The sequence below is a fragment of the Pristiophorus japonicus genome, chromosome 8 (genome assembly GCF_044704955.1).
Source record: "Pristiophorus japonicus isolate sPriJap1 chromosome 8, sPriJap1.hap1, whole genome shotgun sequence".
Classification (NCBI taxonomy): domain Eukaryota; kingdom Metazoa; phylum Chordata; class Chondrichthyes; family Pristiophoridae; genus Pristiophorus; species Pristiophorus japonicus.
The window spans coordinates 7,966,677-8,038,765 of NC_091984.1; the positions used below are offsets into that span (position 1 = coordinate 7,966,677).

Sequence of the window (72,089 nt, forward strand, 5' to 3'; positions counted from 1 at the left end):
GTAGGAGGATTTAACCTCAAACTTAATGATTCGGACATGACTACATATTGGTAATGGTAGATGTTTTATTGTTATATCGCAGAAATCAATTCAGTCGGCAAAGACTAATTTTAACTGACAGTAATTACAGTTGCGAAGGATATGAGCAAATTCAGTCACTGGACAGTGTCGCGTGCAATGTCACCGTTATTTCTTTGATCCGGTCTGGCAAAGAAGAGCGTTAGCCTTTCCCCAGCATGGATTCACTCCTCAATACCACTGTACCAGAGAGACGTTAAGAGCATTTGGCTAGTGTAACTCCATCTCTACAGGTACCATCATCCTCTTCTCTACATCTGTACATCCCAGGTCAAACAGTACCTGTTTTAAATCTCTTCGTTGAGGTCAGTTGACTCCTCTTATCCAATCATTTGTGGCAGATACAAGACTTCTAGATATTTCCCCATTCTCTTGCTCTGGGGACAGTTCCATATCTGGTCAATCCAAAAGTGGTCTCTCTGATGCTGTCTTTGTATGTTCAATTATGTAGCCATTATCTCATTTTAACCTGTAACATTACTTTTACAATAACAGTACGCAGCTGCAATGGTAGTTGTTGCAAAAGCTCGTTGTAACCCATTCCCATTCTGCAAAAACGTCGTTGAACCATACACGGTCTGATAATTTCTATATAAATAACTTGTCTGGACCTTGCATGGTCTGACCATTTCTGTAAAAACTTGTCTGGACTTTGCACAGGCCGATAACTACCAACAGTAATGTCTCATCAGCAGTAAAGCAAGATACATTTTATAATCAAGCTTAGTTCATTTAATAATCTTACAAAAGCAAGGTTCACAAATGTTAATACATTTTATAACCTCACAATGGTTGCAAGCACTTCAACCTTCTCTTTTGCACTCATGTGCTGGGCTCTGCTATCATTGAGGATGGGGATATTCATGGAGCCTCCTCCTCCCGTTAGTTGTTTAATGGTCCACCACCATTCACAACTGGATGTGGCTGGAATGCAGAACTTTGATCTGGTCCACTGATTGTGAGATCACTTAGCTTTGTCTATAGCATGCTGCTTCCACTGTTTAGTGTACATATAGTCCTGTGTTGCAGCTTCCCCGGGTTGGCACCTCATTCTTAGGGATGCCAGGTGCTTTTCTTGGCATGCTCTTCTGCGCTCCTTATTGAACCAGGGTTGGTCCGCTTGCTTGATGGTAATGGCAGATTGAGGGACATGCCGGGCCATGAGATTACAGATTGTGATGGAAAACAATTTGGCTGCTGCTAATGGCCCACAATGCTTCATGGATGCCCAGTTTTGAGCTGCTAGATCTGTTGAATCTATCCCAGTTAGCATGGTGGTAGTGTCACAAAACATGATGGATAGTGTCCTCAGTCTGAAGACAGGACTTTATCTCCACAATAACTGTGGTCATGGCTACCAATGTTGTCATGGACGGATGCATCTGCGACAGGTAGATTGGTGAGGACAAGTTCATGTGGGTTTTTCCCTTGTGTTGGTTATCTCACCGCCTGCCGCACTCCCCGTCTGGCAGCTATGTCCTTCAGGACTTGGCCAGCTCTGTCAGTAGTGGATCTACCGAGGTACTCTTTGTGATGGACATTGAAGTCTCCCACCCACAGTATATTCTGTGCCCTTGCGTCCCTCAGTGCTTCTTCCAGTGTACCAAGCTTAAATAAAGAAGATTATGAAGGCAGAGTTGGCTTAAGTGGACTGGGAAAATAGATTAAAGTGTAGGACGGTTGATGAACAGTGGCATACATTTAAGGAGATATTTCACAACTCCCAAGAAAAATATATTCCAGTGAGGAGAAAAGAGTGTAAAAGAAAAGATAGCCATCCGTGGCTAACTAAAGAAATAATGGATGGTAATCAATTTAAAACAAGGGCATACAAAGTGGCCAAAACTACTGGGAGGACAGAAGATTGGGAAGATTTTAAAAGCCAGCAAAGAATGACTGAAAAAATGATTAAGAAAGGGAAAATAGACTATGAAAGTAAACTAGAATGAAATATAAAAACAGACTGCAAGAGTTTCTATAGGTATATAAAAAGGAAAAGAGTGGCTAAAGTAAATGTTGGTCCATTAGAGGACGACAACGGGGAATTAATAATGGGGAACGTGGAGATGGCAGAAACTCTGAACAAATATTTTGTATCAGTCTGCACAGTAGAGGTCACTAACAATATCCCAACAGTGGATATTCAAGGGGCTGTAACGGGGGAGGAGCGTAACACAAGGCGGGAGTGGGGTACTGAAGTTGCATGTTCAGCCATGATCATATTGAATGACGGTGCAGGCTCGAAGGGCCGAATGGCCTGCTCGTGCACCTATTTTCTATGTTTCTATGTTTCTATGACTCTCAGGGGCATCCCTCCCGACTGTATACCACTGTGCCACCACTTCTGGTGAGTCTGTGCTGCCGGTGGGATAGAACATATCCAGGGATAGCAATGGAGGAGTCAGGGACATTAGCTGAAATGTATGACTATATATGAGGCTGTTGGCTGCATGCAATATTTGTGTCCAATTCTGAGTGTTGCACTGTAGGAGGGATGTGAAGCCCTAAGAGTGGGTGCAGCAAAGATTTAAAAGAATGCTTCCAGGGTTGAGGGACTTCAGTTGCATGGCTGGGTTGGAGAAGCTGAGGTTGTTCTCCTTAGAACTGAGATGGTTGAGGAGATTTGATTGAGGTTTTAAACATCATGAGGGGTCTAGACAGAGTAGATAGAGAAAAACTGTTCCCATTGGTGGAAGGGTCAAGAATCAGAGGACATAGATTTAAGGTAATTGTTAAAAGAACCAAAGGTGACATGAGGAGAAACATTTTTATGCAGCAAGTGGTTAGAATCTGGAATGCACTGCCTTAGGTGGTGGAGGCAGATTCAACAGTGACTTTGAAAAGGGAACTGGATAAGTACCTGAAGGGAAAAAAATTGCAGAGCTACGGGGAAAGGGTGGTGGAGTGGGAGTAATTAATGGGCTTTTGCAGAGAGCCAGCACGGGCTCGATGGGCCGAATGGCCACCTTCTATGCTCTAACCACTGTATATTACAATTCAAAATAACACAGTAGCAGTATACTGGACCCTATTTGCTGGCCACAACACGATTTGCTGGCCATTCACACCCATTAAAGGAGGAAAATGACAATTAAAATGTTATCTTGGTTCAAAATGATAACCTAAGGAAAAGGAAAATCATCAAAAAGCCCATCAAAAATTACAATGTGCATAAAATGGATAGCACACATGTGCATGTGAGAATGGATTATCACCAATGGGAAAGCTGAATTGCAAGTATTTAGCAAGAAGTTACAGCCTGCGCTATCATTAAACATTATGATCGTTAATATAGCTTTGTTGCATCTTGTACAAATGATTTAAGGTGCTGAAGTAACCAGATCGTGTAGTGCAAATTGCATTAGTACATTTGCTTTTCATTGAATAGAAATCTGCTGATTAGATAAAAGGTTAAAGCTGTTCCCTACATCTATATTGGAGTAATTTCAAATTTGGAAGCTAGCTCACTTTTGGTTGAGTTTACTTGCAATGTAAATGATCACATTATGAAAAGATTAAATGGTTCAAGCTCGCCATTTTCCTCTGAAAGGGCACATTGCATTCCACATGTCTTCAGTTTGCATCGCTGCTATAGGAACAGCACTATAATTTAGGTAATTTGCATTCCACATGCCAATGCCACGGAGTTTTAATTTCCTCAAGATAAATGCCTTTATTGAAAAACTCTCTGGATCGTCAAACCAGACCTCATGGTATGTAATATTGACCTGCCATAAAAAAACAAAGAGAGTTACACAAATAGGAGCAAGGTTTGACTCAGTGCACAGTTCCAGACACAGTGCTGAACATCTTCAGCAGCAATATGCACAATACATTAAACTTGTACTTACATTAAAAGGTGAGGTTAGGTCGGCTGAGCTAAAGAAAGGTGAAAAGGTGGATTTTTTCAAAACTTCGTTGAAATGGATTATGAAAATCACTGCAAACTAATAGAAACTAATTTTTGAATAAGTCTGGCTACTGATTCTTCATTGAGATCACAGAACTTCAAAATGAATACATTTCAACTTTTTTATTATTTAATGGGGCCAAGTTTCGGCCTGAGTTGCTCCTGTATTTTAGAATTGAGTATCTTAGACATTTAAATTCTCGGCATTTAGTTTGCTCCAGTTCTAGTCAGTGAGAACTGACAGCGAGGGGAGGGGGATAAGTGGGGTGGGGAAGGAGGAGGAGGGGTGGGCGAGGAGAAGGTGGGTAGGGGGGTGGGAGGAGGAGAAGAGGAGGAGAAGGGGGGGAGAGGGGGGGAAGGGGGGGGAGAGGGGGAGAAGGGAGAGAGGAGGGAGGAGGGAGGGAGGGAAGGAGAAAGGAGGGAGGAGGGGAAGGAGAAAGGATGGAGGGAGGGAAGGAGAGAGGATGGAGGGAGGGAAGGAGAGAGGAGGGAGGGAGGGAAGGAGAAAGGATGGAGGGAGGGAAGGAGAAAGGATGGAGGGAGGGAAGGAGAGAGGAGGGAGGGAAGGAGGGAGGGAAGGAGCGAGGAGGGAGGGAAGAGGGAGGGAAGGAGGGAGGGAAGGAGAGAGGAGGGAGGGAAGGAGGGAGGGAAGGAGAGAGGGAGGGAAGGAGAGAGGGAGGGAGGGAAGGAGAGAGGGAGGGAGGGAAGGAGAGAGGGAGGGAGGGAAGGAGAGAGGGAGGGAGGGAAGGAGAGAGGGAGGGAGGGAAGGAGAGAGGGAGGGAGGGAAGGATAGAAGGAGGAAGGGAAGGAAGGAGGGAGGGAGGGAGGGAAGAAGGAAGGGAGGGAAGGAGGCTGAACGGCCGGGCCCAAGACTTCGGGCTGGATTTACAGGTAGGTGGCGTCGGGTCTCGGGGTGGGGTCGCGGAGGTCCGGTGGGGGGTGGGGGTGGGGGGAGAGTCGCGGAGGTCCGAGGGGGGGGGAGTCACGGAGGGGGGTGGGGGGGGAAGAGTCGCGGAGATCGGGTCGCTGGGGGGGCGGGGGGGTGAGCGGGGGAGAGAGAGCGAGGGTCGGGTCGGGTCCAGTCAGGTGGGAGGAGCCTTATCCACGCAGCCCCAGTGAGGCCATTCGGCCAGGGCTCGGGGCTGCGTGCTTCGGGCCCCTCCCACAGTTTTGGGCACCTGGAGCTACTGCACATGTGCGCCCACTGTAGCGCGCATATGCAGAGGTCCCGGCACTGTTTTCAGCACAGGGACCTGGCTCTGCCCCCACAGCACATGCTGGACCGCACCCAGCTCCAGAGGGCCTGCAGGGAGCCGGAGAATAGGTAAGATTTTTTTAGGCGCACTTTGTGGCGCGAAAAACAGGACTCCAGGTCCGGGCTGCGCTGTTTTAGGCACGGCCCGAAACTTGGGCCCAATGATACGAAAGTTGCCAAAGTCAATGCAAGTACTGATCTTGATGGCCTGCATCCTAGAGTACTTAAGGAGGTGGCCTTGGAAATAGCGGATGCATTGACAGTCATTGACAGTCATTTTCCAACATTCCATTGACTCTGGATCAGTTCCTATGGAGTGGAGGGTAGCCAATGTAACCCCACTTTTTAAAAAAGGAGGGAGAGAGAAAACAGGGAATTATAGACCGGTCAGCCTGACCTCAGTAGTGGGTAAAATGATGGAATCAATTATTAAGGATGTCATAGCAGTGCATCTGGAAAATGGTGACATGATAGGTCCAAGTCAGCATGGATTTGTGAAAGGGAAATCATGCTTGACAAATCTTCTGGAATTTTTTGAGGATGTTTCCAGTAAAGTGGACAAAGGAGAACCAGTTGATGTGGTATATTTGGACTTTCAGAAGGCTTTCGACAAGGTCCCACACAAGAGATTAATGTGCAAAGTTAAAGCACATGGGATTGGGGGTAGTGTGCTGACGTGGATTGAGAACTGGTTGTCAGACAGGAAGCAAAGAGTAGGAGTAAACGGGTACTTTTCAGAATGGCAGGCAGTGACTAGTGGAGTGCCGCAAGGTTCTGTGCTGGGGCCTCAGCTGTTTACATTGTACATTAATGATTTAGACGAGGGGATTAAATGCAGTATCTCCAAATTTGCGGATGATACTAAGTTGGGTGGCAGTGTGAGCTGCGAGGAGGATGCTATTAGGCTGCAGAGTGACTTGGATAGGTTAGGTGAGTGGGCAAATGCATGGCAGATGAAGTATAATGTGGATAAATGTGAGGTTATCCACTTTGGTGGTAAAAACAGAGAGACAGACTATTATCTGAATGGTGACAGATTAGGAAAAGGGAAGGTGCAACGAGACCTGGGTGTCATGGTACATCAGTCATTGAAGGTTGGCATGCAGGTACAGCAGGCGGTTAAGAAAGCAAATGGCATGTTGGCCTTCATAGCGAGGGGATTTGAATACAGGGGCAGGGAGGTGTTGCTACAGTTGTACAGGGCCTTGGTGAGGCCACACCTGGAGTATTGTGTACAGTTTTGGTCTCCTAACTTGAGGAAGGACATTCTTGCTATTGAGGGAGTGCAGCGAAGGTTCACCAGACTGATTCCCGGGATGGCGGGACTGACCTATCAAGAAAGATTGGATCAATTGGGCTTGTATTCACTGGAGTTCAGAAGAATGAGAGGGGACCTCATAGAAACGTTTAAAATTCTGACGGGTTTAGAAAGGTTAGATGCAGAAAGAATGTTCCCAATGTTGGGGAAGTCCAGAACCAGGGGTCACAGTCTGAGGATAAGGGGTAAGCCATTTAGGACCGAGATGAGGAGAAACTTCTTCACCCAGAGAGTGGTGAACCTGTGGAATTCTCTACCACAGAAAGTAGTTGAGGCCAATTCACTAAATATATTCAAAAGGGAGTTAGATGAAGTCCTTACTACTCGGGGGATCAAGGGTTATGGCGAGAAAGCAGGAAGGGGGTACTGAAGTTTCATGTTCAGCCATGAACTCATTGAATGGCGGTGCAGGCTAGAAGGGCTGAATGGCCTGCTCCTGCACCTATTTTCTATGTTTCTATGTTTTCTATGTTTGAAATGACACCATGGAATACGGTACAATTGATGCATAGGTGAATGATGCCGTTAAAATAGCGCAAGGCTGATCATTTGATTGAATTGTGTGTTTATCCGCTAACACTCCACAGCATGATTTCAAGCCAATTACATAACTATGTTACAGCACTTCAAAGAAACTTATTGCGTGACGCACTTTGAGATGATTTAAATCGACACGATCAAGTACAAATGAATTCCATTCTTAACATCTATTACAACAAGAACAACAACATTTATATAGCACCTTTTAATGTAGTAGAGCATCCTAAGGTGTTTCACAGGAGTGTTATCAAATAAAGTCTGACACAGAGGCACATCGGGAGATATTAGGACAGGTGACCACATGCTTGGCCAAAGAAGTGGGTTTTAAGGAGGGTCTTGAAGTCGAAGAGGTCGAGAAGTTTAGGAGGGGAATTGAAGAGCTGAGGGCCTAGGCAGTTGAATGCCACCAATGGCCCTCATAAAAGGGAATTCAAAAGTCTTCTATAGGCATCCAGGTATTATACGGGTAAGAGGAGGGGTGGGACAAAAAAGGAAACTTACGAATGGAGGCTGAGGGTATGGCTGAGGGACTAAATAAGTACTTTGCATCTATCTTCACCAAGGAACAAGATGCTGCTCAATTCATAGTGAAAGAGGAGGTAGTGGGTGTTGTGTATGGAGAAAGAGTCAAACTGAACACTCTGAGCTCAAAGTGAAGTGTGACCTTAGTCTTTTATTGCAGGTCTCCAGAGTGCCTCTCCAACCTGTGAAGCCTCGATAAATACCTGTGCTCCCAAGGGATTATGGGATCCCTTGGGACTCCGGGAATGAGCCCTCTGGTGGGTGTACAGAGTAAATACAAGTCCACATATATAACAACACTCCCCACCAAAATCAATAATGTAACTATTTACAATGTGAGTCGATCTGGGGCCCTTCTTGCCCTGGTTGATCGTCTCGTTGTGAAAGCTGGTGTTGTTGAATCATTTATTGGGCCCTCGCTGGGCTGCTGTGCAGCTGGCCTTGCTGGGCTGCCTGGTATGTTGACCATAAACATAGCGGCACCTCCCTGGGTACATTGCTTAACTGCGAACATGTATTACATCTGTGAAGGCAGGACTCCAAGTCCGCATCGATACCGGGCCACCACACGTGGGATTTGGCTATCGCTTTCTTCAGTACGATGCCTGGGTGGGTACTGTGGAGGTCATTGATGAAGGTGTCTCTGCCCTTCTTGGGGACCACTACTCGATTGCCCCACAGAAGGCAGTCTCTACCTGTATAGACATTTCATCTTTGCGCCACTGGAACGGCTTTATCTCTTCCTGCATTTCCACTGGGACACTGGACCAGCTCCCATGAAGCACACAGCTTTTGACTAGAGATACAAGGAGTCCTGCCTTGTCCAGGTTTTGACTTGCTGGGCAGTGACGGGTGATTGCTCACTCTCAAATGCTGCCATAACCATGGCTAGATCTGTGGGCTGCGCCATTTCCACCCCCGTGGTGGGCAATCGCAGCCTACTGAGAGCATCGGCGCAGTTTTTTGTGCCTGGCCTGTGGCGGGTGGCGTAGTTGTATGCGGACAATGTGAGCGCTCATCTCTGGATGCGGGCCGATGCGTTGGTATTAATCCCTTTACTCTCGCAAAACAGGAATATGAGTGGCTTATGGTCAGTTTCCAAATCAAACTTTAGCCCAAACAGGTATTGATGCATTTTCTTTACTCCATAGACACACGCTAACGCTTCTTTTTCAATCATGCTGTAGGCTCTCTCAGCCTTAGACAGACTCTTGGATGCATAAGCAACTGGTTGCAGTTTCCCAAAATCATTAGCTTGTTGCAATACACACCCGACGCCAAAGAACACGCATCACATGCTGGGACCATGTGATGCGTGTTAATATGGCGTCGGGTGTATATTGCAACAAGCTAATGATTTGTTTGAGCGTAACAATTTTCTCGCTTTTACAAAGGCATTTTCTTGGCTTTTGCCCCAAACCCATTCGCCCCCTTTTCATAGTAAGACATGTAATGGTTCTAGCAGTAAGCCAGTAAGAAGTTACCAAAGTAGTTCAAGAGTCCCAGAAACGACCACAGCTCCGTCACGTTGTGTGGCTTCGGTGCGTTCTCGATTGCCTCCGTTTTCGCGTTGGTGGGCCTGATGCCGTCCGCCGCAATCCTCCTTCCCAGGAACTCCACTTCAGGCGCCAGGAAAACGCACTTCGAGCATTTTAATCTGAGCCCCTAAGAATCTCCTCCAGGTGCTGCAGGTGCTCGACTGTGTTCTGACCAGTGACCAAGATGTCGTCCTGGAAGACCACGGTGTGCGGGACCGACTTCAGTAAACTTTCCATGTTTCTCTGGAATATCGCCGCCGCTGATCGGATTCCAAACAGGCATCAGTTGTAAACAAAAAGACCCTTGTGTGTGTTGATGCAGGTGAGAGCCTTCGATGATTCCTCCAGTTCCTGCGTCATGTAGCTTGAAGTCAGATCCAGCTTCGTGAACGTCTTTCCTCCCACCAGCATTGCAAAGAGGTCGTTGGTCTTTGGTAGTGGGTATTGATCCTGCAGGGAGAAATGATTGATAGTTACTTTGTAATCGCCACAGATTCTGATGGTGCCGCCTCCCTTGAGGACTGGGACAATAGGACTGTCCCACTCGCTGAACTCAATTGGTGAAATGATGCCCTCTCATTGCAGCCGATCTTGCTCGATCTCTACCTTTTCTCTCATCATGTATGGTACTGCTCTTGCCTTGTGATGGATGGGTCGTACCCCCGGAATTAGGTGGATCTGCACTTTTGCTCCTCGCAATTTCCCGATGCCTGGTTCGAACAGCGAAGGAAATTTGTTTAAGACCTGGGCACACGAAGTGTCGTCAGCGAGCAATAGCACACGGACATCGTCCCAGTTCCAGCGTATCTTTCCCAGCCAGCTCCTGCTGAGCAGCGTGGGACCATCGCCCAGTACCACCCAGAGTGGTAGCTTGTGCACCGATCCATCGTAGGAGACCTTTACGGTAGCACTGCCAATTACAGGAATCTGTTCTTTTGTGTAAGTTCTTAGTTTCGTGTGAACTGGAACTTGTGGTCTGTTGCACCACAACCTTTCGAAAGTCTTTTTTCCCATGATGGACTGGCTCGCACCCATATCCAGCTCCATTGACAATGGGAGTCCATTTAGTTCAACATTCAGCATTATCGGGGGACAATTCGTGGTGAATGTGTGCACCCCAAGTACCTCTGCCTGCTCTATCTGAGGCTCTGGTTCGTCGTGATCCTCCATGGATCTGTCTTCCTCTGCAACGTGGTGGTTTGCAGGTTTAACAGGCTTTGCAGCTCGCCTGCACACTCGTTGGAGGTGTCCCATTGTTCCACAGCCTTTGCAAATGTACTCTTTGAATCGGTATGAATGGAAACGATGATCACCCGCACAGCGCCAACAAGGTGTTAATGGCCTTGCATTCATCACCATTGATGGTGGACTCTGAGTCAACTGCTGACGTGCAGCTGCAGGTATGTGTGACCTGCCCTGTACGTTACGATTCAAAAACAACATCATTTTGTTCACAGTACTTGTCGCAGCATTTTCGTGCTGAGAGATTTGCTTCGTATTGTCACTGGTAGCAATGAATGCCTGGGCTATCGCTATGGCCTTACTCAAGGTTGGGGTCTCTGCAGTCAAACATTTGTGAAGTATGGTTTCGTGGCCAATGCCAAGTACGATAAAGTCTCTGAGCATGTGCTCCAAATGTCCTTCAAATTCGCATTGTCCTGCAAGGTGTCTTAGCTCGGTGACATAACTCGCCACTTCCTGGCCTTCAGACCTTTTGTAGGTGTAGAACCGGTACCTCGCCATCAAAACGCTTTCCTTCGGATTCAAATGCTCTCGGACCAGTGTGCACAAATCGTCATACGATTTCTCGGTGGGTTTCGCTGCAGTGAGCAGATTCTTCATGAGGCCATACGTTGGTGCCCCACAGACGGTGAGGAGGAATGCCCTTTGTTTGGCAGTGCTCTCTTCCCCATTTAGCTCGTTGGCCACGAAGTATTGGTCGAGTCACTCCACAAAAATTTCCCAATCATCTCTCTCCGAAAATTTCTCCAGGATGCCCACTGTTCTCTGCATCTTTGGGTTCACTATCTGCATCTCGTCGCCAGTTGTATATGGAGAAAGAGTCAGACTGAACACTGAGCTCAAAGTAAAGTGTGGCCTTAGTCTTTTAGTGCAGGTCTCCAGAGTGCCTCTCCAACCTGTGAAGTTTCCTTAAATACCTGTGCTTTCAAGGGATTATGGTATCACTTGGAACTCCAAGGGATGAGCCCTCTGGTGGCTGTGCAGAGTAAATACAAGTGGACATATATAACAGTGGGGATACTGGATGGGATAAAAATTGATTAACAAGAGGTACTACCAGTAAGGCTGGCTGTACTTAAAGCAGATTAATCACCAGGACTGAATGGGATGCATCGTGAGATGTTGAGGGAAGTTAAGGATGGAATCGCACAGGTACTGGCCATAATCTTTTAATTCTCCTTAGATGCAGGAGTGGTGCCAGAGGATTGGAGAATTTCAAATGTTACACCCTTGTTCAAAAAAGTGTGCAAGGATAAATCCAGCAACTGTCGGCCAGTCAGCTTAACCTCGGTACTGGGGAAGCTTTTAGAAATGACAATCTGGGACAAAATTAACAGTCACTTGGACACGCATGGATTAATTAAGGAAAGGCAGCACAGATTTGTTAAAGACAAATCGTGTTTAACTAACTTGATCGAGTTTATTGATAAGATAACAGGGAGGGTTTATGAAGGCAATGCAGTTGATGTGGTGTGCATGGACTTCCAAAAAAGGCGTTTGATAAAGTGTCACATAATAGGCTTGCCAGCAAAGTTGAAGCCCACAGAATAAAAGGGACAGTAGCAGTATGGATACAAAATTGGCTAAGAGACAGGAAACAGAGAGTAGTGGTGAACGGTTGTTTTTCAGACTGGAGGTAGGTATACTGTGGTGTCCCCAGGGGTCGATACTAGGACCACTACTTTTCTTGATGTATATTGATGACTTGGACTTGGGTGTACAAGGCACAATTTCAAAATTTGCAGATGACAAAAAACTTGGAAGTGTAGTGAACAGTGAGGAGGATAGTGATAGACTTCAAAAAGACATAAACAGGCTGGTGAAATGTGCGGACACGTGGCAGGTGAAATTTAACGCAGAACACTTTGAAGTGAAACATTTTGGTAGGAAGAAGGAGGAAAGGTAATATACACTAAAGGGTAAAAAACTAAAAGGGGTGTATGAACAGAAAGACCTGGGGGTATATGTGCACAAATCGGTGAAGGTGGCAGGGCAGATGGAAAAAGCCGTTAAAAAAGCAGACGGGATCCTGGGCTTGATAAATAGAGACAATGAGTACAAAAGCAAGGAATTTATGATGAACCTTTATCAAACACTGTTTAGGCATCACCTGGAATATTGTGTCCAATTCTGGGCACTGCACATTGGGAGAGTTCTGAGGGCTTTAGAGAGGGTGCACAAAAGATTTACAAGAATGGTTCAGGGATGAGGGACTTCAGTTACATGGATGGATGAGAGAAGCTGGTGTTGCATTTCTTGGAGCAGAGAAGGTTGAGAGGAGATTAGATCGAGCTGTTCAAAATAATGAGGGATCAAGACAGAGTAGATCGAGAGAAACTGTTCCCATTGGTGGAAGGATCGTGAAACAGATGTCACAGTTTTATGGTGATTGGCAAAAGAACTTAAGTCAACATGAGGAAAAACTTATTTTACGCCGGGAGTGGTTAGGATCTGGAAAGCACTGCCTGAACGGTTGGTGGAGCCAGACACAATCTTGGCTTTCAAAAGGGAATTGGATAAGTACCGAAAGGCAAAAAAAATTGCAGGGCTACGGGGAAAGGGCGCGAGCGTGGGACTAGCTGGAGTACTCTTGCAGAGAGCCGGCACGGGCTCAGCAGGCTGAATGGCCTATGTCTGTGCTAAAACCAGAAAACACTTTATTTTATACTTTCCAGCAAAACTTAGAAATGTAGTCAACCATGAGAACGATAGTAACAGACTTCCATTTGCTTTATTAATGGAAGCATAGCGTACTAAACCATTTTTGCCAAACCTTTACAAAACATTTGTTGGGTCTATTGGGAGTATTGTCTTCAATTCTGGATAACACACTTCAAAAAGAATGTCAAGGCCTTAAAGCGGGTGCAAAAGAGATTGGTTATAATGGTACCAGGAATGAGAGATATTGGGGGTGAAATTGCCCTTTTTTATGGCCCCGTTAATGCCTCCAGAGCAGCACCAACGGGGAGCAAGACAGTTTTTGTCCAGGGAGGTGGGCACGACCATGGCTGTGCTGTGCCTCATGGTTAGCACCCCAGGGTGCTACACAAGCGGCGATGACATCATTATGTTGCGTGGCGACCTATACCGCCCCAGGCCGACCCATTAGCACCCCACATGGGAAACTGCCATGCAGGCCGCGAGGCCGGAGCAAGCAAGTGTCAATGCCAACTTCGTGGGTTGCGAAGCTGGCCAACATCCGCTCTCAGGGCGGTGCTTAAAGGGGAGGGCGCCAGTGCCCTGGGCCATCTCTTTATGTCAGCCGACTCTCGGATTCTCTCGATGATGGCTGCCCTAGCTTGGTCCGGACTGCCATTGTGCCAGGATGCTGGCCATTATGGAGCATCCGTGTAGCGCTTGACTCCCGCCCCAGTAGCGCCCCGGTTACCGCCAGCAAAGAAAGTGGAGCACGGGAGATTGCATCCGGCTTCCTTTCAATGAGGGACTTCTTCGGGCAATTCCATGACGGAGGCGGGACTTCCATACCGGGCGCTAAAAGTCCCGGCCCCGGAATGTTACTGCCCCCAATCGGGAAACAGGACAAATTTGCCCCTTTTATTTCTATGGAGAGACTAGAGATGTTGGGTTGATCTCCTTAGAATAGAGAAGATTAAAAGGAGATTTGATAGAAGTGTTCAGAATCATGAATGGTTTTCATAGAGTATACATGTGAAAGACTGTTGCCAGTGGCAGAGAAGTCAGTAACCAGTGCACACAGATTTAAGGTGATGAGCAAAAGAACTAGAGGAAAAGATTCTTCACAAAGTAACTTGTTGTGATCTGAAAGGCACAGCTTGAAAAGATGGTGCAAGCAGATTCAATTGTAGCTTTCAGACAGAATTGGATAAATTGTTGAAGCAAAAAAAATGACAGGGCTATGGGAAAAGAGCAGGGGAGGGGGACTATTTGTGTAGTTCTGTAAATGAGCCAGCAGTGGCATGATGGGTTGAATGACCTCCTTCCTGTGCTGTATCACCCTATGATTCTACTGACACTGGAAGATCATCTTTAATTAGTCAAAACTATTGGGTTAATTTCCATATGGACAAATCAAATTGGCAAAAGTAGTTTGGAGGACGAGTTCATGGAATGCATTCTAGACAGTTTGCTCGAACAATGTTGTTCTACAGAAGCTGGGGTCTGTGGAACCAACCAGCAAAGCGGCTATTTTAGATCTTGTCATGTTTAATTTTTTTTTAATGATTCATTCTCGGGATGTGACCATCACTGGCACAGCCAGCACTTATTGCCCATGAGAAGGTGCTGGTGAGACAACTTCTTAAACCGCTGCAAGTCCATAAGATGAAGGTACTAACACAATGCTGTTAGGGAGGGAGTTCCATGATTTTGACCCAGCGATGATGAGGGAACAGCAATATTTTTTCAAGTCCGGATGGAGTGTGACTTCGAGGGAGAACCCATACATCTCATAGTAAGGAATCCTCCAGAGAAGAGTGATCATAATTTGATAGAATTTGGCATTGAGTTCAAAAGTGAAGTACTTAAGTCTGCCAATGACATAGGTAGGTGGGCTGAGTGGGCTAAGATAGATTTGGAAATGAAATTGAACAGTATGATCGTAGTTAAGCAATGGCAAATTTTGAAAAAGTATTTGATTATTATCAATGCATATAAATGTTTGAGAAATAAAAAGTCCACGAAAAGTAATCCCTCTGTGGCCAACTAAGGAAGATAAGGATAGTATTAGATTAAAAGTAAAGGCTTTAATGTTTCCAAGAAGAGTTCTAAGCCTGAGGGTAGGGAGAGTTTTAGAAACCAGCAAAGAGTTACCAAAACATTGATAGTTTAATCATTCTATTTTCTCTCTCTATCAAGAAATCTAAACACAGATTGTAAGAGCTTCTATAGTGAAGGTAAATGTGGGTCGATTGAGTCTGAGAAAAGAGAAAGTATGATGGGGAATAAGGAAATGGCAGAGACGTTAAACAAATATTCTGTTTCCACAGTAGAAGACACAAAAATCATACCAGAAATAGTGGGGAACCAAGGGCTAGAAATTCCACAGCCTGTTGTTATTTGATAAATAACATCATTTTTGTGAAGAAATAAGAATAAAAATATTGCCGTTTTTAACGGAATATATTTGACAACAAAATACGCCTGTCGTTAAACAACAGCATTGCACAAGGATTCACGGTGGAAACCGCGATCTCACCAACTTTAGCCCGAGGCCTATCAATGCTAAAAATACAGGCCCTGGGAGGGGAGAAAACACACACAAATAAAAAATTGCAAAAAACAAAAAAATCAAAAGTCACAAAACATTTACCAGACCATTAACTAAGTAATTGCTGCAAAAGAATTAAAAAATAAAAATGTTAACTTACCTTTTTTGCAGGTCTTCGGGATTGGTTCATAGAAACATCGAAAATAGGTGCAGGAGTAGGCCATTCGGCCCTTCTAGCCTGCACCGCCATTCAATGACTTCAAGGACAGAAAACACAACAGGAAAAATGAGGTCATTTTCAGGTTGGCAGGCTAGTGGGGTGCCGCAAGTATCAGTGCTGGGGCATCAGCTTTTTACAATCTATATTGATGACTGAGATGAAAGGACCGAATGTAATGTATCTAAGTTTGCTGATGATACAAAGCTAGGTGGGAAAGAAGGCTGTGAGGAGGCTTCTCAGCTTCGATGTGGGGGGTCATCAGCCAGGTGGTGAGGCCATATCGTTAGTCACCAAATCCAGCATTGACCTTGTGGCTGCCTGGTAAATATGTCAGATACAGCGCTCTCACGCAGCATGTGAGCCTCATCGATGTGCCCAGAAATTTGGCATTCACTGCCATAATTATCTGGTTGTGGTCGACAATGAGTTGGATCTTCAGGGATTGAAATCCTTTTCGGTTGCAAAAAACCTCTGCGTCCTGAAAAGGTGCCCGTATGGCGATGTGCGTACAGTCTATTGCTCTCTGCCCCTTGGGGAAGTTAGCAATTCGGTAGAATCCTAGACCCCTGTCAGGCTGAGCCTCCGTGGTCATAGGGAAGCTGATAAAGTCCATCCTACATGTGTACAGAGCTTCAGTGACCTGTCTAAAGCAGTAATGTGTGGCATGTTGAGATATAGTGCAAATGTTGCCAGCGGAGGCCTGAAAGGAACCCGATGTGTAGAACGACAGTGCCGCGGTCAGCTTGACCTCGACAGACAGGGCGGTCCTGATGGTGCTGGCAGGCTGAAGATCTGCCCTGATGAGCTGGCATATCTCACGGATAACCACTTTGTGGAAGCACAGTCTCTGAAGGCAGGTGTTCTCGGATAAGTCGAGGTAAGACTGCTTCTCCCTGTAAATGCGGGGGGTGTATGGTCTGGTCCTCCTCATCAGTCTGGCATGTCTTAGATTGGGCACATAATGCTGTGGATTAGATCTTGTGCCAATTGTATTCTGCAGCATCTGCGTTGTCATCAAGGCAGGCTGAGAAATGGCTGGCCCCATTCCAATAACAATAAGTATAATGCCCATTGCTCACAAGCAATAACTGTCCCCACTAAGATACCAAACGGAAAATCCAATCGTCCACAGTATGATAAGATGTCTACTCAGATGAACTCATGTTAAATGAACTCCAGAGTACATCCAATCTCCCCCGAAGTTGAAGCAGCCCTTTCAATGAAACAACCTGCGATTTACAAAATGGTGTCCACACCACTGTGATTAGTTCAGGTCAGTTCAACTATTTCACAGCAGATTTTTCGACGAGTGAGATTGTGGGCGATCTGTGTGCGAGGTGCTGAAAGTCACGCTGGGGATATACTGGGCATTAGTTTCGGCAAATGTGATGTTTACGACAAAATAAAAAGTGGGCGGCAGGTATTATTTAATCTTGACGTAAATTACGGGCCGAAAATAACGCTGGGCGATATCATGGGCTTTGGGTTCGTTCATTCTGATGTTTCCGCCCAAAAAAAGGGCGGTATTATTTTTTGTCGGCGTTACCTACATGCCGAAAGTAACACTCGGCGATAAGTGACCAAGAAATGGGCCGCAGTTTCCATTTTGTGGGCTAAATTGGCGATATATCGGCGTTACACCTCATTTCAGTGTTAAAATGGATGTTAAGTGGGCGGTATGCATGCAAAGATAATGGAAAATCTAGCCCATAGTTTCATGAGGTTTAGATTAGCCAAGGTAAACAACAGGGAGCAATTTAGAGTAAAAATACTTAATTGCAGGAAGATCAATTGCAGTGGGATGAGAATGGATTTGGCCCGTGCTAAATTGGATCAAAGATTGGTCGGCAAAACTGCAGTGCAACGGTGGGATGCCTTTAAAGTGGAAATAGTTTGGGTACAGTCGAGGTACATTCCCACTAAGGGGAAATGTAGAGCAACCAGAGCCAGAGCTCCCTGGATACTGAAGGGTGCAACATTCACGAGAACCCCCCCTCTAGTGTTTGGGCTCATTCGAAAGGAAATTTAATTTGGACTATCTACCGGAAAGTTTGAAATGCAAAAGTGCTTATGGAAAAACTACGAACTTTCATCGAATTTTGGACTTTTACAAGACAAATTCAAGCCTGTGGACGGGCCTAAAGAACTAAAGAACTATCTGGGTGGTGAGACTAAGTTAACTTGTTTGGAGGAATGGTCATTCGAAAACCCTTCTCCACAAGAGATATTTACATTACAACAATAAGTCAGAGATGGCCAGCCATCAAACCAAACTGAGAAAAGCCATCTTCAACATGAATAAGAACAAAGGGCCCACTACAGCCTGTATGCGAAAAACTAAGCACAGAAGGACACTGCGATTACCAAGCTAATATTTCCATCAGGAAATAGATTTAGAAATGCAACCCACCCAAGTCATATTAACTTTTAACAAGCACGCCAAAATATTACAAAGAGAAGTCAAGCCCGCCAAATTTTTAAAAAGAATCCTGGACTCATTTGGCGCAAAGATTAGAACAGCTCAAATCGAAAAACTAGCCCCCTGTTTTAACAGAGGGTATGACACACTTTCCCATACAACCGAGACCATGCTGTTGTGATCAAGAAAGGAGAGAAACCAACGCGACAGTTGTAAACTAACTTCTCCAGCCTCGAAGTCCTGAAGCCCTGAAGGAAGGAAGAACATCACCATCGCGGCAGCAACCGACCACAACCAACGCGGTACCAACGAAAAACCACCACGATCGGCCAAACTCGAAACAAAACTTCAACAGGAAGAAACCGAAGAATCGAAAGTTTCCACTCTCCAATCTAAGGCCTGACTACCAACAGGTGAAAACATTACCTAAAGAGACTTTGGACCTATTTCTAATGAAGAAAACCGGGTACTTACCCCATAGGTCCAAAACGTGCCTTACCGCATCAGCGGACTCAACCCAACTGAAGATTGCGCAGTAAGATGTCTTCTCCGATGTTCGGGGTACCGCAAGCAGAACCTACAGAATTCAATGAACCCCGAAATCGCGAACTACCGCTAACTGACCGGAAAGGATTGGTAAGCATAGTCCCTGCCTGCCCTGGAGTCTAACCTTGCTAGGATTAGGTAATGGGAGGTGGGAGGGGTAATTTTTACTGTAATCCCCTTTGAATGTGTAATATATTATTCTTTATTCGAGTGATTATAAGTCTGACATTGTATTTTCTTATCTGTAATAAAATCAAAGTTCTTTTTCACCAAACCAGTTGTCCTTTGCACTTTATCACATCCCCCAAATAAATCCAGAGTCGAGAACCCGAGGGAGTGGGAGCGATTCGAACGACTCAAGTCGGTCAGAGGTGAACCTGACACCCGGGACCACCCCTTGCAGTGGCGAATGAGATAGAGAATAAGAAGAAGCAGAAAAAGAGCGCGTATAACCGATGTCAGGCTTGAGAATACATCTAAGAATCAGGCTAAATATAGAAAGTTCAGAGAAGTGAAAATGAAAATAAGAGGGGGAAAGAGAGAGTATAAGAATTGGATGGCAGCTATAATAAAAGGTAATGCAAAAGTCTTCTTTAGGCATATAAATATTAAACGGGCAGCAACAAAAAGGGGTGGGGCCGATTAGAGACAAAAAGGAGACCTAGACATGGAGGCACATATTGGAGACAATGTCACTCTGTGACTTGTACCTTTATTCACAGGACCAAGAAATGATGACCCTGCGTGGGACCTCCCATTATATACCTGGTTGACCAGGTGAGGAGTGTCTCCCACAAGTTCACCCCCTGTGGTCAAGGTGTGCATTTCTCAGGTGTATACAGTGTACAGTGTTGTTACATAAAGGTTACAGTTATGTGAGGTTACAAACATGATATCCCTCTCTCTCCCTCTCTCCTGCTGCTGTCCGGGCCGTGGAACTGCATCTGTTGCACTGCGCTGAATTTGTTAACTGCCCAGAAGGTTTTTCCAGAGTCACATATGCCATTCTAAGAAAAATTGGAGTGAATTGGAGCCGGCCAAACTTGCTGAAATGGCCAGAATTGTTGAGGGTGGCAGATAATGCCCCCAATAAGGTAAAAAAAACGTAGCCTAAAAAAATCCTACCTAAGTGAATTATGCCAGTGCAGAAACTTTGGGGAAACTTGCAGATTTGAATTTACTCAAAAAAAACGGCGCACGCCAAAAAAATGATGCAGATAATTGAGTAAAATTGATCCCAATAAAGGGAGAGATAGAGGAGATACTGGATGGGATAAGAATTGGGACTAGAAAGGCTGCCTGTATATAAAGTAATTCAGTCACCAGGACCAGATGGGATGCAGCCTCAGATACTGAGGGAAGTGAAGGAAGAAATCACGGAGATACTAGTAATAATCTTCCAATCCTCTTTAGAAACAAACGAGGTGCCAGAGGTGTTATGTAGGTCAACATTGTAACTGTGTAAGACTTGCCACCAGAGGGCGCAACTGTTGGAGGCCCAAGAATCACCTGCATTCCTCGTGCAAGGGAGTATAAAAGGTTGTCTGCCATGCTGCTTAGGCACTCTGGAGTTGTATTAAAGAGACTAAGGTTACATCAGTGTGAGCTCAAAGTACTCAGTCTTATGGCTTTCTTCCATACCTAACAATTGGCGACGAGTAACAGGTTATGAACTTTCATGTGGTTATGGCTGCCGTTGATATTTTAGATAGATCTGTAGAGGGTGATGATTGGGAAGCCTTCATTGAGCGTCTCGACCAGTACTCCGTGGCCAACGAGCTGAATGGGAGCAATAAAGCGATCAAGCGCAGGACGATTCTCCTCACCGTGTGTGGGTCCACAATATACGACCTCATCAAGAATCTGCGAGCACCAGAGAAACCAGTGGAGAAGACATATACAGAGTTGTGTACGCTGGTTCAGAACCACCTCAAGCCGAAGGAGAGCATCTCAATGGCCAGGTATCGCTTCTACACGCATCACCGCTCCGAGGGCCAGGTATCGCTTCTACACACATCACCGCTCCGAGGGCCAGGTATCGCTTCTACACACATCACCGCTCCGAGGGCCAGGACGTGGCGAGTTATGTCGCCGACCTGAGACTCCATGCAGGAACTTGCAAATTTGCTGGATTTTTGGGGAAATGCTGCGGGACTTTTTTGTGCTTGACATCGGCCACGAGGTCATTCTTCGCAAGCTGCTGTCCGCCGAATCCCTAGACCTGAGCAAGGCCATCATGATAGCCCAGGCATTCTTATCCATGAGTAATAATACCAGACAGTTATATTCCCAGCATCGAAGCTCACCGGCAAGTTCTGTGCATAAAATAACATCGCTAGCTGTCAGAACTGCATAAGGCAGGGCCTACATGTCTGCAGCTGCAAGACCGAGGATGACTCAGAGTCCGCCATCGGTCGTGAATGCCAATCCATTAGCATCATGTTGGAGCTGCGGGGTTAATCATCGAGCCCATCAATATCGATTCAAGCACTATGTGTGCAAAGGCTGTGAAACAATGGGGTACCTCCAGCGAATGTGCAGGAGTCCTGCGACTCACCACATGGCAGAGTGGGCAGAGGATGATCGATCTGGCGCGGATCACGCAGAACAAAGAAGGGAGGCAACTCAATCTGAGGAAGAAGTGTACGGGGTACACACCTTCACCACCAAGAGCCCTCCTATCATGCTGAAAGTCAAATTTAACTGTCTACCAGCATCAATGGAGTTGGATACGGGGTGAGTCAGTCAATTATGAGCCAGAAGGCTTTTGAGAAACTGTGGGGCAACAAGGCACAAAGGCCCAAACTGAGCCCGATTCAGACAAAGCTGTGCACCTACATCAAAGTGCTCATACCAGTCATTGGCAGTGCGGCAGTTAAGATATCGTACGATGGAGCTGTGCACGATTTATCACTGTGGATTGTACCCGGCGATGGCCCAACGCTATTTGGCAGAAGCTGGCTGGGAAAGATTCAATGGAACTGGGACGACGTCAAAGCACTATCGTCAGTGGATGATGCCTCGTGCGCCCAAGTGCTGAGCAAGTTTCCTTCGCTATTTGAACCAGGCATCGGCAACTTCACAGGTGCCAAGGTGCAGATCCATCTAGTCCCCGATGCAAGGCCCGTTCATCACAAGGCTAGAGCGGTTCCATATATGATGAGGGAGAAAGTCGAGATCGAACTGGACAGACTTCAACGAGAGAGAATCATATCGCCAGTCGAGTACAACGAGCGGGCCAGTCCAATTGTTCCGGTGTTGAAAAGCGATGGCACAGTCAGAATCTGCGGAGACTACAAGGTAACGATCAAACGAGTCTCATTACAAGACCAGTACCCGCTACCCAAGGCGGATGACCTGTTCACAACGTTAGCAGGGGGGGAAGTCGTTCACCAAGTTGGACCTCACCTCTGCCGACATGACACAGGAGCTGGCTGAATCTTTGAAAAGATTGACGTGCATCAACACACAAAAAGTACTGTTTATATACCACAGGTGCCCTTTTGGGATTCGCTCGGCTGCTGCCATCTTCCAGAGGAACATGGAGAGTCTGCTGAAATCGGTTCCATGTACCGCTGTGGTTCAAGACGACATCCTGATCACTGGTCGTGACACCATCGAACACCTGCACAACCTGGAAGAGGTTCTAGACAGAGGGGGACTCAGGCTGAAATGCTCCAAGTATGTTTTCCTGGTGCCAGAGGTCGAATTTTTGGGGAGAAAGAAAGCGGCAGACGGCATCAGACCCACGGACTCAAAGACAGAGGCCATCAAGAATGCACCCAGACCACAGAATGTGACCGAGCTGCTTTCGTTCCTGGGACTCGTCAACTAATTTGGTAACTTTCTACCCGGCTTAAGCACTTTGCTGGAACCATTGCACATGTTGCTCTGTAAGGGTGACAACTAGGTTTGGGGTAACTCTCAAGAGACAGCCTTTGAGAAGGCCAGAAACCTACTTTGTTCCAATAGGTTACTTGTACTGTATGAACCGTGTAAACGATTAGTGCTAGCTTGCAATATATCTTCTTATGGCGTCGGCAGTCTGTTACAGCAAACCAATGTATCGGGCAAACTTCAACTGGTTACATACGCACCTAGAAGTCTGTCTAAGGCAGAAAGAGTCTACAGTATGGTTGAGAAAGAGGCGTTAGCATGTGTATATAGGATTAAGAAAATGCACCAATACCTATTTGGACTTCGGTTTGAGCTTGAAACCGACCACAAACCGCTCATTTCACTGTTTTCAGAAAGCAAAAGTATAAACACCAATGCTTTGTCCCGCATCCACAGATGGGCACTAACATTGTCCGCCTATGACTATGTTATCCGCCACAGACCAGGCACGGAGAACTGTGCTGATGCCCTCAGTCGGCTATCATTGCCCACTACCGGGGTGGAAATGGCGCAGCCCACAGACTTGCTTCTGGTCATGGATGCTTTTGAGAGCGAGGGATCACCCATCACTGCTCGCCACATCAGGACCTGGACCAGCCAGGATCCTGTGCTATCACTTGTAAAATGTTGCTTCCTTAATAGGAGCTGGTCGGCTGTTCCCGAGGAAATGCAAGATGAAATTACACCGACGCAAAGATGAAATGTCCATCCAGTCGGATTGTCTCTTATGGGGTAATCGCATGGTTTTTGCCAAAAAAGGGCAGGGAAATTTTTATACGTGATCTACACAATACCCACCTAGGCATAGTCATGATGATGGCTATAGCCAGGTCGCATGTTTGGTGGCCTGGCATTGACTCGGACTTAGAGTCATGTGTACACCAGTACAAGACATGCTCACAATTGGGCAATGCACCAAGGGAGGCTCCATTGAGTCCGTGGTCATGGCCCTCCAAACCATGGTCCAGGATCCATGTAGATTTTGCTGGTCCCTTTCTCGGAAAGATGTTTTTAGTTGAAGTGGATGCTTATTCTAAATGGATTGAATGCGTAATCATGTCATCCAGCACATCAACTGCCACCATTGAAAGCCTCCGGGCTATGTTCGCCACCCATGGTTTGCCCGACGTCCTTATCAGTGACAATTGACCGTGTATCACAAGCTCTGAATTCAAGTTTATGACCCGCAATGGCATCAAGCATGTCAGGTCTGCCCCCTTTAAGCCCACATTCAACGGTCTAGTGGAACAGGTAACCCAAACTATCAAGCAGAGTTTGAAACACGTGACGGAAGGCTCGTTGCAGACCTGCTTATCATGGGTTCTGCTCAGCTACCGGAGGCGACCCCACTCGCTCACTGGGGCTTCCCCTGCAGAATTGTTAATGAAGAGAGCACTCAAAACCAGGCTCTCCTTAGTCCACCCGCATCTAAATGATCATGTGGAAACCTGGCGTCACCGGCAAAACAAGTACCACGATCGCGTGGCTGTATCGCGTGACATTGATGTTAACGACCCGGTGTTGGTCCTTAATTAAGGTCATGATCCTAAATGGGTCATTGGCACTGTCTTGGCCAAGGAGAGGAATAGAGTGTTTTTAGTCAAACTATTGAATGGACAAACGTGCAGAAAGCATTTGGATCAGACCAAACTGCGGTTCACCGACAACCAGGAACAACCTGAAGAGGACATCACCATTGTCGATCCACCAACTCACACTCAACCAGCAATCGAGCTCACTGTCAATGAAGAGGATGAACCCACCATTCCCAACAGTCCTGTCAGACCAGCCGCGCCACAGTGCAGCAATGGTCCGACCAGCTCACCCATGTCAGAATTTGAACTCAGACGATCAACCAGAGAGTGTAGGGCCCCGGATTGTCTCAACTTGTAAATAATTTATATCAAAGACTTTGGGGGGGAGTGATGGTATGTATGTAAACATTGTAACTGTGCAAGACTTGCCACCAGAGGGTGCAACTGTTGGAGGCCCAAGGGTCACCTGCACACCTCGCGCAAGGGAGTATAAAAGGTTGTCTGCCATGCTGCTTAGGCACTCTGGAGTTGTATTAAAGAGACTAAGGTCACATCACTTTTAGCTCACAGTACTCAGTCTTGTGGAGTTCTTCCATACTTAACAAGAGGACTGGAGAATTGCAAATGTTACATCCTTGTTCAATAAAGGGTGTAAGGGTTAAACCCTGCAACTATAGGCCGGTCAGTTTAACCTCAGTAGTGTGGAAGCTTTTAGAAATAGTAATCAGGGACAAAATTAACAGTCACTTGGACAAGTATGGATTAATTAAGGAAAGCAAGCATGGATTTGTTAAAGGCAAATCATGTTTAACCAACTTGATCGAGATTTTTGATGAAGTAACAGAGATTGTAGATGAGTGCAATGTGGATGACGTGGTGTACATGGATTTCCAAAAAGCATTCGACATAGTGCCACATAATAGGCTTGTCAGCAAAGTCGAAGCCCACAGAATAAAAGGGACACTGGCAGAGTGGATACGAAATTGGCTGTATGACAGGAAACAGTGAATAGTTGTGAACGGTTGTTTTTCGGACTGGAGGAATGTATACAGTGGTGTTCCCCAGGGGTCAGTTCTCGTACCACTGCTTTTCTTGATATACATTAATGCCTTGGATGTGGGTGTACAGGGCACAATTTCAAAATTTTCAGATTAAACAAAACTTGAAAGTATAGTGAACAATGATAGGATAGAGGATATAGACAAGCTGGTGGAATGGGCGCACACATGGCAGATGAAATTTAAAGCAGAAAAGTGTAAGTGATACATTTTTGTTAAAAGACTGAGGAGAGCAAATATAAACTAAAGGGTACATACCTAAAGGGGGTGCATGAACGGAGCGACCTAGGGGTATATGTGCATATATCGTTGAAGGTGGCAGGGCAGGTTGAGAAAGCAGATAAAAAAAGTTTAGAGGATCCTGGCTTCCTGCTAAGAGGTATCAAGTACAAAATCATGGCTATTATGATGAACCTGTATAAAACACTAGTTCAGCCTCAACTGGAGTATTGTGTCCAATTCTAGGCACGGCACTTTAGGAATGATGTGAAGGTATTAGAGAGGGTGCAGAACAGACTTACAAGAATGATTCCAGGGATCAGGGAGTTCAGTTACGTGGAGAGACAGGAGAATTTGGGGTTGTTCTCCTTTGAGCAGAGATGATTGAGAGGAGATTTGATAGAGGTGTTCAAAATCATGAGGGGTCTGGACAGAGTAGATCAAGAGAAACTGTTCCCATTGCACAACGCTCCTGCTGCTCACCTCCTTAACTAACTCCAACTGCACCTCCTTAATGTGAGCAGCAGGTTTCTTTCTCCAATGGCTGGGGGAAAATATGTCTCTCCTCCACCTCCTGACTGCACCCAGCAGTAATTCCAGTGAGGCATCATTGAATCTGGGTGCTGCCCTTGCTCTATGTCCACCATCCATGCTGAACATCTCCAATTTACACATAGGCACCGTCCCTTTAAATACAGCTGAGATTATGTCATGTGGGTGTGCATCACGCCCACTGTGCAGCTCGGAGACACAAAACCTTGAAGTCAAAATTAATTGCTGCAATTCAGTTGAGATTGCAAATTCAGCCCGCTCAGTTGATTTCCGTGTTTCCCCCATGTAATTCCACACCGGAGCACACAACCTGTCTTCAGATTAATATCGGGGTCAACAATATGGAACAAACTTTCAAACCTGATATCATTTTGCTTCAGTTTCAACTCTCTAAAAAAGAATTGTTGGAATGTGTGTGTTGCTGCCCATCTCGAGTTGCCCAAAGCGACTGTGTGTCTTGCGAGATATTTCAGAGGGCAGTTAATGATCAGCCACATTGGTGTGTGACCGAGGTTACATAGAGGTCAGACCAGGTAAGGGTAACACATTTCCTTCCCCAAATATGAGTCTCAATTGCCAAATCCTGCACACAGAGAATATTGAATCATGAAAGGCTGTAATGTTCACATTGTACAAAGAATCTTAAATGCACCAATCTCCATTATGCTTTGATTGATAATCTTACCATGTAGTTAAAATATGGAACCCTCGAAACTTCATCCCAATATTTGCCGGTAAATGATTTAGGCAAGAGCTTCATGATATCTTTGTATGGGACCCAGTTTGCCACTGCATAACTGCAAGGGGCATCTTCCAAATTGTTCCTTTCCAATTCACATCTACCAGGCTGGAAAGTACAAAAAGGATGAGAAAATAATACTTGTGAATATATTTAATTTGGTAACTTCAAAAACACAGGAACAGCATGAACGATCTCCAAACGTAAAAGACAAGACACACCCAGTAGTTTATCTGGAATGCATAATTAGATCCTGCCTGCCTAAGTAATCAAGTACTTTACAAATTGTAATTTGAGCGATTCTGACTGCCAGGCGCCAGTCAGAACAGAGCTCACATCGAAGAGATTGGGCTCACCCTTGTGGTTTAAGATGTACTCCTACCCCCCAAGCATGTTTCTAACATTCAGTTCACCCCCTGAGTTTCTGATTTTTTGCCAATCAACAAGTTCCTTACCTCCCCCACCACCCAAGTTCCTGACCTTCCCCTTCACGTTTCTGTCATCCTCTCCCCACTCAATTTCCTGCCTTTCACCCTCCCCCCTTCCCACCCCCGAGATCCTGACCTTCTCTCACCCTGCCCAAGTATCTGAACTGCCCCCGCCCAAGTATCTGACCTCCCCCCGCCTAAGGTCCTGACCACCCAATGCCCAAGTATCTGACCTCCCCCCGCCCAAGGTCCTGACCACCCAATGCCCAAGTTCCTGACCTTCTTTACCCCTCTGGGCTCTTTACCTTCTTCCCCTACACCCCATTTTCCCCCGCTTCCTAACTTTCTCCACCTTCCCAATTTTCTTCCCCCTTTTGGTTCCTGACCTTCTCTCCCCAACTAGTTCCTTACCATCCCCCACCACCCATCGATGGGGCATTGTGTGTGGGTCACAGATTGTTAACAGGTTTATTGGCTATGAAGTGAATAGTAACCCAGCATGGCTCAAAGACTGGTGTGGAAGAAATGGGTTTCAATTCATGGGGCACGGGCACCAGTACAGGGGTAAAAGGGAACTGTTCCATTGGGACAGGTTTCACTTGAAACATGCTGGGGCTAGTGTCCTGGTGAATTGAATAACTAGGGCTGTAGAGAGGGGAGAGTTCAGGTGAGCAGAAATTTAAAAAGTCATAGAGCAAGGTGAAGGCAATAGAGCAGGATAGCGGTGGGGGAAATGATAACCAAAGTTTGACAGGAAGAGACAGAATGTATAAAAATAAGAGTGTATCAGAAAGTGTGGTCAAAGCAGGGCAAAATGATAAATCATAGAATCATAGTAACATAGAAATATACACCATGGAAGGAAGGGGAAAATGTTGGAATCAGTTATTAAAGATGAAATAGCAGCGCATTTGGAAAGCAGTGACAAGATCGGTCCAAGTCAGCGTGGATTTATGAAAGAGATATCATGCTTGACAAATCTTCTCGAATGTTTTGAGGATTTGACTAGTAGAGTGGACAAGGGAGAACCAGTGGATGTGGTGTATTTGGACTTTAAAAAGGCTTTTGACAGAGTCCCACACAAAGAGATTAGTTTGCAAAAATTAAAGCACATTGGAGTTAAGGTATTGACGTGGATAGAGAACTGGTTGGCAGACAGGAAACAGAGAGTAGTGATAAACGGGTCCTTCTCAGCATGGCAGGCAGTGACTAGTGGGGTGCCGCAGGGCTCAGTGCTGGGACCCCAGCTATTTACAATATACATAAAAAATTTTGATGAAGGAATTTATCACAGTGTGAGCTGTGAGGAGGACTCTAAGAGGCTGCAGGATGATTTGGACAGGTTAGGTGAGTGGACAAATGCATGGCAGATGCAGTATAATGTGGATAAATGTGAGGTTATCAACTTTGGTGGCAAAAACACAAAGGCAGAATATTACCTTCATGGTGGCAGATTAGGAAAAGGGGAGGTGCAACGAGACCTGGGTATCATGGTACATCAGTCATTGAAAGTTGGCATGCAGGTACAGCAGGCGGTGAAGGAGGCAAATGGCATGTTGGCCTTCATAGCTAGGGGATTTCAGTATAGGAGCAGGGAGGTCTTAATGCAGTCGTGCAGGGCCTTGGTGAGGCCTCACCTGGAATATTGTGTTCAGTTTTGGTCTCCTAATCTGAGGAAGGATGTTCTTGCTAATCTGCCGCCATTCAGTTAATGTTCTGTCTTCGTGTTTTTACCCCCAAAGTGTATAACCTCACATTTATACTGCATCTGCCATGCATTTGCCCACTCGCCTAACCTGTCCAAGTCACCCTGCAGCCTCTTAGAGTCCTCCTCACAGCTCACACCGCCACCCAGTTGAGTGTCATCTGCAAACCTGGAGATATTACACTCAATTCCTTCATCCAAATCATTAATATATATTGTAAATAGCTGAGGTCCCAGCACTGATCCCTGTGGCACCCCACTAGTCACTGCCTGCCATTCTGAAAAGGACCCATTTATCCCGACTCTCTGCTTCCTGTCTGCCAACCAGTTCTCTGTCCACGTCAGTAAATTACCCCCAATACCATGTGCTTTGATTTTGCACACCAATCTCTTGTGTGGGACCTTGTCAAAAGCCTTTTGAAAGTCCAATTACACCACATCCACTGGTTCCCCCTTGTCCACCCTCCCAGTTACATCCTCAAAAAATCCCAGAAGGTTTGTCAAGCATGATTTCCCTTTCATAAATCCATGCTGACTTGGTCCAATCCTGTCACTGCTTTCCAAATGCGCTGCTATTTCATCCTTAATGATTGATTCCAACATTTTCACCACTACTGATGTCAGGCTATAATTGCCCGTTTTCTCTCTCCCTCCTTTTTTAAAAAGCGGTGTTACATTAGCTACTCTCCAGTCGATAGGGACTGATCCAGAGTTGATAGACTGTTGCAAAATGATCACCAATGCATCCACTATTTCTAGGGCCACTTCTTTTAAGTACTCTAGGATGTAGACTATCAGGCCCCAGCTATTTATCAGCTTTCAATCCCATCAATTTCCCCAACACAATTTCCTGCCTAATAAGGATATCCTTCAGTTCCTCTTCTCACTAGACCCTCGGTCCCCTTGTACATCCGAAAGGTTATATGTGTCTTCCTTAGTGAAGACAGAACCAAAATATTTGTTCAATTGGTCTGCCATTTCTTTGTTCCCCATTATAAATTCACCTGAATCTGACTGCAAGGGACCTACGTTTGTCTTCACTAATCTTTTTCTCTTCACATATCTACAGAAGCTTTTGCATCAGTTTTTATGTTCCCAGCAAGCTTCCTCTCGTACTCTAATTTCCCCCTCTGAATTAAACCCTTTGCTCCTCTGCTCAATTCTAAATTTCTCCCAGTCCTCAGGTTTGCTGCTTTTTCTGGCTAATTTTCTGACGGTACGCGTTGCGGAGTTGGAGCTGATGGTGGATTCACTCTGGAGCATCCACGATGCTGAGAATGACGTGAGTATCACGTGTAGCGAGTTGGTCTTACCGCAGGAGAAGGGTCCACAGCCAGCTAGGGAATGGAAGACCAGCAGGAAGAGTAGGGCAAGGAAGGTAGTGCAGGAGTCCCCTGTGGTCATCCCCCTGCAAAACAGATACACTGCTGAGGGGTACTGTTGAGGGGGATAACTCATCAGGGGAGGGCAGCAGCAGCCAAGTTCATGGCACTGTGGCTGGCTATGTTGCACAGGAGGGCAGGAAAAAGAGTGGGAGAGCAATAGTGATAGGGGATTCAATTGTAAAGGGAATAGATAGGCGTTTCTGCGGCAGCAACCGAGACTCCAGGATGGTATGTTGCCTCCCTGGTGCAAGGGTCAAGGATGTCTCGGAGCGGGTGCAGGACATTCTAGAAAGGGAGGGAGATCAGCCTGTTGTCGTGGTGCACATTGGTACCAACGACATAGGTAAAAAAAAGGGATGAGATCCTACGAAACGAATTTAAGGAGCTAGGAGCTAAATTAAAAAGTAGGACCTCAAAAGTAGTAATCTCGGGATTGCTACCAGTGCCACGTGCTACTCAGAGTAGGAATCGCAGGATAGCGCAGATGAATACGTGGCTTGAGCAGTGGTGCAGCAGGGAGGGATTCAAATTCCTGGGACATTGGAACTGGTTCTGGGGGAGGTGGGACCAGTACAAACCGGACGGTCTGCACCTGGGCAGGACCGGAACCAATGTCCGAGGGGGAGTGTTTGCTAGTGCTGTTGGGAAGGATTTAAACTAATATGGCAGGGGGATGGGAACCAATGCAGGGAGACAGAGGGAAACAAAAAGGAGGCAAAAGAAAAAGACAGAAAGGAGATGAGGAAAAGTGGAGGGCAGAGAAACCCAAGGCAAAGAACAAAAAGGGCCACTGTACAGCAAAATTCTAAAAGGACAAAGGGTGTTAAAAAAACAAGCCTGAAGGCTTTGTGTCTTAATGCAAGGAGTATCTGCAATAAGGTGGATGAATTAACTGTGCAAATCGATGTTAACAAATATGATGTGATTGGGATTACGGAGACGTGGCTCCAGGATGATCAGGGCTGGGAACTCAACATCCAGGGGTATTCAACATTCAGGAAAGATAGAATAAAAGGAAAAGGAGGTGGGGTAGCATTGCTGGTTAAGGAGGAAATTAAGGCAATATTTCGGAAGGACATTAGCTTGGATGATGTGGAATCTATATGGGTAGAGCTGCAGAACACCAAAGGGCAAAAAACGTTAGTGGGAGTTGTGTACAGACCTCCAAACAGTAGTAGTGATGTTGGGGAGGGCATCAAACATGAAATTAGGGATGCGTGCAATAAAGGTGCAGCAGTTATAATGGGTGACTTTAATATGCACATAAATTGGGTTAACCAAACTGGAAGCAATACGGTGGAGGAGGATTTCCTGGAGTGCATAAGGGATGGGTTTTTAGACCAATATGTCGAGGAACCAACTAGGGGGGAGGCCATCTTAGACTGGGTGTTGTGTAATGAGAGAGGATTAATTAGCAATCTCGTTCTGCGAGACCTCTTGGGGAAGAGTGACCATAATATGGTGGAATTCTGCATTAGGATGGAGAATGAAACAGTTAATTCAGAGACCATGGTCCAGAACTTAAAGAAGGGTAACTTTGAAAGTATGAGGCGTGAATTGGCTAGGATAGATTGGCGAATGAAACTGAAGGGGTTGACTGTGGATGGGCAATGGCAGACATTTAGAGACCGCATGGATGAACTACAACAATTGTACATTCCTGTCTGGCGTAAAAATAAAAAAGGGAAGGTGGCTCAACCGTGGCTATCAAGGGAAATCAGGGATAGTATTAAAGCCAAGGAAGTGTCATTCAAATTGGCCAGAAATAGCAGCGAACCCGGGGACTGGGAGAAATTTAGAACTCAGCAGAGGAGGACAAAGGGTTTGATTAGGGCAGGGAAAATGGAGTTCGAGAAGAAGCTTGCAGGGTACATTAAGACGGATTGCAAAAGTTTCTATAGATATGTAAAGAGAAAAAGGTTAGTAAAGACAAACGTAGGTCCCCTGCAGTCAGAATCAGGGGAAGTCATAACAGGGAACAAAGAAATGGCGGACCAATTGAACAAGCACTTTGGTTCAGTATTCACTGAGGGGGACACAAACAACCTTCCGGATATAAAAGGGGTCGGAGGGTCTAGTAAGGAGGAGGTACTGAGGGAAATCCTTATTAGTTGGGAAATTGTGTTGGGGAAATTGATGGGATTGAAGGCCGATAAATCCCCACGCCCTCATGGACTGCATCCCAGAGTACTTAAGGAGGTGGCCTTGGAAACAGTGGATGCATTGACAGTCATTTTCCAACATTCCATTGACTCTGGATCAGTTCCTATCGAGTGGAGGGTAGCCAATGTAACCCCACTTTTTAAAAAAGGAGGGAGAGAGGAAGCAGGGAATTATAGACCGGTCAGCCTGACATCGGTAGTGGGTAAAATGATGGAATCAATTATTAAGGATGTCATAGCAGTGCATTTGGAAAGAGGTGACATGATAGGTCCAAGTCAGCATGGATTTGTGAAAGGGAAATCATGCTTGACAAATCTTCTGGAATTTTTTGAGGATGTTTCCAGTAGAGTGGACAAGGGAGAACCAGTTGATGTGGTATATTTGGACTTTCAGAAGGTTTTCGACAAGGTCCCACACAAGAGATTAATGTGCAAAGTTAAAGCACATGGGATTGGGGGTAGTGTGCTGACATGGATTGAGAACTGGTTGTCAGACAGGAAGCAAAGAGTAGGAGTAAATGGGGACTTTTCAGAATGGCAGGCAGTGACAAGTGAGGTACCGCAAGGTTCTGTGCTGGGGCCCCAGCTGTTTACATTGTACATTAATGATTTAGACGAGGGGATTAAATGTAGTATCTCCAAATTTGCGGATGATACTAAGTTGGGTGGCAGTGTGAGCTGCGAGGAGGATGCTATGAGGCTGCAGATTGACTTGGATAGGTTAGGTGAGTGGGCAAATGCATGGCAGATGAAGTATAATGTGGATAAATGTGAGGTTATCCACTTTGGTGGTAAAAACAGAGAGACAGACTATTATCTGAATGGTGACAGATTAGGAAAAGGGGAGGTGCAACGAGACCTGGGTGTCATCATACATCAGTCATTGAAGGTTGGCATGCAGGTGCAGCAGGCGGTTAAGAAAGCAAATGGCATGTTGGCCTTCATAGCGAGGGGATTTGAGTACAGGGGCAGGGAGGTGTTGCTACAGTTGTACAGGGCCTTGGTGAGGCCACACCTGGAGTATTGTGTACAGTTTTGGTCTGAGGAAGGACATTCTTGCTATTGAGGGAGTGCAGCGAAGGTTCACCAGACTGATTCCCGGGATGGTGGGACTAACCTATCAAGAAAGACTGGATCAACTGGGTTTGTATTCACTGGAGTTCAGAAGAATGAGAGGGGACCTCATAGAAACGTTTAAAATTCTGACAGGGTTAGACAGATTAGATGCAGGAAGAATGTTCCCAATGTTGGGGAAGTCCAGAACCAGGGGACACAGTCTAAGGATAAGGGGTAAGCCATTTAGGACCGAGATGAGGAGGAATTTCTTCACCCAGAGAGTGGTGAACCTGTGGAATTCTCTACCACAGAAAGTTGTTGAGGCCAATTCACTAAATATATTCAAAAATGAGTTAGATGAAGTCCTTACTACTAGGGGAATCAAGGGGTATGGCGAGAAAGCAGGAATGGGGTACTGAAGTTGCATGTTCAGCCATGAACTCATTGAATGGCGGTGCAGGCTAGAAGGGCCGAATGGCCTACTCCTGCACCTATTTTCTATGTTTCTATGTTTCTATGTTTCTATGCCTCTTCCTTGGATCTAACGCTATCCTTAATTTCCTTTCTTAGCCACAGTTGAGCCACCTTCCCTGTTTTATTCTTACTCCAGACAGGGATGTACAACTGTTGAAGTTCATCCATGTGATCTATAAATGTTTGCCAGTGCCTATCCACCGTCAACCCTTTAAGTGTCATTTGCCAGTCTATTCTAGCCAATTCACACCTCATACCGTCGAAGTTAGCTTTCCTTAAGTTTCGGACCCTGGTTTCTGAACTAACTGTGTCACTCTCCATCTTAATAAAGAAATCTACCATATTATGGTCACTCTTCGCAAGGGGCCTCGCACAACAGGATTGCTAATTAGTCCCTTCTCATTACACATCACCCAGTCTAGGATGGCCAGCTCTCTAGTTGGTTCCTCGACATATTGATCAAGAAAACCATCCTTAATACAATCCAGGAAATCGTCCTCTACCGCATTGCTGCCAGTTCGGTTAGCCCAATCTATATGTAAATTAAAGTCGCGCATGATAACTGCTGTACCTTTATTGCACACATCCATTATTTCTTGTTTGATGCTGTCCCCAACCTCACTACTACTGTTTGGTGGCCTGTACACAACTCCCACCAGCTTTTTCTGCCCTTTGTTATTCCGTAGCTCCACCCACACCAATTCCACATCATCCAAGCCAATGTCCCTCCTTACTATTGCATTAATTTCCTCTTTAAACAGCAACGCCACCTGCCTCCTTTTCCTCTCTGCCTATCCTTCCTAAATGTTGAATACCTCTGGATTTTGAGTTCCCAGCTTTGGTCACCCTGGAGCCATGTCTCCGCGATGCCAATTACATCATATCCATTAACTGCTATCTGCGCAGTTAATTCGTCCACCTTATTCCGAATACTCCTCGCATTGAGGCACAGAGCCTTCAGGCTTGTCTTTTTAATACATCTTGACCCTTTAGAATTTGTCTGCAATGTTGCCCTTTTTGTTTTTTGCCTTGGGATTCCCTGCCTCCACTTTTACTCTTCTCCTTTTTATCTTTTGCCTCTGTCTCCCTTTTATTTCCCTCTGCCTCCCTACATAGGTTCCCGTCCCCCTGCCATATTAGTTTAACTCCTCCCCAACAGCACTAGCAAACACTCCCCATAGGACATTGGTTCCGGTCCTGCCCAGCTGCAGACCGTCCGGTTGGTACTGGTCCCACCTCCCCCAGAACCGGTTCCAATGCCCCAGGAATTTGAATCCCTCCCTTCTGCACCACTCCTCAAGCCACGTATTCATCTGAGCTATCCTGCGATTCCTACTCTGACTAGCACGTGGCACTGGTTGCAATCCTGAGATTACTACTTTTGAGGTCCTACTTTTTAATTTAGCTCCTAGCCCCCTAAATTCGTCCCGGAGGACCTCATCTCGTTTTTTACCTGTATTGTTGGTACCTATGTGCACCATGACAACTGACTATTCACCCTCCCTTTTCAGAATGTCCTGCACCCGCTCCGAGACATCCTTGACCCTTGCACCAGGGAGGCAACATACCATCCTGGAGTCTTGGTTGCGGCCACAGAAACGCCTATCTATTCCCCTGACAATCGAATCCCCTATCACCATAGCTCTTCCACTCTTTTTCCTGCCCTCCTGTGCAGCAGAGCCACCCACGGTACCATGAACTTGGCTGCTGCTGTCCTCCCCTGATGAATCATCCCCCTCAACAGTACCCAAAGCGGTGTATCTGTTTTGCAGGGGGATGTCCGCAGGGGACCCCTGCACTACCTTCCTTGCACTGCTCCTGTTGGTCACCCATTTACTATCTGGCTGTGTACCCTTTACCTGCTGTGAGACCAACTCGCTCAACGTGCTATTCACGTCATTCTCAGCATCGTGGATGCTCCAGAGTGAATCCACCCGCAGCTCCATTGCCGTAATGCGGTCTGTCAGGAACTGCAGACGGATACACTTCTCGCACACGTAGTCGTCAGGGACACCGGAAGAGTCCCTGAGTTCCCACATAGTACAGAAGGAGCATAACACGTGTCCGAGCTGTCCTGCCATGACTTACCCTTAGAATAACTTAATTTGGCAACAACAATGCTAAAGGTTACTTACTGATGAAGAAAAGAGATCAAAAAACTACTTACCAATTACCAGCCAATCACTTACCCCCTTGGCTGTGAAGTCACTTTTCGCTTTCTTTCTACTTCTTTTTTGCCTTCTCCCTGCAGCTGCACCAGCTAGCCTTTATAGGCCTCTGACCCCGGACTCACACCTCTCCACGACCACGAACTCCCGCTGCCTCTCGCGGCCTTTATAGGCCTCTGACCCCGGACTCACACCTCTCCACGACCACGAACTCCCGCTGCCTCTCGCGGCCTTTATAGGCCTCCGACCCCGGACTCACACCTCTACACAACCACGAACTCCCGCTGCCTCTCGCGGCCTTTATAGGCCTACGACCCCGGACTCACGCCTCTCCACGACCATGAACTCCCACTGCCTCTCGCAGCCTTTATAGGCCTCTGACCCCAGACTCACGCCTCTCCATGAGCACGAACTCCCGCTACCTCTCGCGGCCTTTATAGGCCTCCGACGTCCCCGGACTCTTGCCTCTCACCGACCACGAACTCCCGCTGCCTCTCGTGGCCTTTATTGGCCTCCGACATCCCCGGACTGTCGCCTCTCACCGACCAAAGTATCATTTGCCAGTCTAATCTAGCCAATTCGCATCTCATACCATCAAAGTTATCTTTCCTTAAGTTCTGGACCCTAGTTTCTGAATTAACTTTGTCACTCTCCATCCCAATAAAGAATTGTACCATATTATGGTCACTCTTCCCCAAGGGGCCTCGCACAACAAGATTGTTAATTAGTCCCTTCTCATTATATATCACCCAGTCTAGGATGGCCAGCTCTCTGGTTGGTTCCTCATTGGTCTAGAAAACCATCCCTAATACACTCCAGGAAATCCTCCTCCACCCCATTGCTACCAGTTTGGTTAGCCCAATCAATATGTAGATTAAAGTCGCCCATGATAACTGCTGTACCTTTATTGCACACATCCCTTATTTCTTGTTTGATGCTGTCCCCAACTTCACTACTACTATTTGGTGGCCTGTACACAACTCCGACGCGCGTCTTCTGCCCTTTGGTATTCTGTAGCTCCACCCATACCGATTCCGCATCATCCCAGCTAATGTCCTTCCTTACAATTGCATTAATTTCCTCTTTAACCATCAACGCCACCCCGCCTCCTTTTCCTTTCTGTCTATCCTTCCTAAATGTTGAATACCCCTGGATGTTGAGTTCCCAGCCTTTGTCACCCTGGAGTCATGTCTCCGCGATGCCAATCACTTCATATCCATTAACTGCTATCTGCGCAGTTAATTCGTCCACCTTATTCCGAATACTCCTCGCATTGAGGCACTCCTTCAGGCTTGTCTTTTTAACTCCCTTTGCCCCTTTAGAATTTTGCTGTAATGTGACCCTTTTTGCTTTTTGCCTTGGGTTTCTCTGCCCTCCACTTTTACTATTCTCCTTTCTATCTTTTACTTCTGACTCCGTTTTATTTTCCTCTGTCTCCCTGCCTAGGTTCCCATCCCCCTTCCATATTAGATTAACTCCTCCCCAACAGTGTGCATGTGCAGAAGGGAATCGGGTGTGCATTGGTGGCACTGGGATACCGCGAGCATGCGCAGAAGGCCACAAAGATGTTCGTCAGATACTCAGTGACTGAATATAGCAGATTAAGGGCTGCTCTAATTGATGAGTTTAACATGATCAAAGGAGCTGATTGGGTAGATATAGAGAAAGTAATTGCACTGGAGGGTGAAGTCGTGAACAATGCACTTAGGGTTTGGCTTTAATGGAATACAATATTAAATAACATGGATAAGGTAAGCCCAGAGACTAAACCAATGGATGTAAATGGAAATTGGTGAAAAGTAAACATGGAACAGAAATTTAAAAAGTGAAGATTTTGAAATAGTGTACAAAGCAAACCAACAGAGGCAAAATACAATTAGATGTCCTGATGAGACAATTAATGTACCAGATGGATGAGTTTCAGGTGAATTGATTCTACTCCCATTTCTTGTGCAATGCAAACTGACCATTTTGCCTTACCTCAAAAAAGTGCTTGCAAGTATAGTCATAACCAAACAATGCAAGTCCCAACACGAGCTTTCTGGATTCAATACCCAGATTGATATAAGCGGACAGACCTAAATGGGCAAAAAACAACAATGAGGTTCTTAGATTAACTTTGATATAGGGCAGGTAGACCCTGAACATCTTATTGTACATACCTGATACAACCTGGTGATAAGGAGTATTTGACATTGCAAAACACTCGTTCATCGTTTCCTCATGCATATCATAGGATTTCACAATCAAAAAGTCACAATGTTTTGCAATTGTAGCAAAGTCATAGCATTGGCCCTCTATGCAGTTTGGAGACCAAGGCACAGTAAATGTGATCTAAGGGCCAAAGAATAACACGAAGAAGTTAATTAGTAGCACTTTAGGTTAACAAGATATTAATCATGTTTAGTACCTCATCATTCACCCAAATTCTTCCGACAATTTTTCTGTCAATTATCTCTCCTCTCCTCGAGGCATCAAGTTGTGACCAAATTGCAATCGCAAAACTACCGGCCATGCTCCAATACCTGATCAAAGTGATGTAAGAAATTGTGAATTGGAAGAAATAACTTGAGACCAAGATGTCCCTTCAGATTGGTGTTAGAATAAAGGATTCATTCCCTGGTTCAATAGCCAAAGTGATTTGAACAGCGTGAACATCAATAACTGATAACAGGCAGCTTCAAACATCTGAAGGCCAAGAATGGAATGTCTGACTCCAACCTTGGGAGGATGTGAAGAGGGGGGTTTCACCCAAGAGTTGAGACAAAGAACCCGACATACAATAGGTTAAATGGTCCTGTCCGTATCCTACACCAGGTCCATCCCTAAAAAGAATTAAAAAGAAAGACCCAGAAGGCATTTCAGGGCAGACGGTGAAGAAAAGAACTGTTCGTACCACCAGCCGTCTGTGCGATTGGGACTAATAACAACTATTTATCACGGTCGTAGGTCTACTATATCTGTCCTGATTGTGTGTTGTGTTTGACTATATTTGAACTATCAATTCATTTGCCTTATAACTCCTAAGACCCTTTGGGTATCTGTGAGTGACCTGTGATCCTGAATCTTACAGTGATCACATTTGATCACGTGAGGCCAGACATTAATAGGTCGAAATTCGCTACCAGTGTTTTTGAGACGGGGTCACCGCTTGAGTGCTGATTTTACCGCCAGGCATTAGGTGCAGGCTCTAACGACCAAATTCAGTTTTTACACCCAAAGGTGGCAGAGCAGCGCTGAAAAGTGGCGTTGCACACACATCCTCGGGCGGAGGCTCAGGAGGCTACCGCCATGCTCGGAAAAACAAGCGGAAGAAAAGGGAAGGAAAAGTAAATTACTAAAAGTTCTCTGATCCACACACACACATTTCTCCACTTTTAAAACTAATGAAATCATGCAGAAATAAATAAAGAGAAAAATGTACCTTCCTTTCTCGGCGATTCCCCTCATAACTGCTCTTGAACCACCACTTTTTTCAGGCTGTATGGCAGCAGTTCAAAGCAAATATCCCGACAGAGCCATTGTTTGCTGATGATGTCACTACGTGGGTGGCGTTAGCTGGCTCAGTGTTGCCTCTTGGTGTCTCTGCCAAAGAGCCTACTCTATTTCAGCCGGGCCGTGGACGCCACTTAACGATGATGGGAGGCTGTTGCCGGCCGTTTGCCACCTACCGCCGGTGGTAACGGGCGGCATCCACAACCAAATATCGACCCCTGAGTGCTGGCAGGATATTAGACTGTGAGGGGAGGAGCAAAGCAGTTGGTGTCCTTGCCCAACATCTGCACTGCAGTTTCAGCGGGTGGTTCCAGATAGCAATCAAATGGTTCATTTGACCCAGTGGCACGAGGGGCAAATTTTTCCCTCCAATATTCCAGCTGCGAATGGACCATGGGCTAGACTTTCCACTTTTGTGCAGATCGCCCAAAAATGGTCGTTATTTCCAGCGTGGGCGAAAAAATGGGTTTTGAGATCGCCGGATTATCGCCCATTTTCAAAACCCGAACTTTCCATTTTTGAAAATGGGCGTTACCGCGAGCTAGCTGAAATGGGCGTTAGCATTACATTTTTTTGACCTTCTGCCGTAAAGTGTCACTGACCAGAGCAACAGCATGGTAACGCTCATTTCCCGTCTTTCAGGAGGTCAGGGGTCATCATTACATGCGCAGAAGAGGAGGCAGAGTGAGAGGGAGCAGAGAGGAACTGAAACATGTGTGGGTGTGGTATGTGCTTGTTTGGCTGTTTTGGGAGGCAGGAGTGAGATTTACCAGCAGAAAAAAGCCTACTAAGCACAAAGACGGTAGTTGGCACCGAGTTTTTGTGGAACAAATAATATTTAACTTGGAAGGAATGGAGGAAGTGACTAGCACAGTATGGAGACTGACGCTGGTGAAAACAGTGAGCTGGGAGAGGAACAATTGGAAGGACAAAAAAGAGCGAGGAAGTTCTCGGATGAGGCAAATGCATCCCTCATGCAGGAGGTCAAGTCACGCTGGGGTCAATTGACCCAGGGAGGGCATGGGACGCCCACCCCAAAGGCCTACCAGAAGATATGGCCGAGATAGCCGAGGTGGTCTTGTCGATGACCAACGAGGTGCGTGAGGGCAACCAAACCTGCAAGCGACGGAACGACCTTGTCGGATCCACCACAGTAAGTATTACATTTATTTACAAGTACTTATATATTTATATAATTGGAATTGTAAGTGTAATGAGTGATTAAAATCAGATGTGATGTCTTGCACTTATACCGGGAAGATTACTCAAAGCCTGCGGTCACGGTGTATGTCGTTAGGTAAAGAATGATCATTTTCATTATAATAATGATTACATCTGTCGGTTATGTGTTGTATCAGTCTCTGTGACAGTACCTAGCAATAATATCACGCAATGATCTCATGCCATGTCGTGCTGTTGTTACCTTTTATAGAAGTAGCTTTCGAGGAATAGGGCCGAGCAGAGGTTAACGTGTGGGGGGGCGACATCACTGAAATCAAGGAGTGGATGTTGGCACTAGTGGGGAGCCACCCCCCGGTCGGTCACGCAAGCAGCAGCAGAGCCTGATGTGATGCCACGTGAGTAAAGTATACACCATTGTGTGATGTAAAGTCAATAGAGGCCACACACACTCATATCCGACCAATATTATATGATCGATGAATCATAAAATTCTTGTCTAAATAATGATGTCCTCATGAGAATCATTGCATTGCAGAATTTGGTGATAGTCATGAAATGTGATGTCTTGATGATCTTGATAGTGGTGTTTTTGTCGTGCATATGCTGTGTGTAGCGCTAGACTCACCATGTGCCCCTAGCACCCCCTTCTCCTCTAATAACCTCATTTATGTTTAGCAGCTCAGCCAGCAGCACGGCCCCAGGCAAGGCCACAGAGGCCAGAAGGTGAGGGCGCGGGGCCGGACTCACCGGACGATCCTCCATGTGGTGCTGAGGAGCACCGATACTCACCCGTGCACCTGCCGGGTCCCCTCTCAACGGATGACAGTGCTGACTTCGAGGAGCCTGCATCCCCAACTTCCATATTCCATTCGACACTAATGACATTTAGTACTCCCGCGGCCATTCGCACATCCAACATGGAGGTACCGGGCCCAAGCAACTTGCCACAGGGCGCCCCAGGTGTCTCCAGGATGGCGCCGACCAAGCGGAGGTTGGTTATACGTGGCAGGTCTGCACCACGAGCAGCAGATCTGAGCAGGGACATGGTACACTTGTCTAGGAGGAGTGTTGACATAGGTCAGCAGATCCAACAAATAATGGGGGGCAAATCCCTCCAGCTGGCCAGCATGTCTGCCACTATGATGGCGTACATGCCACAGCTGGTGGAGGCCATGGAGCCAATAGCCAGGAACACTGATGGCGGAGGCCTCCCAGTGGTCCCGGAGCACGGCACTGCGCCCCAAAGTGCTGTACCCCCAATGCCAATGACACATGAGAGCCAGGACGAAGATATTGCTTTTGGCCCGGAGGACATTCCCACCTCGGGACCGTCCTCTCCCGTATCCGTCCAAGCAGCGGTTCTGCCGTCATCCCCCCCAATGAAGCAGCACCTGAGGAGCTCCTCAGCCAGGCTGCTTGGAGGCAGGAGGGGAAGGGGAAGGGTAGAGGTGTGGAGTAGAAGTGGAGGGGGGAAAGGAAAGTGAGGTGCAGGTGTTGTCTTGGGCATATTTTTATGTTGTTTGTGCTATTTTGGTGAAAGGTTCGAGGGAAGGGGTGAGGGGGCTATCTTGCTAGTTTGCATTTGTGTTCTGTGTTGCTGGAAATGGTGACCATTCGAATGATATAAATGTGATAAATTTGTTGTGAGGTGGGGAGAGGTGTATTTTACAGTTATAATTATGATTTCACACAAATGGTTGGATTAAATGTTTTATATCCAACATAACTTTGTTGCACAGTGTCTCAGATAGCTGCACCATTACACACTGGTGATTCCTTAACATGAAAGGGTATAATTACACTTAACTTGAATCAACTTAAACTTTAACAGTCACCAAGGTGATGCACATCAGTGATGTCTGACCTGCACACCCAGCAGTGTTGCAGCTTTGTAAATAACCACAACGTTCTTTCATTTATGAGCTGCTGACATTAGTTTCCATTTTGTGGCTAAATGGGCGATATATGGGCATTATACCTCATTTCAGCGTTAAAATGACGTTAAGTGGGTGATATGCATGCAAAAATAACGGAAAGTCTAGCCCCATGATTTGTACGGCTTGCGTATTCACTGCCTTAACACAAGGCATTAATGAGCCGACACTTAAGAATTAAATGACAGCACATCAGGTTAGCAAGGTCTGTCATATAAAAACCTCATAACAATAAAATCTGCTTCAAGCATCATTGAATAAAAATGAAGCAAGTGCTTTAGACCTATTTAATGGTCCTTAATTTCAAAATAAACCATCGCGTGTAAATCACGGGACATTTCCGAAGGATGTTATAGGGCCCTGCATAAATACAAGTTTCTCTTCCCTTTACGAAAGATTTTGATAGAGTGAGTTAGAATAAACTGTTTTCAGTGGCAGGAGGGTCGGTAACCAGAGGACCCCGTTAAGGTAATTGCCAAAAGAACCAGAGGTGACATGAGGAGGATATTTTTCACAGCAAGTTGTTGGTAACTTTCAAAGGCAATTGGATAAATACTTGAAGGAAAAAAGTTGTAAGGCTATGGAGAGAGAGCAGGGGGATGGGAGTCATTGGGCAGTTCTTTCAGAGAGCAGGCACAGGAACGATGGGCCAAATGGTCATCTTCTGTGCTCTATTGTTCTGTGAACTTGTGTGAATATTACAGTTTGAACCATGCCATTCATGGAAGCTGGGCTTCAACTAACGGTAGAATTCTGGGCTACAAGTGGTGCAGCACCAAGTTTGCTGTATATCCAGTTGAAGCTGATTCAAATTAAAATTTCTAACCTCAGCTTTGGTCAAAGCAGAATGGAACCAGATGGTGCACTAATAAACAGCAGCTAAATATCACTATTTCCATTTTCTTCTCCAGAAAAATATCAATGTTCCTTTATAATTAAATAGAAACAAAAGTGTTATCCTCATTTTTTTAAATGGCTCCTTTACTTTAACTCTGCACTCCTTACTATGACCATCAACATATTCCCTGTCACTCCCGGGAAATGTGCATCCCTATAATTACTACATAACCAGGCTGATGTAACTTCAGTTTTTCCCGATGTCCAGTTGCGTGCGCAATTTGACTGTCACTTCGAACCTGAGACATTCACTTCTATTTCCACAACTTCTCCCGCTTGATCTTTTCTCCCTATCCCCCCCCTGACCTTCTCTCCTGTCGTCATGCTGCCTTTCAACTCCCCTCTCTCGGATACTCTGTCCTCCCAAATCCCTACCCCGACCCTTCATTACACTTCGACCTTCCTCCTCTCCTGCCGCCGTCGCAGGCTCGGCTCGCTCTTAGATAAGCCTGCAGCTTCTCTCTGAGCCTCTCTTGGTATGCTCCGAAGGGCCCACCGTGGCACTCGTCACTGTCTCCTCAGGGGTAGTGTCCCCAACGGTCCCACCCCACTCTCCCACCGACCTTGCCACCCAGCTAGCCCACAGGGGGCTGACCTTCGTCCAACTCATCCCTCCAAGTGCTGACCCTGTGGATGCTGGCAGTGGATCATCCATCACCGACCCTCTCCGCATTTCCCTCCAACAACTGCCTTGCTATCCATGAGTTTATCGTGGATGATTGCATCGACATCTTGGACGTGACGGAAACTTGGCTGAGGGGTGATGAAACCTTGGGGCTGAAATTGCCCCTTACTTTAAGGCCTGTTACCGCCGGAAATCAGCGGCCATGCTGCGGAGTGCAATGGCCGCCGATTTCACATGTAATGGCCACATTTAAAAAATTCCACTCCTGCAGTATCCCGTCAGTGACCCACTCCCCCCCACTGCTACTCTGCTGTCTATCAATCCTAAGTGCGTCATAAGCGCGTGCACCCGCTATGGCGAAATTCCGCCGAACAAATCGTGCTCCCACAGCACGGTGCCAAAAGTTGCTGTTTTCTGCCGGTGCAGTGAGGTTGTAAAATGGCGGTGCGGCTCCCATTAATGGGAATACCTACTACCACGGCCACCATGTTATATATTTTGTCGGCCAACTGCCATGTCGGGGTAACAATTATGCCCCCGGGTTCGGCCGGGCCGCCAACAGGAAACCTGCCACCCCCTCTTTGGTGCCAGGCCACTGGTCCGGCCTAAACATTCCCTGGTGGCCCAGTGGACCGAACCTAAACAATCGCGCAGGTTCTCCCCTTTAAGTGAAGGGGAGAGCCGTGGTGATGCGGCACCGTGATGACATCATCAGCGCTACGCTGATGACTGACAGCGGCGGCCACCCCGCCCAACCCCAACGTCCTCCGCTCGAGTGTGCTCACTGCCGCACTTCCGCCCCTGTTATGACCGACTTCCGATCCACCGGGAATAAAAAGCCAAAGGGCAGAATTTCGTTCAAGAGGCCAACGCAACCAACATCATCATCAGAGGCAGTCCCTCGGAATCGAGAAAGACTTGCTTCCACTCTTAAAATGAATCCTTAGGTGGCTGAACAATCCAATATGAAAAACACAATCCCTGTCACAGGTGGAACAGATAGTCGTTGAGGGAAGGGGTGGGTGGGACTGGTTTGCCGCATGCTATTTCCGCTGCCTGCGCTTGATTTCTGCACGCTCTCTGCAATGAGACGCGAGGTGCTCAGCGCCCTCCCGGATGCACTTCCTCCACAGGGCGGTCTTTGGCCAGGGACTCCCAGGTGTCGGTGGGAATGTTGCACTTTATCAGGGAGGCTTTGTAACGTTTCTTCTGCACACCTTTGGCTTGTTTGCCGTGAAGGAGTTCCGATTTGAGCACTTGCTTTGGGAATCTTGTGTCAGGCATGCGAAAAATGTGGCCTGCCCAGCGGAGCTGATCAAGTGTGGTCAGTGCTTCAATGCTGGGGTTGTTTGCCTGGTCGAGGACACTAAAGTTGGTGAGTCAGTCCTCCCAGGGGGTTTGTAGGATCTTGCGGAGACATCATTGGTGGTATTTCTCCAGCGACGTGAGGTGTCTACTGTACAGGGTTCATGTCTCTGACCCATAAAGGAGGGCGAGTTTTACTCCAGCCCTGCAGACCATGAGCTTGGTGGCAGTTTTGAAGGCCTGGTCTTTAAACACTCTTTTCCTCAGGCGTCCGAAGGCTGCACTGGCGCACTAGAGGTGGTGTTGGATCTCGTCGTCAATGTTTGCTCTTGTTGATAAGAAGCTCCCGAGGTATGGGAAATGGTCCATGTTGTCCAGGGCTGTGCCGTGGGTCTTGAGGGGCAGTGCTGTGCAGTGAGGACAGGCTGGTGGAGGAGCTTTGTCTTATGGATGTTTAGCGTAAGGCCCATGCTTTCATAGGCCTCAGTCAATACGTCGACTGTGTCCTCGATTTCAGCTTCTGTATCAGCGCAGATGCAGACATCGTTTGCGTCCTGTCACTCGACGACAGAGGTTGGGGTGGTCTTGGACCTGGACTTGAGACGGCGAAGGTTGAACAGGTTCCCACTGGTTCTGTAGTTTAGTTCACCACCAGCGGGCAGCTTGTTGACTGTGAGGTGGAGCATGGCAGTGAGGAAGATTGAAAAGAGGTTTGGGGTGATGACGCAGCCCCGTTTGACCCTGGTCCGGACGTGGATTGGGTCTGTAATGGATCCGTTGGTAAGGATCATGGCCTGCTTGTCGTCGTGTAGCAGGCGCAGGGTGGTGACGAACATTTGGGGTCACACGAAACTGCGGAGGACGCTGCATAGACCCTCACGGTTGACAGTGTCAAAGGCTTTTGTAAAGACGAAGGAGGCCATGTATAAGGGCTGGCGCTGCTCCCTGCATCTTTCCTGCAACTGTCGTGCTGCAAAAATCATGTCCGTTGTGTCCCGTGGGGAACGAAATCCACGCTGCAACTCCGGACGGAGCCCCTCAGCTACTGGGAGAAGACTGTTGAGGAGGACACTTGCGACTCCTTTCCCAGTGGCTGATAGCAGGGAGATTCCTCTGTACTTGTCCCCTTTTTAAAAGATGGTCACAATCACTGCATCTCTGAGATCTCCCAGCATGCTCTCCTCCCTCCAGGTGCGCGAGATGAGGTCATGCATTCGCACCAACAGTGTCTGCCCGCCATACTTCAGTGCCTCAGCAGGGATTCCATCCTCTCCCGTAGCCTTGTTGTTTTTAGGCTGTTTTCTATCTTGTGCAGTGTTGAGGTTTTGCCGAGGGGGTGGCGGGTAGCATGCTGTGGGATGGAGTCGAGAACACTTGGATCAAAGGCAGAGTCTCGGTTGAGGAGATCTTCGAAGTGCTCCTTCCAGCGGGCCCCGACTGCCTCGGTGTCTTTGATGAGTGTTTCCCCGTTCTTGGCCAGCAGTGGGGTGGGGCCTTGGGTGTTTGGGCTGTAGGTGGCCTTGACTGCGATGAAGAATCCTCGCACATCATGCTGTATCTGCTGTGCTTTCTCCATCCACCACCTGTTCGTTAGGTCTCGGGTTTTTTGGTGGACCTCACTCGTGAGCCATTTGTAATACTGCTTTGCTGCTCCAGAGTTGGGTTTTTGTTTAAGGCTCAGAAATGCCCTGCACTTGCGATCTGTCAGATCTTGGATCTCCTGATCATTCTCATCAAACCAGTCCTGGTGTTTCCTGGTTGCGTGATCGAGCGTCTCTTTACAGGCACTGGTTAAGGAGGCCTGGAGGGCAGACCAAGCGTTGTGTGCATTCTGCGTCTTGGGGTCATCAAGGCGCGCGAGGCTAGCTGTGAGTCGCCGACTGTATAGGGCTCTCTTAGCTGGGCAACTAGCACGCCGATAAAAACATGAGGAACAGGGTAGGTGCCCTGTTTCCAGCGGTGGGCAATTTCAGTCTCTTTACGTTTAAATAAAGCCTCCCCACCCGGCTATACCTTCCATCACTTGCCCTGCCCAGACCGCTGTGATGGCGATGTGGTTCTCATCACAAAATCATACCTTGGTCTATCCCCCTACTCCTCCTGCACCTTCTCCTCCTTTGAACATCTCACCTTATTCCACCCCTCTCACCTCTCATTTAAAATTCTCCTTCTCTACCGCCCATCCAAGCACAATAAAAATGTAATGACGGATATATCCTCACTGCTTTCCTCCCTCAGCCTCTGCACCCAGCGACTTCTTATCCTCGGTGATTTCAACCTTCATCTCAATTCATCATGCTGTCTCTCCACTGAGTTCACTACTCTCCTATCCTCCCTTAATCTCTCCCTCCATGTGAACTCCCCAACCTATATACACGATTTCTCCCTTGACCTTGCCATCTCTCGTGGCCTCGCTATTCCTACCGTGTCAATTGCAGATCAGATAATCTCTGACCATTTCCTTGTATCGCCCTCCAACCACATCCCCCTTCCCCCAAACAACACTACTTTCTTCTACATCTGCCCCTGGAAAACACTCTCTTCAAACTCTCTTACAACTGCACTTATCAACTCCAATCTGTCTAGCCTTTGTCCCTCCATTCACCATGATATTTCTGCAGCCACCGATCTGCTCATCCACACCCTCATCACCACCTTTGTTACCCTACTCTCTATTAAAACAATTATTCTCTCTCACCCTGGCTTTTCCCCCTGGTACGGCCCTCATCTTCATTCCCTCAAGTCCAAGGGGTGCAGATTTCAACGGATGTGTTGGACAACAGGTTTACCATTCACTGCCAGATCTGGCTGGACCATATAAACCATTATCGGGTTTGACTCTTGTCTGTCAATACTGTTCACTATTCCAGGATCATTCTGGAATGCAAAGATAAGCCCCAGTTACTATTCACTACTGCCAATTGTCTTCTTAAACCCCTCCCCCTTATCGCCATCACACTCACCTCCAACAACAAGTGCGAGGAGCTCATCATAGAATCTTAGAAATTTATAGCACGGAAGGAGACCATTTCAACCCATCGTCTCCGTACCGGCCAACAACAAGCTATCCGGCTTAATCCCACTTGCCAGCTCTCGGTCCATATCCCTGCAGTTTACAGCACTTCAAATGCACATCCAAGTACTATTTAAATGTGGTGAGAGTTTCTGCCTCTACCACCCTTTCAGTCAGTGAGTTCCAGACCCCCAGAATCTGCTGGGTGAAGAAATTTCCCCTCATATCCCCTCTAAAAATTATACCAATTACATTAAATTAATGGCCCCTGGTTGTTGACCCTCTGCTAAGGGAAATAGGCCCTTTCTATCCACTATATCTAGGCCGCTCATAATTTTATACACCACAATGTGGTCTCCCCTCAGCCCCCTCTGTTCCAAGGAAAACAAACCCAGCTCATCCAATCTGTCCTCATAGCTAAGATTCTCCACTCCCGGCAACATCCTCATAAATCTCCTCTGTACCCTCGCGAGTGCAATTACATCCTTCCTGAAAAATGGTGATCAGAACTGCATGCAGTACTCTAGCTTTGGCCGAACTACAGTTTTATACAGTTCAAGCATAACCCCCTTGCTCTTGTATTCTATGCCCCGGCTAATAAAGGCAAGCATTCCCTCTGCCTTCTTAACCAACTTATTTAACTGGCTTGCGCCCTTCAGTGATCTGTGGACATGCACGTCAAGGTCCCATTGTTCCTCTACACTTCTGAGTGTCCTATCATTTAATGTGTATTCCCTATTCTTAGCAGCCCTCCCCAAATGCATTACCTCACTTTTCTCCGCATTAAATTCCATTTGCCACTGTTCTGCCCACCTGACCAGTTGATTGATATCTTCCTGCAGTCTACAGCTTTCTTCCTCATTATCAATCGCACAGCTGATTTTAGTATCATCTGCAAACTTCTTGATCGTACCCCCTGTATTCAAGTCTAGATCATTGATGTATAGCACAAAAAGCAAAGGACCTCGTACTGAGCCCTGCAGATCATCATCATCGGCAGTCCCTTAAAACGAGGATGACTTGCTTCCACGCCAAAAAGGGATGAGTTTCAGTGAAGGAACTAATATTCCAGATGTTAACGGGTGGAAGATGCCTGTGCGTGGATTTTTTAAACGTGTGGTGGCCGTTGCACACCAGCCACAACACGGGCTTGACAGAGCTGGGTCTTAGTCCAGTGGCAAGGATTAACCAAGATGACTGGAGGCCTGCTCTGCTGCACAGGCCAAGTGCGCACACATATCGTAGTGTGGGCTGCAGAACACCACTGAAAACACCCATCAACCATTACCCTCTGCTTCCTGCCTTTGAGCCAATTTTGGATCCAACTTGTCACTTTGATTTGGATCCCATGGGCTTTTACTTTCGAGCCCAGTCTGCCACCTTGGACCATATCAAAAGCCTTGCTGAAATCCATACACACTACATCAAACGCACTACCCTCATCGACCCTCCTTGTTACCTCCTCAAAAAATAGAATTAAGTTAGACACGATCTTCCCTAAACAAATCCGTGCTGACTGTCCTTGATTAATCCGTGGTCTTTCTAAATGAAGATTTATCCTGTCCTTCAGAAATTTTTCCCACTGATTTTCCCACCACCGAGGTTAGGCTGACTGGCCTGTAATTGCTCGGACTGTCCCTTTCTCCCTTCTTAAACATAGGTACCACATTAGCAGTCTCCAGTCCTCTGGCACCACACCTGAAACCAGAAAGGATTGGAAAATATGGTCAAAGCCTCTGCAATTTCTTCTTTTGAGACCAGCTGATCAGCTGCCTCTGCCACTTCCTTTCCTTCCCCTCGCCCATCGGGCCAAATTTCCTCTGAGTTTCCCCCCTGCTTTAGCCCTGAACTCACATCTCTCCCCAGTTTCTCTCTGATAGCCCCTCTTGACCCCTTCATGCTCATATTGTACATGAGACCCACTTCATGCTCCTTTGATCCTATTCCCACTAAACTGCTGACCACCCAACTTCCTTTTCTGTCTCCCATGTTAGCCGACATTGTTAATGGTTCTCTCTCTCAGGTACTGTCCCCCTCTCCTTCAAATCTGCTGTCATCACCCATCTCCTCAAAAAAACAACCCTTGACCCCACTGTACTTGCAAGCTACCGTCCCATTTCCAACTTCCCTTTCCTCTCCAAAGTCCTTGAACATGTTGTCACCTCACAAAGCTGTGCCCACCTTTCCCAGAACTCCACGTTTGAATTTCCTCAATCTGGTTACCACCCCAGCCACAGGACTGAAACGGCTCACATCAAAGTCACAAATGACATCCTTTGTGACTATGACAAATGTAAACTATCCCTCCTCATCCTTCTCGACATGTCTGCAGCCTTTGACACGGTTGACTACTCTATCCTCCTCCAACGCCTCACACCACCGTCCAGTTGGTTGGGACTGCACTCACCTGGTTCCATTTTATCTATCTAATCAGAGCCAGAAAATTACCTATAATGGCTTCTCTTCCCATTCCCACATCATTTCCTCTGGTGTCTAACCTTGGTCCCCTCCTATTTCTCAACTATATGCTGCCCCTTGGTGACATCATCTGAAAACACGGCGTCAGTTTCCACATGTACACTGACAACACCCAGCTCTACCTCACCATCACTTCTCTTGACACTTTCATGGTCTTTAAATTGTCAGACTGCTTGTCCGACATCCAGTTCTAGATGAGCAGAAATTTTCTCCAATTAAATATTGGTAAGAACTAAGCCATTGTCTTTGGTCCCTGTTGCAAACTACATTCCCTAGCCACCGACTCCATCCCTCTCCCGAGCATTTGTCTGAGCCTGAACCAGACTGTTAACAAGCTAGGTGTCATATTTGACCCTGAAATGAGCTTGCGGCCATAAATCGGCAGCATAAATGAAACTGCCTACTTCCACCTCCGTAACATTGCCCATCTCCATCCCTGCCTCAGCTAATCTGCTGCTGAAACCTTCATCCATGTCTTTGTCACTTCTAGAGTACACTACTCCAATACACTCCTGGATGGCCTCCTACATTCTACCCTACATAAACTGAGTTCATCAAAAACGTGACAGTCCGTGTCCTAAGTTGCACCAAGTCCCGTTCATCCATCACCCCTTTGCTCGCTGACCTACATTGGTTCCCAGTTAAGCAATGCTTTGATTTCAAAATTCTCATCCTTGTTTACAAATCCCTCCATGGTCTCGCCCCTCCCTATCTCTGTAATCTCCTTCAGCCTCACTACCCGCTGAGATGTCTCTACTCCTCAAATTCAGCCCTCTTGAGCATCCCTGATTATAACTGCTCATCCATTGGTGGCCGTGCCTTCACCTGCCTGGGTCCCAAGCTCTGGAACTCCCTCCCCAAACCTTTCCGCCTCTCTGCCTCTCTTTCCTCCTTCATGACGCTCCTTAAAACCTACCTCTTGACTAAGCTCGTGTCATCTGCCGTAATTTCTTCTTACGTGGCTCGGTGTCAAATTTATTTGTTTTTTCTTGTAACACTCCTGTGAAGCACCTTGGGATATTCTACTACATTAAAGGCACTATATAAATACAAGTTGTTGTTGTTTACCTGAGATCCAGGTATTTCACGGTGGAAGGTTTGTGTGGTTTCGTGAATCAGCTCAATCATTCCAAAAAGATATAATTCATCGTTTTCCAAAAATTGCTGATAATTCACAAGGAGTCCATCCATAAATTGCTTTTTTGCCAACTGTATTTTAGAATTTATCCAATCTGTTCGCATTGCAGAGCTGGTAAATAGCTCTCTTGTTAAACGTCCTAATGAAGAAAGAAGAAACAACTGACATTTATTCAGCATCATTTGTAGAACATAAAGCCCAAGGCATTTTACAGGACAGAAGTGCAAACATCAAGTAGTAAGTAGGAGAGGAAGATTTAGCTAGAACTTGCACTTACATAGTGCCTTTCACATCCTCGGGATGTCCTTACATGACTCAGAGCCAAATAATTACGTTTGAAGTGAAATCACTTGTTTTATAAGCAGATGTGGCAGCTAATTTGTGCCAAATAAGGTCTCATAAAAAGGAAATGAACACAAAAGGTAATTCTAAGGACTTTTATAGGTATATAAATAGTAAAAGCTAATAAGAGGAGGGTTGGGGGCATTTAGGGATCCAAAAGGAGACCTACGCATGGAGGCAGAAGGTTATGGCTGAGTTATTAAATGAGTACGGTGCATCTGTCCAAAGAACAAGAAGCTGCCATAGACATAATGAAAGAGGGGGTAGTTGAGATACTGGATGGGGTATAAATTGATTAAGAAGAGGTACTAGAAACATTAGCTGTACTTAAAGTAAATAAGTCACCAGGATCGGATGGGATATGTAAAGTCCTTACTCTACAGCATGAAACCACATGAGGCACATTCCAGGGACAAGGCCACTCTGTGACCTTAACTCTTTATTACAGGACTCCAGAAGTGATGACCCTGCGTGGGACCTCCCTTTATATACCTGTGTGATCAGGTAAGGAGTGTCTCCCACATGTTCACCCTCTGTGGTCAAGGTGTACATCTAAGTTGAGTGTTTACAGTAATACAGTGGTGTTACATTGTAGTTACAAACATGACAGGATGCATCCTAAGACACTGAGGGAAGTGAAGGAAGAAATCGCAGAGATATTAGCCATAATCTTGCAACCCTCCTTAGAAATGGGGGTGGTGCTCGAGGACTGGAGAATGGCAAATGATAAACCCTTGTTCAAAAAATTATGCAAAGATAAAGCCAGCAATTATAGGTCAGTCAGTTTAACCTTGGTAGTGGGGAAGATTTAAGAAACAATAATCAGGGACAAAATTAACAGTCACTTGGACAAATGTGGATTAATTAAGGAAAGCCCGCATGGATTTGTTGAAGGCAAATCGTGTTTAACCAACTTGATCGAGTTTTTTGATGAGGGAACAGGAATGGTTGATGAGGACAATGTGGTTGATGTGATGTGCACAGATTTCCAAAAGGCATGCACAAAGTGACGACAAACTGATCATCCTCGGTGACTTCAATGCCAGGGTTGGCATGACACAGCCCTCTGGGGAGGCGTGTTTGGCAGAGAGCGGGGGTAGGGAAAGCCAACTCCAGCGGGTACCCTACTCCTGACAAAATGTGTAGAACATGAACTTCTCATCACCAACATCTTGTTCCACTCGAGGGACAAATACAAGGCATCATGGCAACACCCTCACTTCAACTATGTCAGCATCCAAGCCAGGGATCTCAAAGATGTGCGCATCACCTGCGCCATGACAGGAGCTGATGACTGCTGGATGGATCACCGCCAAATCCGATCCATCATTGACATCAGCATAGCCCCAAAGAGGAGGGGGCAGCAGAAGCAGTGCCGCAAAAAAGTCAATGCCGGGGCACTTAAGGACCCAGCTAAGAGAGTCCTATACAGTAAGTGCCTCACAACTAACCTGGCATGTCTTAATGACCCTGAGATGCAGAATGTCCACAACACTTGGTCTGCCCTCCAGGCCTCCATAACCAGTGCCTGCAAAGAGACGCTCGGTCACTCAACCCGGAAACACCAGGACTGCTTCGATGAGAATGATCAAGAGATCCAAGAGCGAAATATCCTCCGAGCGAGCATTACCGGTGCCAAACGGGGCGAAAATCAATTTTTAGCCCTTAATCTACCGATATCTCGTTGTGGTTTTTTCGGTGATAAAATGAGTTACCTGTCAGGAGAACACGAACGTCATTTGCATGAGCGTGACACAAAAGTTCAGGGTCATACGCTCTCACGGCTATAACAGTTGTGACCTTAGACCAGTCATAATGCTTCCAATCCTTTCCACCAATATCAAAGACAACAACCTAGTACAAAAATAAAGCTGTTAACTTCCATTTAAAAATATAGATTTTCCCAATCAATATAACTGTCCCCAGGCTACGTGACCAGGGAGGGCTGGTGAACACATCTATCCTGCAGGTTATATTGGTGGTGCTCTTGTTGCTGCCACACTGCCCACTTAGTAACATTACTCTGGAGTAAATGCTAACCTCATCAGCTACATCAGTTACAAAGTCATTTGCCACCAATGTTTTGTTTTCAAAGATCCAATAAGTTATATGCAGTTTAATCATGGCCAGGGTCACACTTTACATTGACTGATTAAGTCAAATCCCATTTTTATTACATGGGATTCCAGAATATTTGACAGGTGTTTTGGGGTCAATATTCTGTGCAAACCGCAAACTTTAACCATGGCATTAGGCAGTAAGAGGGAGATCATGTCATTTAAGATACTTTACGTTAAAAAAAAAGCACATTTTATTGACGTTGCACATGCTAAAATATCTTTGCACAGTTCAATAGAGTGTCCTATTTTATACAGGCTGCAACTATACCAACATTAACATTTTAACATAGGAATTATAATACGATACTCTGCATTTCCACCATATTCTAACTTGACCCTTGCACCGATCCACGAGCTTCACCTGATCCCGATCTCAACCCACACCCCTCAGCCTTTTCCGGATACTTGGCCAGCGATCCCTCTCCCCGTGACACAGGCTGGAGCTTGACTGGTGCCATCTCTTTCCTGCCCCAGCTCAGCCCGAGCCCACCCAACAATTCCCAGCCCGAGACCCTCAACCCAGCCCAGCCCGAGCCCCCCAACACAGCCCAGCCCGAGCCCCCCAACACAGCTCAGCCCGAGCCCCCCAACACAGCCCAGCCCGAGCCCACCCAACACAGCCCAGCCCGAGCCCCCCAACACAGCCCAGCCCGAGCCCCCCAACACAGCCCAGCCCGAGCCCACCCAACACAGCCCAGCCCGAGCCCCCCAACACAGCCCAGCCCGAGCCCACCCAACCCAGCCCAGCCCGAGCCCCCCAACACAGCCCAGCCCGAGCCCCCCAACACAGCCCAGCCCGAGCCCACCCAACACAGCCCAGCCCGAGCCCCCCAACACAGCCCAGCCCGAGCCCACCCAACACAGCCCAGCCCAAGCCCACCCAACACAGCCCAGCCTGAGCCCACCCAACCCAGCCCAGCCCGAGCCCACCCAACAATTCCCAGCCCGAGACCCTCAACCCAGCCCAGCCCGAGCCCCCCAACACAGCCCAGCCCGAGCCCCCCAACACAGCCCAGCCCGAGCCCCCCAACACAGCCCAGCCCGAGCCCCCCAACACAGCCCAGCCCGAGCCCACCCAACACAGCCCAGCCCGAGCCCCCCAACACAGCCCAGCCCGAGCCCCCCAACACAGCCCAGCCCGAGCCCACCCAACCCAGCCCAGCCCGAGCCCCCCAACACAGCCCAGCCCGAGTCCACCCAACACAGCCCAGCCCAGCCCGAGCCCACCCAACACAGCCTGAGCCCACCCAACACAGCCCAGCCCGAGCCCACCCAACACAGCCCAGCCCAAGCCCCCCAACACAGCCCAGCCTTTGCACCCAAGCCCAGTGCGTGTATGTTGTACCCAGCCCGTGACTGCCATGCAGCTCAGCACAGCTCGACCCGAGACCCCCAACCCAGCCCAACCTGAGCCCACCAACCCAGCCCAGCCGAAGCCCACCAACTCAACCCAGCTCGAGCCCACCCAACCCAGCCCAGCCCGAACCTGCCAGCCTCAGCCCAAACCAGCCAGCGCCCCCAACCTAACCCAGCCAAGTCCGAGTGCCTCCACCCAGCCACACCCCGCCAAAGTGTCCCAAAACAAACTAACCCAGCTAATGCCCCCAACTCAACCCAGTGCAGCCTGTGCCCCCAGCCCAATCCAACTCAGCCCAGCCCGAGCCCCCAAAACAAACCCAACCAGTGCCCTCCATCATAACGCAGAACAGCCTGAGTCCCCAGTACAACCCAGCCTGAGCCCCCCATGTCGGTCCCCTAGGGGGAAAGTGCCAGGGGGTGAAGAACGATCCCCGACCCCGGAAAGAACAACCTAAAGAGGAGAATCTCTCAGATCTTCCACAACAGTGCGGGTGAGAGGAACAAAATGAAGAAAGGAAGGAGCTCACATCCCAATGTCCATTCCAAGGGCTGCTGCTCAATACACTTCAACAGACAACTTAAAGTAAAATAACTTTTACACGAGGGAATTTAATGGCCCTCGACACCCACCTCGACTTGGTGCTGAATGTGTGCGGCCACGGGTTGGCACAGAGAGGGATTCGAGCATTGACACTCGATACTGGTGTCAGATTCACCGGCGACCCACAGCGTGGCCAGGGCCAGAACCTGCGCCAATGCCAAACTCGATCGCATCCTCTCTGCCAGAGATGAAAACTTATCAGACACTGTGCGACAATGTATTTATACTGACCGGCATGTGACTGATGACACCTCCTGGGTCTCTCTATCTCTTGGTATGTGTGGTAATAGTGAAATGTTGACGCAAGCTTCATACTGTCAAATGCAACTTTGTTGGAACGTTCTCTTCTCTCCCTCCCTACCTCTCTTGGGCAAGATTCATCCCTGAACCTGTCTCCCCCACTTCCTCCTTAACATAGAAACATAGAAACAAAGAAATCTACAGTGCAGGAGGAGACCATTTCGGCCCATTGTCTCCACACCGGACAATAAAGAGCCACATGGCTCTCGGTCAGCAGCCCTGAAGGTTACATATAAACCTATGAACAATGAACAACAGCGGGAAGGTAAAGAGCACCCAGCCCAACCAGTCCACCCCACACAACTGCGACACCCCTTGCACCGAAACATTCTGTACACCACCCCAACCGGAGCCATGTGATCTCCTGGGAGAGGCAAGACCCAGATAAAAACCCAGGCCAAATGTGGAAAAAAAATCTGGGAAAATTCCTCTCTGACCCATCCAGGCAATCAAAACTAGTCCAGGAGATCACATTGGACATATTCGATTCCCTGCAGTACTTACCATCGTATCTGCACCAACCAACATGAGGTTCTCCAGTCTGATCCCGTTGACCAGCTCCAGGTCCGTAACTGCAGGTTACGGCACTTTAAGTGCCCATCCAAGCAACTTTTAAATGTGGTGAGGGTTTCTGCATCCATCACCCTTCCAGGCAGTGAGTTTCAGATCCCCGCAATCTTCTGCGTGAAGAAGTCTCCCCTCAGATCCCCTCTGAACCTTCCACCAACCACCTTAAAACTAATCCCCTCATAATTGATCCCTCCACCAAGTGAAATAAGCCCTCGCTATCCACTCTATCCAGGACCCTCAAAATTATGTACACTTGAATGAAGTCTCCACTTAACCTCCTCTGTTCCAATGAGAACAAACCCAGCCTATCCGATCTATCCTCATAGCTAAGATTCTCCATTCCAGACAGCATCCTAGTAAATCTCCTCTGCACCCTCTCTAGTGCAATCACATTCTTTCTACGGTGACTAGAACTGCACGCAGTACTCCAACTAACATTGGGCAACATTAATCCCTGAACCTGTCTCCACCCACTTCCTCCTTAACATTGAGCAACCTTCATTCCTGAACCGATGTCCCTCACTTTCTCCCCAATATGGGCAACATTCATCCCTGAACCTCTCTCCATTCCCTCCTCTTTCCTCCTTAACTTTAACACCATTCAACCCTGCACCTCTATCCCACATCCCCTCATCCTCCCTGCCTTGACCAATATTCATCACTGAACCCCTATCCTGCACTTATTGTGTGTCTTTACCAACATTTATCTCTGAATCTCTCTCCCACCTTCCGCTCTGTTGAGACCAATATTCGTCTTCGAATCTTTACCACACTTCCTCCATGTTTTGGTCAACTGTCACCCTCAAACCTCTCTTCCCACTATTTCCATGTCTTTTTTTTCATTCGTTTCTGGGATGTGGGCGTGTTGGCAAGGCCAGCATTTATTGCCCATCCCTAATTGCCCTTGAGAAGGTTATGGTGAGCCACCTTCCTGAACCGCTGCTTTCTGCGTGGTGAAGGTAGTCCCGTAGTGCTGTTAGAGAGGGAATTCCAGGATTTTGATGGAGGGAAGTTCATTGATGAAGCAGCTGAAGATAATTGGGCCTAGGACACTGCTGTGAGGAACACCTGCGGTGATGTCCTGGGGCTGAGATGATTGGCCTCCGGCAACCACAACCATCTTCCTTTGTGCTAGGTATGGCTCCAGCCAGTGGAGAGTCGTTCCCCTGACTCCCATGCTGCTTCCATTGTTTAGTATACATGTAGTCATGTGTTGCAGCTTCCCCTGGTTGGCAGCTCATTTTTCAGTATCCTGATGCTGCTCCTGGTCTGCTCTTTTAAACTTCTCATTGAATCATTGTTAGTCACCTGGCTTGATGTTAATGGTAGAGTGAGGGATATGCCATGAGCTTACAAATTGTGGTGGAATAAAATTCTCCTGCTGCTCGAATGGCCCACAGCGCCTCACGGATGCCCGGCTTTGAGGTGCTAGATCCATTCTGAATCTCTCCCATTGAGCACGCTGGTAGTGCTGCACTACACGATGGAGGATGCCCTCAGTGTGAAGACAGACCTTCGGCTCTACAAAGACTGTGCGGTGGTCACAGCTACCAATATTGTCATGGACAGATGCAACTGCGACATGTACATTGGAGAGAATGAGGCCAGGTCGGTTTTTCCCTCATGTCGAGTACATTCTGTGCCCTTGTTACCCTCAGTGCCTCTCTCACGTGGTGTTCAACATGAAGGAGTATTGATTCAGCAGCTGAGGGAGGGAGATAAGTGGTAACCAGCATGAGGTTTCCTTGTCCATGCTTGACCTGAAGCCATGAGACTTCAGGGAGTCAACGTTAAGCACTCCCAGAGCCACTCCCTCCCAACTGTAGACCGCTACTATGACACATTTGGTGGCTCTCTCCTGCCAATGGGACAGGACATACCCAGTGATGGTGATGGAGGAGTCAGGGACATTGGCAGAAAGACATGATTCTGTTGGTATGACTATATCAGGCTTTTACCTGACTAGTGTGTGGGACTACCTCTCCCAAGTTTGGGGCAAGTCCCCAGATGTTAGTGCGGAGGACTTTGCAGGGTCGCCTGGGCTGGGTGTGCCGTTGTCTTTGCCGATGCCAGTGCCGAGGTTGATGCTGAGTGGTCCATCTCATTTTATTCTGAGTATTGTTTCTTGTAACTGTTTATTACAACTGAGTGGTGTGCTCAGCCATTTCAGAGGGCAGTTAAGAGTCAACCACATTGCTCTGGGTCTGGAGTCACATGTAGTGCAGACCAGGTAAGGGCAGCAGATTTCCTTCCCGAAAGGACATCAGTGAGAGGATTTTAAGACAACCCGGTACTTTAATGGTCATCATTACTATTACTAGCTTTTTATTGCCGATTTATTTAATTAACTGAATTTAAATTCCACAGCTGCCATGGTGGAATTTGAACTCATGTGTTTGGATCATTTTGCCAACATAATGACAGTGACTGCATTGCAAGACGTTGACCGTGAAATTGCAAACCCCTTTTCACCCCGGGGCGGGCAACGGAAACGGCTTCCCCGGAATTGCCCCCATTATTGTGGGGGTGATAATGGCTTTGCCCTGCACCTCCCGATTAGTCTCGGCACGGGGTGTACACGGTGATGCCATTGCCGTGTGCGCTGACTCCTTATCATCCCACGCCGACCCCTTATCGCCCCAGGCCAACCGCTTTGCGCCCCGCGGGAGGAGAGGCTAGCTTGGGGCGATGCCAACAACAACTTTGCGGGTTGCGATGCTGCTGTACAGGAGCTGACGGGGCGCTGCTTAAAGAGGAGAGCCTTTGCACCGTGACCGCCATGTTTTTCAGTCGTCACAACAATAGCAGTTGTTGGAAAGGCCGGGCTGCCATCATGTAGCCCCACACCCCCCTTTGGGGGCCGGCCGCTGCCCCAGCCTAAAAAGTCTCTGGTGGCCCAGTGGTACCCACCAAAGGGGCTGCAGAGTTCCCAACGGCCCTCCCCTTTCAAATGAAGGAGTGGGGGGGCTTTGTGGCATGTCAGTGCTACGCGGAGTGACCGTGTAGTGCTGATGTCATCAGCGTGGCGCAGAGATGCACGGCCAGCTACCGGGAGCGCCTCAGACAACACTCCGCTTCTTCTCTGATGCACTTGGGCCCAATTCCCAGAGGGGGCGGTACTTCCAATCCGGGCGCAAATAGGCCCAGGTTCGTAGGTTACCGTCCCGTTACACTGGCGCGGGCATTATCGCCCCCGTTATCTTTGGCTGTACAGTGTCTTGAGATGTCCTGAGGGCATGAATCGTACAATATAATTGCAAATTCTTCCTTGAATGTATTCAACTTTATTTTAAGAGGCATGGAACCCTTTTTGTATAAGTGGGCTAATATCACAGTTGACTGACAGTCAGAGGAATTCAATACAAATGTGAAGAATTTGTACAATATTATCAATTTAGTGCACAAACAAGATAATTACAGATGATGGAGGCCACACGGCCCTCCAAAAAAAAATATATATATATCTCCCCACCTTTTTTGTATCCAGTTGTTTCTTAAATGATAACAAGAGTTCAGTCCCAGCTACTGGACCTAGGAACTCTTTCCCTCTGTTGATCACTCTGTAGACATGAAATTTGGTTTGAAGCACCTCATTTAGGGGCATTAATGGATCTCGAAAGGCTTACCGCCCAGCCACGCAGGTTGTTGTGCCCCGCCGGGAAATGTGGTTCATGTTTACCGGCGGCGCAAAACGCCTCGCCGTCCAAAATCAGTTAGATCATGACATCAGTTCGCGTGCAACAACTCGCTAGCACACCGCTGGCAAAATGAGGTGTGTCCGTCTCATTTAGCGTCTGCCGCTGCACACGCCAGAGAAACCAGGCAATCCCACGTAAGTTAGGCGATACCTGGAGGCTATTTGTAGGGAGGAGCAACCGGGTTAATTGGAGGTCACAGTGAGTGCAACATTTCAACAGAGCATGGCCCACAACTGAGGAGACCCCATTGACATTGGGACAGGAGGCCTTACCCCCCACAGGTTTAACGGGAACAACGCTCACACCTTGACATATCAGAGGAGCAGTGTGTCAGAAGGCTGCATTCCGAAAAGAGGTCCTGAAAGAGTTGTGCCATCTTCTGCAGCCTGACCTGCAGCCTGACATCGGCACCAAGACTGCGCTGCCCGTCGCAGTGAAGGCCAGTATTGCGCTGACCTTCTATGCCTCCGCCTCCTTCCAGGCTGCATCGAGGACATAGGCAACGTCTCTCAATTTGCTTCACATCGCTGCAATAATGCATATTGAAAGGCTTGCCACCCAGCCACGCAGGTTGTTGTGCCCCGCCGGGAAATTTGGTTCATGTTTAATGGGCTCTGTTCAGACGGTCAATGCAATTATTAACATTCCCAATGAGCAGGGATAAATAGTATGAGCAGACATATGGGTTTGCCAGGATAGCAAGCTTCCCAATGGTTCAAGGAGCCATTGACTGCACACATGTGGTCTTTCGAGCACCATTCTAGAATGTCGAGGTCTTCCGAAACTGAAAGGCATACCACTCCCTGAATGTGCAGCTGCTGTGTGACCACACGCAGCGCATCCTCACAGTGAATGCCCGCTATCCTGGCAGCACACAGGATGCATACATCCTGCATGAGAGCACTGTGCCACGAATGTTTCAGCCATCATGGGAAGGACATGGCTGGCTGCTCGGGGACAAAAGATACGACCTTGCCACCTGGCTAATGACCCCTCTCCGCAATCCCACCACCCAATTGGAGCATCGCTACAACAGCAGCCATGCGACCGCCCGCAACAGAGTCGAGTAGACAATAGGGGTGCTGAAGCAACAGTTCCGATGCCTGGACCGCTCTGGTGGCAGCCTTCAATACTGCAATCAACATGTGTCGCTATTCATTGTGGTGTGCTGCATGCTGCACAACTTGACTATAATGAGGTCCCAGGCATTGGCCGTGGGGATTGCAACCCCACCTCAGGAGGAGGACAAAGAGGAAGAGGAGCATGCCAAGGCTCCGAATGGCCAACTAGACGAGGAGGAGGAGCAGCAGCCACGAAGGAAGCACTGTGGCAATGCTGCCGCTGCAAGGGCCAATCATCAGTGGCTCATAATGTATCGTTTCTCTTCAATGGAGGAAGCTGATGGAAGCAGCTAATATTGACCATGTTATGTGCTGTGATAATGGCTCAGAGAAATTCCACATTAATAGACAAAATGGCAATGCAAACGGTCAAATAAACATTTTAATAATTTCATCAAAAGTCTCGCCTGAAACAGCATACCAAGAAAAACACACCAGCAACTAACAAAAAATGTAACAAATGCCCCTTGAAACAGCATAACACACAATCAACTTTAGCAATATGTGTTCAAACGCCCCTGCCATTTGTAATTCCACACCAGCTTCAATGTGCCATATTAGGTCCAGACCCATACACCAATAGCAGGCGTCAAACAACAGCAACAATATATTTACAATGATATTTACAGGATGGAGACATCAGTCCATAGTGGTCAAAATCTTTATTTCCCAACCTTTCCTAATCCCTGCTCCCACGCCTACTGCTGCTCCTTAATGGGGCCGCAGTGCCTGCAGCAAGGCTGCTTTAAGGCTGCTGTGTCTCTAAGGCAGACACTACAGACGGCCTAGCAGGATGCCCTGGACCAGCTCTGAGACCGGAAGGGCCTGCAGCGGACTGCACTGCCTCAGTATCGGCGGCAGCAGTCTTGGATGGCTGGGGTGTAGACCACGGCAGGTGCAAAGGTGGAGTGGCAGTGGTGGGAGCCGGAATGCTGTCATCTTGAGCAAGGATAGCACCTTCCATTTCCAGCAGAGCCTCAGCATCCGGAGCTAGATTGCTGGCCTGCTTCGGCACCATCACTTCCCCAGAGAGGATGGAAGCAGTTGGTGTTTGCATGGCATCAATCTGAGACTGACTCACAGATCACTGAGTCTGAAACGCTGCAGTCTGAGAGTTGATGCCAGTAACCAGTGACTGCATCACATCACAAAGGCCTTGAGTGGCTTCGGCCTGTGATGTGATAGCTACTGCCATGCCAGCCATGGCACGCGGCATCACCTCTGGGATTCCACTGTCACTCGTTGAGCCTATCTCCCTCTGGAGCCGGTCAAGGATGGGCTCGATAGGCTGCTGGGAGGCTCGGCCAAAGCTTGAGACGGTCTCCTCCAACCTCAGAGCAAGTGCATCCATGCTCTGCGGGACGCTTTCCAATGCACCCATAAGCTCACGGTGAATTACCATGGACTCTCTCGACATAGCCTCCAAGTCCATGTCCACATCTGAGTGTCTCCGAGCAGGAGTCATGATCAGAGTCAATCTCTGAGGAGCTTGCCCCAAGATGCCCCTCGCGCTGTGTGTTGCTGCAGGCCACTCGGGCCAGGAGCCTCAGGCTCTTCAAAGCCCAATAATGGCGTGTCTTCCACCGAGGTCACAAAAGTCTTCGACACTGTCAATCGTGAGGTATTAAGAAGCGTCCTCCTCAGATTCGGCTGCCCTCAAAAGTTTGTCACCATTCTCTACCTGCTCCATGACGACATACAAGCCGTGATCCTGACCAGCGGATCCACCACAGACCCAGTCCACATTCTGACTGGGGTCAAGCAAGGCTGTGTCACTGCACCAATGCTCTTCTTGATCTTCCTTGCTGCAATGCTCCATCTCGCCCTCGGCAAGCTCCCCGCTGGAGTGGAGCTAAATTACAGGACAAACGGGAATCTGTTCAACCTCCGCCACCTTCAGGTTAGATCCAAGCTCGTCCCATCCTCCATCATCGAACTATAGTACATAGACGCTGCTTGCGTCTGCGCACACTCGGAGGCCGAACTCCAAGCCATCGTCAAAATCTTCACCAAGGCTTACAAGAGCTTGGGCCTTACACTAAACAACTGTAAGACAAAGATCGTCCCAAACTGCCCCTGCCACAGCATTGCCCCCCCCGTTTATCAAAATCCACAACGAGACATTGGACAAAGTGGACCATTTTCCATACCTCGGGAGCCTACTGTGAACAAGGGCAGACATCGACGACGAGGTCCAACACCACCTGCAGTGTGCCAGTGCAACCTTTGGTCACCTGAGGAAGAGAGTATTCGAAGACCAGGACCTCAAACCCGGCACCAAGCTCATGGTCTACAGAGCAGTTGTGATACCCGCCCTCCTATATGGCTCAGAGACATGGACTATGTAAAGCAGGCACCTCAAAACACTGGAGAAGTACCACTTATGCTGCCTCCGTAAGATGCTGCAAATCCATTGGCATGACATGCGCACCAACGTCAGTGTCCTCGCTCAGGCCAATATCCTCAGCATCGAAGTACTGACCACGCTCGATCAGCCACACTGGACGGGATACATCACCCGTATGCCTGACACTAGACTCCCAAAACAAGTGCTCTACTCGGAGCTCCAACACAGCAAGTGAGCCCCAGGTGGGCAGAGGAAATGCTTCAAGGACACCCTCAAAGCCTCCTTGAAAAAATGTAACATCCACACTGGCACCTGGGAATCCCTGGCCCAAGACCGCCCAAAGTGGAGGAAAAACATCCGGGAAGGCGCTGAACACCTCGAGCCTCTTCGCTGAGAGCAAGCTGAAGCCAAGCGTCGACAGTGGAAGGAGCGCGCGGCAACCCAGGCACCCCACCCTCCTGTTCCTTCAACAACCGTCTGCCCCACCTGTGACAGAGACTGTGGGTCCCACATTGGACTCTTCAGTCACCTGAGAACTCATTTCTAGTGTGGAAGCAAGTCACCCTCGACTCCGACCTCCAAGTCCGCTAAACCACCTAAGGTGGCCGAGGCTGGTGTCGCCGCCACTCCTCCCCCACCCGCTTTCGTCGGAACCAGTAGAGGCACGGGCGATGTCAGAAAAAGACCAACACGGCCTCCGGCGGGGGAAAGGGAGTGCGTCCGAGCAGAAGGAAGGTGTGGAGGGAAAAAAACATCTCGAGGCGAGTCACTAAGTAAACTCAAATGACCCCATAACCGCGCTTGCCCCAAACACCAAAATGGTGAACGTGAGCACGAGGTAATCCCGTGACCAATCCTATGACAGGACCCACTCCCAAAGAGAATCTACTACCCGCAGTCGGCCTTGGGCCCGAGAAACAAAAACAGAAGGAGGGAGCGGAGGCAGAGGCAGAGGCAAACATAGAAGTCTCCCTGCCTCCGTGTCTGTCATGTATCTTACATTATTATATATAATTGTATCCTAACATGCTATACATGACTAATAAGATATGACCTGTAACCACCAGCATACCTTACCACCAGGGGTGCACTTGCAAGAGACAGGTATATAAGGACAGGTCTCAGGCAAGTGCAGCATTCCAGAGCTGTGAAATAAAGGTGCAGGTCCAGAGTGACCTTGACTTCACTACATGCCTCGTGTGAATCTGTACTGAGGGGACAGGAGTTTACAGTGGCGATGAGTTACGGGATTACAGAATCCACACAATGGCGAACAACGGATCAGATGAAAAGTACAATGCGGGAGACATTTGGGAGGACTTTATAGAAAGGCTCCAGCAAAGCTTTGTAACCAAAGACTGGTTAGGCGACGATAAGGCAGACAAGAGAAGAGCCCATCTCTTGACCAGCTGTGGCTCGAAAACATATGCTTTAATGAAGGATCTGTTGGCACCCGAGAAACCAGCAAGCAAGTCATTTGAAGAATTGAGCACACTGGTAAGAGACCACCTGAAGCCAGCGAGCAGCCTATACATGGCCAGACACAGGTTCTACAACTGCAGACGCTGTGTGGGCCAGAGCATACCCGACTTCGTGACGGAACTTCGGAGGTTGGCTAGTTTATGTGAGTTCTCCGATGAACTGAGGAGAGAAATGCTGAGAGACTTTTTCACTGAAGGAATAGGCCATGCAGGCCTATTCCGAAAGCTCATAGAGACCAAGAACCTGACCTTAGAGGCAGCAGCACTGGTTGCACAGACATTCTTGGTAGGGGAAGAAGAAACAAGGTTGATTTACAATGCAGGTACGACAACTAACGAAATATCGGAACAAGAAGTTCACAGCACGAAACAAGCTGCTACCCCCACACACAGACAAAACCAGGAGAACAGGCTCTCGACAGCAGGCAGAAGCCATCAAGAGCCACAGGAACGGCCGTTCACACCTCATCAACCCGCAATGCGAGCAATCAACACCAAACTAAGGACCTATACCAAAGAAATCGTACCAGTCCTCGGCAGCGCCATGCTCTCTGTCACACACAAAGGGACAGTGAACCGACTTCCCCTGTGGATTGTCCCCGGAGACCCCCAGCACTGCTGGGGAGAAGCTGGCTGGCAAAACTAAACTGGAAATGGGATGATGTCCATGCCATGTCATTAGAGGAACGGACCTCCTGCTCAACAGTTATAAAGCGATTTGAACATCTCTTTCAGCCAGGTGTGGGCACTTTCAAAGGGGCCAAAGTCAAAATCTACATCACACAGGATGCTAGACCGGTCCATCACAAGGCCAGAGCTGTACCCTATGTGATGAGGGAAAAGATTGAACACGAACTAGACAGGCTTCTGCGGGAAGGCATTATATCACCTGTGGAATTTAGCGCCTGGGCAAGTCCCATCATCCCAGTCATGAAGCCCGATGGATCCATACGAATCTGTGGGGACTACAAATCTACCATAAACAGAGTCTCCCTACAGGACCAGTACCCGCTGCCCAGAGTGGAGGACTTATTTGCCACATTGGCTGGAGGTAAACTTTTCTCAAAATTAGACCTCACATCTGCGTATATGACGCAAGAATTGACCGAGGAATCCAAGCTACTCACCACCATCAACACACATCGAGGCCTTTTCATATACAATCGATGCCCATTCGGCATCAGGTCAGCAGCTGCCATATTCCAGCGCAACATGGAGAGTCTGCTCAAGTCCATCCCGGGGTCGGTTGTATTTCAAGATGACATACTTATCACGGGTAGGGACACCGACTCCCATCTCCGTAATTTGGAGGAAGTACTAAAGCGGTTGGATAGGGTAGGCCTACGAGTCAAGAAATCCAAGTGCTTGTTTCTCGCACCCGAGGTTGAATTTTTGGGCAGAAGGATTGCCACTGATGGAATCCGCCCAACAGAGTCCAAAACAGAAGCAATTCGCCTGGCACCCAGGCCCCGGAATGTCTCAGAACTGCGTGCCTTTCTCGGGCTACTCAATTACTTTGGGAACTTTATCCAGAACTTAATCACGCTGCTGGAGCCTCTCCACGTGCTACTCGGGAAGGGGTGCGATTGGTTTTGGGGGGACGCCCAGGAACGCGCCTTCAATAAGGCACGCAACAGTGTTTTGACTTTCTTTGATCCAGGTAAAAAGCTAGTTCTCTCATGCGATGCATCAGCATATGGGGTCGGGTGCGTTTTGCAACATGTCAATAGTGCGGGCAAATTACAACCCATAGCTTATGCCTCCAGGTCACTTTCGCGGGCGGAGCGCGGGTACGGAATGGTAGAGAAGGAGGCGCTCACATGCGTGTACGGTGTGAAAAAGATGCATCAATACCTTTTCGGGGCCAAGTTCGCGTTAGAAACCGATCACGTCCCTCCTATCCGAGAGCAAGGCAATAAATGCCAATGCCTCGGCACGAATTCAATGATGGGCACTCATGCTGGCGACTATACCAGAAGACACAGACCAGGCACAGACAACTGTGCCGACGCTCTCAGCAGGCTATCCCTGGCGACCACGGAAGGGTCTGACGAACAGGACTGTGAGATAGTCATGGCAATCAATGTCTTTGAGTTCACAGGTTCACCCATGACGGCTTGCCAAATCAGAGCCTGGACGGCCAGCGACCCCACGTTATCCTTAGTAAAAAGATGTGTCCTAACTGGTGACTGGGCAGAGGCTCGCGATGCCTGCCCCGAGGAATTAAAACCCTTTCACAGGCGCATGCATGAGCTATCACGACAAGCAGACTGCCTGATGTGGGGCAGCTGAGTCGTCATGCCTCTGCGAGGCAGAGAGGCATTTGTCCGGGAGCTCCACCGCGAGCACCCGGGGATCGTTCTCATGAAGGCCACAGCCAGATCCCACGTCTGGTGGCCTGGTATTGATGCGGACTTGGAGCTCTGCGTCCGAAGGTGCACCATGTGTGCCCAACTCAGCAATGCCCCCAGGGAGGCTCCACTGAGCCCCTGGCCCTGGCCTACCAAACCATGGTCGCGGGTGCACGTAGACCAGGCAGGCCCATTCATGGGCAAAATGTTCCTCATAGTTGTAGATGCATTTTCAAAGTGGATCGAATGCACCATTTTAAACTCGAGCACAACCTCCACCCCTGTGGAGAGCCTCGCAACCATGTTTGCAACGCACGGAATCCCTGACATATTGGTCAGTGACAATGGTCCGTGCTACACCAGCGCAGAATTCCAAGACTTTATAATTGACCACCGCATAAATAATGTCAAGACGGCACCGTTCAAGCCGGCCTCCAACGGTCAGGCGGAAAGAACAGTGCAAATGATTAAACAAGGCACTCTTAAAATCCAAGGTCCCATGCTGCAGGGTCGCCTGTCGCGACTGCTGCTGGCATACAGATCTCGTCCGCACTCATTAACTGGGATCACCCCCGCGCAACTGTTGATGAAAAGGATTTTAAAAACAAGGCTCTCATTAATCCTCCCAGACATGCACGAAATCATTGAGGCAAAGCGCCGTAAGCAGACTGAGTACCATGACAGAAATTCGAGGGGTAGATGGAATGAGATAGGGGACAAAGTGTTTGTACTAAACTATGGCAGGGGTCCCAAATGGCTTGCAGGGACAGTAACGGACAAGTAAGGAAACATGCTACTGGTAGTACAAATGGACAATGGCAAAACCTGCCGGAGGCATGCAGACCAAGTCAAAAGCAGATTTTCCAACAATACTGCGGAACCAGAGGCAGACTACAATGTGGAACTCGCACCACACCTGGTGGACAGACAGAGGGAACAAATTGAGGAAAGGGCAATCCCAATAGACAGCCCAGACAAGTCAACAACAATCACACCAATCGAAACAGACAACCCAGGCGAGATATCAGCAACCACACCCAAAGAAAAACAGACACCAAGGCAAACAACTGAACCACAACTCACACTCCACGCAAGAGCGTAGACCACCTGAGAGACTGAACCTATAAAGACAATAAGACCTTGGGGGAGGGTGATGTCATGTATCTTACATTATAATATATAACTGTATTCTAACATGCTATACATGACTGTAATAAGATATGACCTGTAACCACCAGCATACCTTACCACCAGGGGTGCACTTGCAAGAGACAGGTATATAAGGGCAGGTCTCAGGCAAGTGCACCATTCCAGAGCTGTGAAATAAAGGTGCAGGTCCAGAGTGACCTTGACTTCACTACATGCCTCGTGTGAATCTGTACTGAGGGGACAGGACTTTACAGTGTCCATCCAGACTAAAAAGGAAGCGCCATTTCTTGGAAGCGGAGGAGGACCGAGAGGAGGGAGGTCCCTCAATGCAAGAGGAGTTGGCGCATCACGCTGGTCCCGCGCTCCACCCACCCCACATCCCCACCATTACCAAGACGCGCCGTCGGCGGGAGTCGCCCATCCCTCGGGAGGGTGAGACAGCTACTTCTGTCCAGCCTGGGCCTCCTGGGGATGGGGAAGAAGCCATGCCTGTTGTGGGGGCTGTGGAGCCGTCCACAGTTACCACCATACCACAACCATTAATCATTGCTGGGTCGGTCGTCCTGTAAGCTGAGGCGGGCGAGGCCGATGAGGCTGAGCATGCCCAGTCGCCCCGACATCTCCCAGGAACTGCTCGAGCTGGTGGAAGATTTATCCGAAATACCCCGCCCGCTGGGTCGGAGGGTGGTGGCGGGGTGGGCGAAGGCCCCCTATCTCCATCTCTGATGTTGGTGCCGGGTGTGCTGGATGAACAATTCATGGTTTTTCCCTGGAGTCTCTGTACAGCCCGAAGGAGAAGGAGCTAACGGACTGAAGCTGCTGCACACATGGAGGATCAACGACCCAGGGTGAGAGCCCACAAATTCTGCAATGGAGCCTTGGTGTTCGGTGTGGAGAGTCAGAGAGCGGTGCTCGACCCGGCAAGTGGCAGGAGCCGCTCGCCGCAAGCCTTGTGCAGCATGTGGAGGGAGGTAGTGTATGATGTCTTGGGCAGCACTGTGGAGTGAGGCCAAGGTGGCTCAAAACAGGATGGAGCAGGAGTGCACAGACAGGGGACAAGCCGACACCCAACCACTGTCTGCACTGGAGAATAGAGTGCTGTGTATTATTGGGCGCCGGGTGGAGGGCGCCTTGGCCATCGGCGACGTAGACCCCCCTTGGGGAAACCACGGTATGTTCATCCCTACTCCTTCTTCTCACATCCCACTGCCTCCTCACCCCACAAGCATATCAGACTTTCCAGCTAATCATGCTCTATGCATACAATTCTCCCTTCCTTTACCCGACTCGTGTGAGATTATTATTGCAGACAACGAACAAGCAACTGAGAAGCCTGTCCCTGAGGGCAGCGTAGAGAGCGAGGCGGATCTCACCCACAGGCACCAGCTCAGACACTGTTGTTTAGAGGCCACAGTAGCGAGAGCTGCACATGGTGAGGCACCGGGGATGAGTGGGCTACAGTGAGGTCGGGGCAAAGGATAGCTCGGGAGCCAACTCCCCGGAGGGCAGGTTCATGTGTGAGTTGTGCTACACAGGACACAGATGAGGACCCCCATATTGAGGCATTTACAAGAAGTGTGATGGGCATGCACACGGCGATAATAGGTCCAATGTCATGGGTGCATGACAGCCTCTCGGTAATGACCAGGAGTGTGGAGGAGTCCACCTCCAACATTGCAGAAGACTCTGCGCACACCGTGGAGACAATCACTTCCAATCTGCAAAGGATGGGAGACTCCCAGTGAGACTGTGGTGATCCAGACATGATGCCACGTGTGATGGGCGATCTGGCAGCTTCCAGTGCAACACAGGCGGAAGCGACGCAAATATTAGTGCTGTAATGCAGTCTATGCTTGGTGGCATCCAATCTCAGACTGCTCTCATGCAGTCTTAACTTGATGTCACGCAAGCTCTGACTGCTGCCATCATGGCTGGGTCTACCACCATCAACCGGGGCTTTCTCAGCGTCTCAGCAGGCCATCAATCTGTGCTCCAACAGATTGCTAGGGATGCTGAGGTGCTGCCGCGGGGGAATGGCAGTGGGTCAGTGGAACAGGAAGTTGCTGTCCTCTCTCAGGATGATAGCATTTCTGCTTACACCACAGCCACACCACCATTGCCCCTGTCACTGTCTATCATCCAGCTACCCCAGACTGCTGCCGCCCCTGCTGAGATGGTGCAGTCTGCAGCCGGACCTTCCTGGCCCAGAGTCGGTCGAGGGTGTCCTGCAAGGTCATCTGAAGTCCCCCGCACGGACACTCAGCAGCCGTCCACCAGCCGTGCTGCAGCTACTGGGCCAACACTTTGTAGGAGCACTAGAGTAGCCAAAGGCACAGTAACGAGCCATTGCACAAAGGTGAATCATTAATATGTTTGTTGTAAATGTGGTCACTGGTTATTGATAAATGAATTTCGGACATGTATTTAAA

The 72,089-nt window shown here is 47.9% G+C and overlaps 1 protein-coding gene across 1 annotated transcript; it reads right to left on the bottom strand.

Annotated features, from left to right (window-relative positions):
* Nucleotides 1-3,389: 3,389 nt before the first annotated feature.
* On the bottom strand, nt 3,390-58,967 carry LOC139268371 (di-N-acetylchitobiase-like). Its single transcript, XM_070886441.1, has 8 exons — nt 58,922-58,967; nt 56,673-56,821; nt 54,279-54,417; nt 52,152-52,360; nt 38,317-38,488; nt 38,135-38,232; nt 26,723-26,884; nt 3,390-3,806 (listed from the first exon to the last, which is right to left on the bottom strand). Exons 1-8 carry the CDS (start codon nt 58,965-58,967, stop codon nt 3,603-3,605), a joined length of 1,179 nt encoding a protein of 392 aa, XP_070742542.1. The 3' UTR covers nt 3,390-3,602.
* Between the last annotated feature and the right edge of the window lie 13,122 nt (nt 58,968-72,089).

What these genes read in the sequence shown, in the direction of transcription:
- LOC139268371 (XM_070886441.1), bottom strand. Translation starts at nt 58,967, where the DNA reads ATGGGAGAGATTCAGAATGGATCTAGCACCTCAAAGCCGGGCATCC. An exon ending in CACCTCAAAGCCGGGCATCC is followed by an intron (nt 56,822 to 58,921) that starts GTGAGGCGCTGT and finishes CATCTCTGGCAG; the next exon opens with AGAGGATGCGATCGAGTTTG. An exon ending in TTCCATATTTTAACTACATG is followed by an intron (nt 3,807 to 26,722) that starts GTAAGATTATCA and finishes TTTTTATGGCAG; the next exon opens with GTCAATATTACATACCATGA.